This window comes from Pinus tabuliformis, chromosome 2_2 (assembly GCF_031772625.1).
Source record: "Pinus tabuliformis cultivar Carrire ecotype Pingquan chromosome 2_2, CPIR1, whole genome shotgun sequence".
Lineage (NCBI taxonomy): Eukaryota > Viridiplantae > Streptophyta > Pinopsida > Pinales > Pinaceae > Pinus > Pinus tabuliformis.
Window position 1 is genome coordinate 1,177,556,187 of NC_142300.1, and position 72,089 is coordinate 1,177,628,275.

General features: G+C 39.3%; 1 protein-coding gene and 3 pseudogenes across 3 annotated transcripts; all 4 read left to right on the forward strand.

The window, feature by feature from the left end:
• Positions 1 to 32,830: 32,830 nt before the first annotated feature.
• LOC149197671 (putative apyrase 7 pseudogene) lies at positions 32,831 to 35,405 on the forward strand (annotated as a pseudogene).
• Positions 35,406 to 36,999: 1,594 nt separating this feature from the next.
• On the forward strand, positions 37,000 to 42,386 carry LOC149197672 (putative apyrase 7 pseudogene; annotated as a pseudogene). Its single transcript, XR_016254778.1, has 2 exons — positions 37,000 to 38,783; positions 41,901 to 42,386. The product of XR_016254778.1 is annotated as a putative apyrase 7 pseudogene (transcript).
• A 3,256-nt stretch (positions 42,387 to 45,642) lies between these two features.
• LOC149197673 (putative apyrase 7 pseudogene) lies at positions 45,643 to 50,098 on the forward strand (annotated as a pseudogene). The gene is made up of 2 exons (XR_016254779.1): positions 45,643 to 46,500; positions 49,617 to 50,098. The product of XR_016254779.1 is annotated as a putative apyrase 7 pseudogene (transcript).
• A 12,571-nt stretch (positions 50,099 to 62,669) lies between these two features.
• LOC149197674 (uncharacterized) lies at positions 62,670 to 64,043 on the forward strand. Its single transcript, XM_089408766.1, has one exon. The coding sequence runs from the start codon at positions 62,670 to 62,672 to the stop codon at positions 64,041 to 64,043; it is 1,374 nt and encodes a 457-aa protein (XP_089264892.1).
• The last annotated feature ends 8,046 nt before the right edge of the window (positions 64,044 to 72,089 follow it).

A 72,089-nucleotide genomic window follows, 5' to 3' on the forward strand; every position in this document is an offset into this window, starting at 1 on the left:
GTGTACTTCTACAATAAATGGCAGTTATCTGTAGCATGATTTCCACCTATTTGAAAAATCATGCACCATAATGCAGGCACCACATTCGATCTTGCTTGTGCCTCCAGTCTTAATGGCATTGGTCCTCCTCCCGTGAGGTAGTTCGTGAAAACCGTGAAGTGGTCCTTGCCATGTCCCCGACCCTTGCACTTTACGCACCATACCTCATCACACACTTCTGGGCGAGCTATCCTGTTTTGTTTCAGACCCTGTATCTCGAGGCATAAGTTTTTCAATTGTGTGTGGATCTGCTGAACTTCCAGGTTGGGATCCTATATCAAGATCTCATGCAGTCTCATCACGATCTCCAAGGCCTCTGTCTGACTTGTTCGCCTCTGTTGTGATAGCGCGTTCGTTAAATGCGGCATTAATGATGATACAAAACATTCGCGGTGTTGTCCATCCATCAGCATCATCTGAGCTTTGTGAATTATGCACTTCAGTCTCTGATCCAACTCCCAAGGTGTCTCACCTGGTAGCATTGTGATTTCCTTAAACCCAATGATCGAATGCGCCTCTAACTTCAACTTGCTAAATGCTTAATTTAGCGCAGTTTGAATATCTACGATCCCTGCATTCGGATTATCATTGGAATGCTTTATGTACCAGGTTAGCGTGCGATCCTATGGAGCACTGACTAACGTTGCTTTCTTTATATTATCATTCGTGACTCCCTCTGTTTCCCATACAACTTTTATCAAGATGTCAGGCGGAAAGAGTCGATTGTGCGGACACAACCAACCTCCCTAGGAGCCTAAGACTCTCTAGTGACAAACAAGACAAACAAGAGCGATCCTTCTCTAAACATGCATTTACTATATAAGAAATCAAGTGTTTAGATCCTACCTGTAATCCAATGCTGTTGTAGCAGTCCAGCCTCACTGATCCGGATGAGCTCCTCCTTCACTTTGAAACCTGCATCCACTAACAATCAAATGATTAAATAGCACTTGATAATCTCATAGAATAAAACATATTTAACACATAGACCAAGGAGTACATGAAACAACTCATAAATAACAAGTTATTGAGAAGAATGGACTCATTTGCATTAATAGGAAACAAAAGGAACAAATACAACCTGAGCTTTGGTGTTGTGCAAGTCCCTCCCAGGGTCCATCATGAGTTCTCCTTTACTTTGACAAAGCTCACCCACTTCCAAATAGAACAAGCAAAGATGGCAATCTCTCCTCACAAGCTTCTAAATGGGAGTCCTAATTCCAGCAGCATCTACCCTTAGAAATGTATAGCTTCCAACCTCCTCTCCTTCTGGCCCAATGCCTGTATTTATAGTGCTCAAGAGGAAGTTAATCAGGTCCACCATCAATGGGATAATGCCCTCTTTGGATGGGATAGCTCCCTTATTGATGGGATAAGTTCCTCTTTGGTAGGGGCACATGAACCATCTGGAGGCGCTCAATACACGTCGAACAACCTTCTAGAATGCTCTAGAAATGACGAAAAGTAACTTTTTAAAGATGAAACTTCCGCATTTTGACCTTTACAGGGGGACACAACTGCCCCTTTACATACAGAGCATCCAAAGACGCAGCTTTTGTGAACATTGGGTGCGTACCTGCAGGTAAGGTTGAGAGAACCTGCGTACCCAGAGATAAATACATTTATAAAGACTTTCTCTCTTTTTGGAGTTTGACATGGAGAGCAGAGGCATAAGACTTGCCTAAGAGGATAGCATGACTGTTGATAGAGCCATACTAACTGTAAATAGCCATGGTGACATTTTTTAGTGTAACAGATTGCCCCCTAAAGTGCGAAACCTGTAATAGATTAGGGTTTTGTATTATCTAGGAAGGGTGAAGCGCTTTATCATTTCAAGGATTATCTCGTGGAGGGCCTGGTCAGAACCTGCAATTTTCAACACAAAATACATGTATAAGATTATATCATCACTGAGGTAGGCATTCCCATACTCAGATCAAAACTTTAACTAACAGACTAACTACTCTGATACGGGAATGATCTTGCAGTACATCATAATCATAGACTTTTGTAGACACAGTATGGGCGCAGCCATCTGTTTATGATTAGTCTACTTAGATAATGAATACAAAACTCCTCACAGCCTGGATGGTGGAAACTAGATCCAGGGTCTTCATTTCTACTTCCTGAATTGGTACGATTCTAGCCATGCGAATAAATGAGTTGATGTCGAACATGGTAGAAACCACTTGATTACCAGTCGATGATGTAAACTGTTAACAAGTGTGAGAGAGACCACCAGTAATGTCAATGGTTGTCAAAGTACCCAGTACAATCCATGAGATGTGAATGAATGAGTTGATGTCGAACATTTCACAGAATCCTTCGATCGAAAGTCAATGATGTAAACTGACGTCAAAGGCGAGAAACCTGCCATTGATGCATGCAGACTTCAAGGTACTGACAATTTCTAAGTCATCTCTCTAGATATTGCACTGATGTCGATAGAAAGCGACCCCTTGCAGGCAAGCCCACAACACGAAATCATTTGTTCAAGTTGAAGAAATGTTGCTGTAAGGACTGACTCAGGGATGGTCAAATGGATGACAAGTATTTTGCAGATGAAAGTTTTGCTTGCAGACCTCTTGAACACATAACGACACGACAGATGGCTTGGTGATGAATAACTCAAAGTTAATCCCCGGAACCTGGCTGAAGACTTTCAAAGTGGTTTGATTAACTGTGAGGTAAAGGATTTCCCAACCCAGGTGAATGAAAAGTGTCGTGTCCAAGAGTGGTAATAAAGTTTCTTCTCAGACAAAAGATAACAAATAGGCTCATTCTTCTCTCTTTTCCCCCACCATTTCTGGCAAGTACCTCTTTATTTTTAACAAGCTTGAGGAGGATAACATATGCTTGATTATAAGCTCATCCTTCGGATGAGTCCAACCTAGTTTTGATTCGAACCCTAGGAAGGAGTGGTTCGTTCCTGTTTGTAATTGAACAGGTCCTTTACTGTGAAATGTTTAACGAGTCCAGTATAGGAGAAACTCGGTGTTTTTCAATTTTAGAGAGTCTGAAAAACTTAAGAAGACTCCAAGTTGAACTTTTTCGTAGATTTGTGTCCCTCAAGCCCGAAAAAGTATAAAATAATACCTGGGGGAACCGCTTGATCTTGCGACCAAGGAGTACTTTCATAATTAGTGCCACTGACCTGAAAAGTAAAAAGCGATCAAAGACACGTCGTTTTATTTCCGTATCGAGTTTGAAACGACAAAAACCCGGCAATCTTTTCCTGATTTTACGGTCAGAAAAGGGCTATAATGGGACCGTCTTTTAATTCCATTTTAACGAGTGTAAAAGAAACGCTCGGCAATCTTTTCATATTTTAGGAGTCAGAAAAGGGCTTAAAAGATGACTCTGATATTTTGGTTCGTGAAAAATGACAATTTTCCCTCTAAATCCCTTTGTCCTGCACAAAAACGACACATTACTCATACCTATTTAAAATAGGCAAAAAATACATTGAAAAATATCCTTCCATGGTGAAAAATAAACAAACCTAGCATTCATTCATCCAAAAAACCTATAAAAAGACTTTTTACCATGTCATTTTTACCATTTTACTGTTGAGGTTGAAAAAAGCGCTTTTGGCAAGAAACTTCCCGTGGTCGTTGCGGAGAATCCGACCGTCAGAATCGAACGCCGTCTCTTCCAGGTATTTCACAACATCCTCCTCTTCAATTTCATCCGATTAAAATTGTGTTTTAGGTTTTAGTTTTGGTTTTTTGGGGGGTTTTAGGTTTTAAAATCCGCTCTGCGGGGGACGCAGGTGCCCTAAGGGTGACCTGCGTCCCCCGACCTTTTCCTACACAGGAAAAAGGTCGGGGGACGTAGCCCACCTTCAGGCCAGCTGCGTCCCGGCGCTCTGTGTCCTAAACGCGGGGTGCGTCCCCCGCGAAAGGCAGAATTTGAAAACCCCAAACCCCAAAACAACCATTAAAAATTTCCCAAATAAATTCTAATCTTTATTTCTTGGTGTGTAGGGCACTCACCATGTTGGATTGGAGAGAAAGAGAGCACGAGGACGTTGATTTAGCCGCAATTAATCATCAACCTTCCATTGATGCCCTAAAAGCATGCAGACTATATAAATACTGGGCCATACCTGGCATGAGGGCTCATGTGAGATTCTTGGAGTGGCTGGTAGAGAGATGGAACATTCATGAGAAATTCTTTTACATCGAAGGGCACCAGCTCGAGATAGAGCCCTCTGACATATACTTTCTCACTGGCTTGCCAAATAGGGGCGAGCAACTCAATCTAGCCGGGACTAGGCCGGGTGGCCAATCCCTTGCTAGTCTCGGGTAGATTGGTGCATACCCAATCAAAACCATGCGAAAGGCGTAGAAATCAAATACATCTCTCGGCTGAACTCAAGGTTATAGCTTTCACGGTTACCAGAATTTGCGGTGCAGCCACTTTACATATTGCCACCGGGTCCCAAATGCGGATGGAAATTGACTGTTTCCGAGGCACCATCTTCAACTGGTGCGATGCTGTGTCGGCCAATATGAAGGGCCAACTGACTAGGGCAAAGAACGGACAACTGAAGACCTTTGGATATGGGCCTCTAGTTGTGAGCTTTGCCTTAGAGAGAGTTCCGATGCTGATCCCTCAGCAACTCACTGTTGATATCTTGGGTCCTCGGGAGCCAAAGTTGATACGATGGGTTACGGTGATGGCCCGGCATCCTGACGAGGGCGCAGCAGTTGTTCAATTCCCTGATGGTTATTTTCACTGGTTAGAGGACCAGGTCTTTTCGATTCAGGACTTTCCGTATGCCGGAGTAGATTTTCGAGGTGATCCGGACATGGTTCTTCCACAGGGAGAACAATGGGACGACAGAGGTACTTTATTTTTCACAAGTTTTCAAATTATATATTTTTTTTGTTTTTTATATATATCGTCTCAAAACTGACAATAAAAATTTTCAAAATGCAGATGTTGGTCCACAGTGCCCAGCCAACCTCCGGCCTTTTGAGAGGAGAGTACCAGCTGTACCAGCACCACCCCCACAGGATGCGGCCGCAGAGACCTTAGCCGAGCTGGAACAGGATCTAGAGCGTCTGACGGCGGATATACCAGAGACCGCCATAGATGATATTCCTATTCGACTTCAGCGCTATGTGGTCACAGTCCCAGGGCCTTTTAGGAGGTTCTTGTGTAGGGTAGCGCGAGCAGTGGTCTCGTATAGAGAGCACCACCAGTGATTGGCTAGTCACTTTTGTAGACACATATGACATTTTTGGTTTTTTGTACTTATCATTTTTGCCGATCATAAGGTGTTTTTCAACCTATGATCGAAGACGATGTATATTTTTTGACACACTCCTATCTATATATATATCATTATTACTGGCTTATCTTGTTTAACATATGTGATGAAATGTTTTTAAATTTACTTGCATGATTATTGTAAATGTCTGTCCAACATTCGAGAAGCAATTGCATCTGCTAATGTATTTAAAGACCTCGGAATATGCTGATATTCAATGTAATCAAATTCACGTTCCAAGAGACACGCTCTCAAAAACAACCTTAATAACATAGGATTTCTAATGGCATATACTCTATTAAGCTGTAATACAACAAGCTCAGAATCTAACCTCACTATCAAACGTCGAATTCCAAATGAAATAGATTCGGATAATAATTCAACCACTGCACTGTATTCTGCAATGTTGTTCGTCGTTTGACCGAGGCTTACCCCATGCATAGAAACTAACTCATCAGAGGGCGAATAGATAACCCAAGCTGCGGAAGAGATATTCCGTGTACTACGACAAGCACCATCAGCAAATCCAATGTATGTTTGGAGAGGCGTCGACATCTGCAATATCAAGAGTAAAACCAAGATAAGCCAGAATAACGACGAAAAACACACTCTCTAAGCTAAGCACACTAACTAAACTAACAAACACACTAGCTAGAAAGAAAACCTAACTTAACTAAAAATTCTCCATACCCACCATTTAAGCATAATACCTCTTTAGGTAAAGTCCATTTCTGGGTTTACCCAAAGAGTCCCCATCAAAATCTACCAGCTCATAAGCCCCTTTTGCTAGCTTTCGCTTTACAATGTAGGGTCCATGCCACATAGGAACGAATTTTCCAGCACCTAGCTTATCGTTAGCTTGATCATATAATAGCACTAGGTCTCCCTCCGAAAAACTTCGAGGGGTCACATTTCTATCATACTGAGCTTTTATTCGCTTTGCGTGAGTCTCGATTGCCAATGCAGCGTCACGTCGAGTCTCATCTAATTTAGCTAAGTATAATAAACGCTTCTCCTCTTCGGAAGTAGCTGGAAGTAATTCGACAGCCATTTGAAGTGATGGGATTTCGCATTCAATGGGTAACACGGCTTCCAAACCATAAACTAGCTGGAAAGGAGTGAACCCTGTTGAAGTTTTCACTGAGGTTCAGTATGCCCATAGCGCTGAAAATAACATGTTGTGCCAATTCGACCGATGAATACCAATGGTTTGTCGGATCATGATAACTAGAACTTTGTTGATAGATTCAACCAAACCGTTGGCTTGCGGATAATAAGGAGTAGAGCTATCGTGGCGCAAACCAAGCTGGCTTGTAAGCTCAGTCATCATGATGTTTCGAAAATGGCTCCCATGGTCAGTGATGATTGCTTGTGGGACACCAAACCTAGTTATAATATGATTGAATACGAAAACTGCAGTTGTTTTGCCGCTTGCGTCAAATGTAGGCATCGCCTCGTCCCATTTAGTAAAATAATCAACCACGAGGATGATATACGCATGCCCCCCGGCCGAGTGAGGGTTACAAGTAATAAAATCGATACCCCATTTGGCGAATGGACCAACGACAATTATTGGGTGGAGAGGAGCAGGTGGTGCGCGCATCTTGCGATCAAACACTTGACAGTTGTGGCACTTCCGGACTGCAATGATACAATCTTTGAACATAGATGGCCAGAAGTAGCCAGCGCGCAACACCTTCTGAGCTGTGGCATACCCAGACATGTGACCGCCACATGCTCCAGAGTGACAATCATTCAAAACCCTCTCAGCCTCTTCATGAGTTAAACAACGTCGAAAAACTAAGTCTGCCCCCCGGCGATAAAGTGTATCTCCAATAATCTTGTATTGCTGGGATTGAAACCGAATTTTTCGACGTTCCGACTTTGAAGCTTCAGGCCGAAAGGTTTGGGTTTGGAGATAGATGATTATATCCCCGTACCACGGATCTACAGTACTGATAAGAAACAAAGATTCGTCCGCAATGGACTCCTCTGCAACAGTTTCTGTGTCAGCACGCGGGAAATCACACATCAATTCCACAAAAACTAAGGATTTCTTAGACTTGGACTTCTCAAATTCCAAGTCGAACTCTTGCAGGATAACGATCCATTTAGAGTACTTGCCCCCTAGCAGTTGTTTTGTCAAAATATAAATCATAGGGTTGCAATCCGAAATAACTGTAGTTTTACGGAGAAGAATGTAGTGACGAAAACGCTGGACAGCTTGAACGGCTGCCAGGGCCAATTTCTCCACATGTGAATATTTTAGCTCAGTGGGGTTTAAGGTCCTACTAAGATAATATATCACATGTTCCACTCCGAATTCATCTTCTTGAACTAACACCATTCCAATAGTGGAATGCGAAGCTGCGAGGTATAAGAAGTAGTCCTGGTTGTAGTTGGGAGGATGCAACAACGGTGCATGGGTCAACGCGTGTTTAAGTGCATCAAAAGATTGTTGGGCAATCTCATCCCAAAAGAATTGTGAGTTCTGTTTCAACAACCGTGTAAAACCTTTAGTGACCTCGGCGTAGTTTGGAATGAATCGGCGTAAAAAGTTCGCTTTCCCTTGCAAACTTTGGAGTTGGCGCAAACTCGAAGGAGGAGGCAATTTGATGATAGCTTCGACCTTCGAGGGATCGACGCGAATGCCAGCTTTTGAAACAACAAATCCCAGCAATCGACCCGTCTCTATACAGAACACACACTTGTGGGGATTCAACCGAATTCGATAATGCCTACACCTCATAAAGATCGCTCGTAAGTGGACAAGGTGATCAGCTCGATGTAAAGAATGAGCAGGAAAATCATCGAGGTACGGTTGCACAATGTGCTTGATGTCATGAAATGCGTAAGACATCGCCCGTTGAAAAGTGGCCCCGGCATTCTTAAGTCCGAAAGGTAATTTGCAATAAGCAAATGTCCCCCATGGACAAATGAATGCCGTTTTTGGTTGGTCGGCAGGTAGAATATTGATTTGATTATACCCCGAAAAACCATCCATGAAGGAAAACATTTCACTTCCGGCACAATCATCAATAATTTGATCGATATAAGGCGTAGGATAGTTGTCTTTTGGACAAGCTCGATTTATATCCCTATAGTCGATACAGATTCTTATTGTCCCTTGTTTCTTGTTGACCGGAACAATATTCGATACCCAATCCGTTAACGGGATTGGATAAATGAAACCTGCTTTCAACAGCTTTTCGACTTCTGCTTTAATCGCAGCCGCTTTCCGAGGGTGAATCTGACGCAACCGTTGCCGGACGGGTTTAGCATCCGGGTAGGTCTTTATTTCATGAACAACAATGGCAGGGTCGATTCCCGGCATTTCCTCGTAAGACCAGGCAAACACATCGCGGAATTCTTGGAATAGGGCCTTGTAAGTTTGGATTTCATCTTCTGTACATGAGGCACCTATATGAATTTTTTCCTCAATTCCGGGCTTCACTGAAATATCAATGGGAATAGTGCGAGAAATATTCCCTAAATTCAACTCTGAATCAGAATGTTTCGTTGGATTCTGAGCGTCTTTGACATATTCAGCGGTAAAGATAGATGAAAAATCATTTTCAAAAGCATCATCCTTAGGTAAAAACGAAGATCTGTGATGGAGATCTTCCCATGGTAGATCGTCTACACTTAGGATTTCGTGAAGTTGTTCGTCAGATGACACGACTTCGGGAAACGCTATCCGTTCTAAGGTTGAGGTGAAAAGTGATTCTTCACTGACCACATTCATTTGGTCAATTTGGGTTGAACGCGAGTCGGCAAAAGACATGACGGCTTCATAAGCAATTTCATATGGACTCAAAGGCATAGCATCACCGAATGAGTCTATCTCAGATTCAGATGGGACAATCCAAGGATCATCATAAATAATGTTGTCTGACGTAATCATATGAATTGATGCAAATGAAGGGTCTGCGTTGATTGGAGGGAAAGGAAAAGTTCCCAGTAAACCGGAATCTTTAACTAAACCTACGCCAACGTCCCTATAAGGGATTGTCGTCTTACCGACATGCTGGATACTCTCTGAAGAGGCTGGGTCGGATGAAAAGTATGTCAGCTGATCAATCGTCACGATCTTACCGTTATGTGGAAACTTAATTACTCTGAAGACCGATGAAACGACCGCTATCATAGCATATGACCAACTTCGACCCAAAAGAAGGTTGTAGTCTAGAGGGGCATCAACCACCTCCACATCCAGACTAACGGTTTTACCTTCTACCCCTATAGGCAATTCCTGTAGAATACCAAACGGACGGAACCCACGGCCATCAAAGGCCTTAAGGATGGTGGGGGATTGGTTCAGCGAAGGAGAGCCAAGCGATCTCCAACACTGAATCGACATAATACACGTAGAAGCTCCCTCATCAATCACAGTCCGATGAATAGGCCTGTTTTTGACTATCACTGGAATTTGGAAAGCCATTTGATGGGGTAGACGCGGTGTACTATTTTCTAGATCGAAGATTATCAGGTTCGGATCCTGAACATCAACAGCTCCGATAGCCGACAAAAGTAATTTTCGTTGTGCTGGGCATGATTGCAGCACTTCTAAAGCCGACATTGCTGAGGGTGAAACAGCTAAGTCCTCAATAATGTTGTAATTCTGGGCTGCTCTCGCATGTGGATTGAAAGCAGACCTTCGAAGTACACCCTTGGCGGGCGGTTTAATTACTAGGTCCGGGTTAGGTTTTTCGATCTGTAGTGGATCGGAACCAGGAGCTGAGGTTGATGGATTAGAATGAGAAGATTCTTCTTCTTTACCATCAACAGGATTCTTACTACCATAATCTTGCGATCGAGTCGCAATCCTCACATGAGACATCATCAAAATGGGTTCTTCACTGGCAGTCGAGGAAGAACCTATCATCTTATTCTCCTGCTCTGGAAATGGATTTTTTAACACAGCAGGAGTGGGAGAACCTTTGACTATTTTCACAACCTCGGCCCGATGAGGGCAATCTCTTGTAAAATGATCCTCTTCACAAATAAGACAAGGATATCGAGGTTTGCGCTTTTCGTCATTGGTTTCCGACTTTTCTGTTTTCTCCTTCGGAGCCTTGTCTGCTTTAGCCTTCTTCTTTCCTTTCTACTTTCCACCGTTTTTTGATTTGGCCGTAGATGACTCTACAGCATGAATATCGGCGGAAAGTTCAGGAGAAGACTCTCCTGTCGGGGAATCAGGCAAAGTGATAATAGGAGTAGTTGAAGCCTTGGAAGACTTATTCTTGCTCTTTGTATTCACGATACCAATCATACCATCAGCGGCATGAGATCCCGAAGGAGCAGCAGCGATTTGATTCGACTTTGGAAGATCTGGAATCTTCTCGTGTAACGTACCCGACTGAGTGTAAACTAAGTCAAGGTACTGCGCCTGAGCAATGACTTGCTCCTCAGTAACTACTCCGGCCTTAGCTACATCTTCAGTAATCTTCGGTAATAATGATTTAACAAACCATTCAGCTAAGATTTGGTCCGGGATAAAAACTTTCACTAGCCTTCTTCGACGTCTCCACTCATGAATGTGATCAGAAATATATGTGGACGTCGATTGTTTTAGTGAAGTTAATAACTCCGTGCCGTTATCGTATCTGACCGGCAACTGAAAGTGAGTTAAGAACGAGGTAGCTAACTGGCTAAAGTTGTAAAAAGAGGCCCGTGGTAACTCAATGTACCACTTGGCCGCGAGACCAATGAGTGTACGCTGGAAAAGACGTAAGCGGATCGAATCATCCGAGATAGAATTTGAAGCACACCAGAGGTGGTAAGTCATCACATGATTGGACGGATCCTCTCCAGACTTACCTTCGAACTTGGGTATATCACTGGGCAACTTATTTGGCATTGGCGGCCAGAACTGAAGATATTGAATTGGATCATTCGTTAGGCGCGTCAAGTCTGGTAAATCCAAAGTTGCGATAAACGGTAACTGCCGGTTAGGATCTCTAAAACTCTGGGTCACAAGACCAGTCCCAGGAGGAGGATATCCAGGATAACTAGGAACAGGAGTCGCATTTGGGATATTATATCCTCCTGGAAAACCAGGATTAACCGGACCGTACTGGGGTTGTTGAGGTTGTTGATAAGTGTACCCAGGATACGGTTGATACTGGTAAACTGGCTGTTGGACAGCTTGCCCAGGTTGGTACTGTCCCTGGTACGGTTGTTGAACAAATTGAGGTTGAGTAGTGACAACCGTACTTATACCAGGCTGACCTGTAGGCATCTGGACCGTGGTTTGAATCGTAGATCCAGACAACGGTAAAGATGTCTGAGGAGTGGTTACAGAGACAGTAGAAACCGGAGCTGTCGATACTCCAGAAGTAAGTGCGGCAGATGTAGCGGTAGTTGCAGCAGCCGTTTGAGATGGAGTACTAGGTGCAATTGGTGGCTGAGTAACTACCGAAGTTACAGAAGTTTGAACATTTGACTGGACAGGTTGCGGTTGCTGGGGTGGACCAGAAACTACGGGTTGTCCAGCTTGAGGTACCAACTGTAAACTTGGCTGCAACACCTGTTGACCCTGTGATGGATCCCACACTAACATTCCGGGGTATTGACCCGTAACAGGTTGAGGATACTGAGATCCATAACCGGATTGAGGATAGGATTGATAATTGAAAGGTGTAGTTCCCATACCTGGAACATATGACTGACCTTGAGGTGGTTGATAACCTTGACCTGAGTATTGACCTTGAGGTTGATAACCTTGAGGTAAATACGGGTACTGGGGTTGACCTTGACCTTGAGGTTGATACCCTTGAGGTTGATACCCTTGGGGTTGATACCCTTGAGGTTTCCATCCTTGAGGTTGCCATCCTTGAGGTTGATATTGATACTGAGGTTGACCCTGGGGTACATATTGAGGCTGGGGTTGACCTTGAGGCATGTATTGCACCATAGGTACATACTGACCTTGAGGTTGCCCCCCAGACACGATTTGTGTACCTTGAGGTTGCCCCCCAGGCGTTAACTGAGGCTGCCCCCCAGGCGGTAATTGGCCACCTTGAGGTTGGGAAACGGGAACTGAACCTGACATCATGTAAATGTCTCCTACACCCAATGGTATATTACCATTGTTTCCAGCTAATAACCCATGATCAACGGGTTGAGGAGATGCCCCTGCAAAGGTACCAGAAAGTGATTGATACCCGGTGGGAACAGAAGGACCGCCATGTAAGAAAGATTCAGGACTTTGAGTAAACACGGACGACTGACCAGACATATTTACAGGAGTATAAATACCTCCAGGTGGAAAGGGAGTACGAGGTGTAGAAAAACCTACCCCTGAGTTGTCTAAATAATTGGTTAACGAAAGGTACCAAGTAGTACTTCTAGGAGGACTGTAAAAGATAGATTCACGCTCCCTTAGATCAATAGTAAGTTGATCTTCAAGGTTAGAGACGCCTATTTCTTCCTCTGGAGCAAGTTCTTCGATAGCAATCAGACCAGTAGGAAGATTTTCGGTGATAACTCGTTCTATTCTTGGTGAATCTGGAACACTAGAAGTCGGAGTAACAGGTTCAGATATTTCAGGTTCTTCGCCTGTATCACTAGTAGACGAAAAACTACCAACAAGCTCAGAAACTGTAACAGCTTCAGAATTATAACCTGTCTCTAAACCTTGGTAATCTGAATGGACTACCAAGGAAGATTCTCCTTCTTCAGGTGAACCTACTCTACTGCCACTAGGAGGAGTTACAAGGACCTTTAAACCTTCTAGATTACTGGGGTCGTCTCGAGGAGGTTCACCCCTAAGTCTACGGGATCTTCTCAACAATTCGGCCACAGAAACAACTTCAGGAGACTGGCCCCAAAGTCTACGGGACTGTCTCGGTAATTCCGCCACAGCTAAAAACTTTTAACTACTACACACGAAAACAAAGTAAAATCTCAAATCAAACCACCTAAAGTCTATAAAGAACCAAACAAATTTGAATCACACGCCTAAATAATCTAGGGCTTCAAACCAAGCACAAACAATAGCCTTCCAGACCGAAAATGCTAGTTGGAGATGAAACCCAACATCGCCGGATTCAGTACAGAAGTGGCGGGTGGAACAGTTACCCCGACAACCTGCTTAATGAATAGACCGGCACAAGTTCCTCCACTTTAACCGTCTCGAGTGAAGTGAACCCCCCGGAAAATCCAAGTGAGTCTAGCCGACGTCTGCTCCAGGTATAGTGGGATCTTCCCTCCACCGTCACCTCGGTAGAATCCTAAAGATAATGGTCACTAAGGTTACCAACCACAACAAATGCACCTGGGGGAACAGTCTACACTCCGACAGCACGCAAGGGCAGAGTATCAAGCTCAATCCCCTTGCCGGTTCCTTGACAATAATCCAAGGTTTACCGACAAGTGACCCCTGGCTCCTCGACAATGGTTAATCCGAGGTTTACCATTTGTAATACGTGCGTGTCTGGCGTCGTTCCCAACGAGGGGGGATTGATCCCCTCACTGGTTTGGACACGAGCTCGTGCTTCTCCTTTAAGAGGAGCTTTCCCAGAGTACAAATGAGACAATTGGATTTATTCTATCACAAGATAAGCTACTTGTTTGGTTTTGTTGTCTTGGAGAGTTAATTACTCACCTACTCCAAGACACTAGCCTGATCTAAATTGGTGTTTCAGAGCCCTAGTAAATAAAAGTTACTACGTTGATTTTACTTTAAGCGTTAATTTTATGGTTTTTCTTAAAGACAAAAGGTAGCGGAAGTGAAACCAATGGTGTGTAGACCCGACTTAAACCACTACAAAGATGCACCTAAGATGATTTACGCTACTTTTCTCTTTCAATGAAATTCCTAACTAAGAGAGTTGAGAAATGCAAATTTTATAGAAAACAACTTTCTTAGTAAAGACAATCAAAGAAACAATTCTCTTTATCTTTTCAAGCATATAAACATGACCACTCCTTACGTGCACGAAAAACTTTTTTTCTTTCAAAACTCTTCAAAGCTACTTGAAACAAAACTTTTCAAAGGAGATGTTTTTGTATTTTCTCTTATTTAATAAAGCATATAAATCTATTTTAACGAAAATCAATCTCAAAGCTATAAAATCTATAAAAACTTGACTCACAAGCAAATCAAAAAGAAATTTACACTAAGCAAACCTAACGAGGCAAGAGCCTACAAAGATGATTCTAGGTTGTTTTACTTGACCACAATCAAGTCAAGGACCATCTAATGCAGAATCAAAAGACCAGTCAAAACAAAACTCAAATCTTTTTGTTCTTTTTGTAAAATGGAATTCAATACTCAATCAACAAGCACTTCGAAATTTGCCAAAGAGACAACTCAAAAGTAAGTTGCTCTCGCAGGTAGACTTTATGACAGGTCTGACTTCTAAGAATGCTGACAAAACCAGAGAGATCTAAGGCTTGACAACTTCTACCGCCAAAGTCACTACAAGACCTACTCAAAAATCAAACCCTAGGGCTTAAACTTCTATGAAATCCACTAAAACACTCAATGCTATCGAAACAAGTTTAGGTGAAGATCTTTGACAAGAGACTAATGGATCTGGGCAGTAAAAACTAAGAAAAAGAAAAATCTAAGAGAAAAAATGCAAAAGATGGAATTTTCTTAAAGTTTAGCAGGGGACGCAGGCAACTGGTTAAGCCAGGTGCGGGCCCGCTCTGTGCACACAGTGACAGTGCGTCCAGGGATGCACTGTGCAATACTCAGAGGGTGCGTCCTACTGGAAAATTCAAGAAAAACTAAAATGAATCTAACCCTAAGCTAACCCACCCAAAAACAAAGTCACAGAGCCAAAAACCAGAAAATAAATGACTTTTCTCAAATCAAAGTTGCATACAAAGGAAAAGACTTTCACATCAATGGAGTCCCCAGTGGAGTCGCCAATTTGTCATGCGGAAAGAGTCGATTGTGCAGACACAACCAACCTACCTAGGAGCCTAAGACTCTCTAGTGACAAACAAGACAAACAAGAGTGATCCTTCTCTAAACATGCATTTACTATATAAGAAATCAAGTGTTTAGATCCTACCTGTAATCCAACGCTGTTGTAGCAGTCCAGCCTCACTGATCCGGATGAGCTCCTCCTTCACTTTGAAACCTGCATCCACTAACAATCAAACGATTAAATATCACTTGATAATCTCATAGAATAAAACATATTTAACACATAGACCAAGGAGTACATGAAACAACTCATAAATAACAAGTTATTGAGAAGAATGAACTCATTTGCATTAATAGGAAACAAAAGGAACAAATACAACCTGAGCCTTGGTGTTGTGCAAGTCCCTCCCAGGGTCCATCAAGAGTTCTCCTTTACTTTGACAAAGCTCACCCACTTCCAAATAGAACAAGCAAAGATGGCAATCTCTCCTCACAAGCTTCTAAATGGGAGTCCTAATTCCAGCAACATCTACCCTTATAAATGTATAGCTTCCAACCTCCTCTCCTTCTGGCCCAATGCCTGTATTTATAGTGCTCAAGAGGAAGTTAATCAGGTCCACCATCAATGGGATAATCCCCTCTTTGGATGGGATAGCTCCCTTATTGATGGGATAAGTTCCTCTTTGGTAGGGGTACATGAACCATCTGGAGGTGCTCAATACACGTCGAACAACCTTCTAGAATGCTCTAGAAATGACCACAAGTAACGTTTTAAAGATGAAACTTGCGCATTTTGACCTTTACAGGGGGACGCACCTGCCCCTTTACATACATAGCGTTCAAAGACACAGCTTTTGTGAACATTGGGTGCGTACCCGCAGGTAAGGTTGAGAGAACCTGCGTACCCAGAGATAAATACATTTATAAAGACTTTCTCTCTTTTTGGAGTTTGACATGGAGAGCAGAGGCATAAGACTTGCCTAAGAGGATAGCATGACTGTTGATAGAGCCATACTAACTGTAAATAGCCATGGTGACATTTTTTAGTGTAACACAAGAACCAAAATTCGTCTGGATCTTCACTTCCTAGGAACTTTATCACGCTCACCATATTGACTCGCGGTGGTAGAGGAGGTGGTATGGGTGAAGATGGGGGTGAAGACGGTGAAACTAGTGGTGGTGTGGGTGGGGGTGTTTTGCGTGGAATCCTATGCCTTATCAAATTGATTTCACTTCTTGGTGAGACCTTCGAGAGCTCTTCCTCGCCCCATTGCGGAGGTGAAATCAAGGGGCTAGTTTGTAGTTCTACACTACCTTCGTTTCTGTAGATTCTCCCACTTCACGTAGCCCCAAACATCAATTTATTCACATAACCTACTTTTCACATAGTAGAATTTTAATCCAAGTGTTCAAAGACTTAACATACTGTTGTGGCCACAACTACCACCCTATTGAAACATGCTTCTGCAACAAATTTCCAATGGGTCCCCTAGAAGTTTGATTTTTCATCTTTCGGAATGATCTGTTTTATCACATGGATGTCAACTTCTTGCCGAGTCAAATTTTCAAGGCCTGATGGCTAAGCCATTAAATATACCTCTATTGCATGGATCATTCATGACACAGCCTATCCCTTTATCCTCTCCCTTCATCGGGATCTTTCGATCCTCCCAAACATGCATGGTACATTGGTGCCCGCACAAACCATCACCCCTACCCTTATCATAATCGTTTGTTGGTTTAACTCGCAAAACCCTTCATCGCATCATTGTCACGTTATAATCCCTTTACAAAGGAAACCCTTCGCAAAACACATAAACCATCCCTCTTTCGCTTATCGCACTCAATATGGGCACATAACACATGCCACAAGGGCTCCAGCCCCAACGGTGTTATAAACCACAATATATATATTCGAGTTCGAAAACCCTGTTGCATATCACAATCGGCCTAAGTCCAAGGCATATGCATACATGGTGTGCTGCTACCCTCCGGACTCGACGACCTTATCAATCGAAATACATATATTTTCTGGTCTGGAGCATTTCGTATGTCGTAATCGGCAGGGTTCCAAGGCTTGAACATAAGGTGCGTAGCGATGTGGGGGACCCGCCGATCCTATTAAGCATATCATATAATATATCGGGTCCAGAGTTAATCGCTTATCACTATCAGGAGGCACAAGGCTTATATATATGGCATGCTACCATCTACCAAACCCGATGGTTTTATCAACCACAACCTCCCGGACCCGTCAATGATTACAAAGCCTAGAATATAAATTTTCAAGTGCACAATTTGGATTTGGTTGTGTGTTTTGCGACAGTTTTTAGTGTAAACTGAGTTTGGCTTGCTAGGCTTAATCTATGCACAAAGCTAGAAACCAGGGGCTGATTATTTCGTGTTTGATGTGATAAACATTCAATAGAGGCAATATTCATGTTTTAAACCATTTTTGTTGTATTTTTATAAGCGTGACTACTGTCTCTTATTTTTGTAGGCCAAGAGTAACAAATGCACAAGCGGATCCAGAAAACCCTTATATGCAGAGGTGTTCTGTTGAAAAAGCTAGCCTTTGACATTTTCAGTTGGTTTCTAGGCGTTCCTTGCATGTTACAAAAACGAAACTACTCCAGAACGCATCATGAACAGGACACACAGTCATCCTCTCTAATCAATAACCATTCAATGCCTAGGAAATGAAGCGCTCTAATGACAAGAAACGCCCTTTACGTGTCAGCGATGGCACTGAATGTTTACATGTGTTTCTTCTGATCAGCATAATGAAGGAAGGAGAGGGAAGGCGAAGAGGCGGGGAAGACCGTGGGTGAGAGGCTTTTAGCATAAATATTACCTCCAAAGAGGATAAGGAGCTTTTGATTTTCGAGAAGAACAATGTTGCTTTATTGTGACTGAGGATGACTATTTTTTACGGAAGAAGGAGCCTTTAGTTTCAGACTCATTGTATTGTTTTGGATCAAAGTGTTGTTATTGGCATGAATGCAAATGTGATTTATATTTATGTATATTGATGACTTACAGTTTGCTATTAGTCTTGTTATATTGAATATGATTCATTTTCATGGTTAACTTGTGAATGGTCTCTGATTTGAAACTAAATTAAACATTAGTTGCAGTTGTAATTCCATAGAAGAATGTGGATTCCTATACGAGTGATTAGATTTCAATTTAGCTTTAATACAGGCTTTTCCAACTGTGAATTCAGTGATTTATTCATTTGGACTTGAATCTATGCATGATGTTTAACCTTCTTTATCATGTTCTTGTTGAACATATATATGATGTTTAAACCTCTGTATCATGCTCTTGCAGGATAGATTAGAGTAGCTAGGACTACATCAGAGTAGTTAGAAGTACTATAGATAGGATTTAATACATAGAGGTTAGTTGTTTCATTTTGTTGATTTAATTGAAGTCTTCCTCCCAGAAACAATATTTCGACATCTTCAAGCACTTTACAAGGTCCCTTAAAACCTGTCGGAGCTAGCCAATCCAAACGAAAGCAGGCCTAATTAGGGATTGTGATCGGGTTAGTTCCCCTTGATGGCATAGTGTACATTAGCCATGTCAACAAATTGGCGCTAGAAGGAGGGCTTGAACCACCCTCTCGAGCTTTTCAAGATTTCATCTATAAGTGCTACACATGGATTCAAAAGGATTAATGTATGGATCATAAAGTTCGGAGAGATCCTGCCACACATTTGAAAGAGCCTCATTTTGAAGAAACAAAGACCCCTCTAAGTCTTGTTTCCAGGTCACCCAAGGAAGAGAGACTGTGGGAGTATCCTGTTATCGAGGAACAACCAGTCATAGCACTTACTCAGGCTTACACTCGTTACCTCTCTTAGCTTCCCATCTTTCACTCTTTACCTCAGACAACTAAGAGAAAGACAAGGATCTTTACCCTGAGCGAAGATACATCAATAGCCACTTCTCTTGAAGACATTATGCTAGAATCCTTGCAAAGTATTGACACCCCTTGGGAAGAAATTCTTGAGGATTCCCCTTCCAAAGATAACTCCTCGCTTGATTTTGAGAATCCTAACAGAGAAGCCTCCAACCAAAACTTCCATGTCTATAGTATGGCCAACATTCCTCCTCTAGGTGGGAATCAGCCTCCACCTCCTCCTCTGAGTGGGAATCAACCTCCACCTCCTCCAGGAGCACTCCCTCCCTGGATTGCACAGGATTCTGTAGCGCTACCCGGGCAGCAGCATCCCTTACCCAAAAATACAGAAAGAGTGTTACCCAATTTCGACCTTGAGCGGGGAGATACCGTTGATAGCCATATTCGCTCTTTCTTCCTAGCCTCGTGGAGGTTGGGGGTCGCTGATGAAGATGTGGTGTGCCACCTATTCTCCTTTAACTTTGACTGGTGTAGCCTCCACATGGTATTTCAGTCTGAAAGTAGGGTCGATTACCTCTTGGGATGCTTTTCAACAGGATTTTTTGGACAAGTTTGGTGATGACAAAACACCTACGGCCTTAGTTTTAGAATTGTCTCATCTGAAAATGGAAACCAAGGAGAAGGTTAATGATTTTAACATCCAATTCAACACCTTATTCAACAGAATCCCAATCACCACTAGACCTACTGAAGAGGAGCAAATGGAATTCTATATCTCTGCTCTCTTTGTCCCTACAGCGATGTGGGTTAAAAGGAGTAATGTGAAAACCTTACAAGGTGCTATCAATGAAGTGATGAAAGTTGAAAATGAAATGATCAGCCTCACAACATGCCACCCTACAACTAGAGAAAAGAAAGCCCCTTAGACATCTAAGAAGAATAATGGAAATGATAAAAAAGGGGCTAAAATTAAAGACAAGGACAGCACGGATGTGCAAGGGTTGGATCGGATCATTAAGAAACTTACGAACACAGTCATTGATATGAGAAGGAATCATGGAGAAAATAATAGTGGTAAGGGAGGAGATTATAATAATAGAAAACCCTTCAAACCTTTCTACAGGAAGAAAATAGATGGTGGTCATGGTCATCTCGCATTGTCTGCTCCACCTAATGAAGGGGCTTTAAATAGAGAAGAATTGGCTCTGATTGGATTGCTACTCAACAAAGAAGAACCTATACTGGAGCTCGAACCAGAACAAGGAGACGAGGAGAAGTACCAGGTAAAGGAACCCTCGGATGAGGAAACCCAAATTAATGTGCTGTGGGATTTCCATAATGATGAGAATGATGACGAGGGAGATGACACTGCAAAAATTAATGCTAATGAAATCCACATGCGTTGTAAAGGGCCGCTTCCAGATGCAACAAAGTCCTTAGCCGAAACAAAGCAAGATGTTAACCCTGTGAAAGCATCCACTCCCAGAGTTCTTGTTGAGAAGAGTGGGCTTGGCAGTCAATCCAAGAATACCCCTATTACAAGTCACCCAGAGAAAGAAAATGTGTCTCCCACTGCAACGAAGGCTACTCAACATGGTAAACTCCCACTTAAAAATGGAAAAACATGTATGTTTACTCTGCCCTATCCTATCTATAACATTGATTATAATATTGTGGATGATCTCAAGAAGTTTAAGGCCAATATCACATATTTTGACTTGTTAAAATTAACGCAACAAAGAGATTTGCTGCTGAAAGCTATGAATGAGCGGAACTGCAAAACCCCCACCACCTCAAGCACCCAAACCAAGAAGCCAATGTCCAAACCTGTTAGTACCACTAGTGCAGCCCAAATACCCTCAGCTATGGAGGCCACGTTATCTAAAATGAAATGAAAACCCCAAGATGTCAGTGTAGCCATGATAGGGAGGAAATGGAAATCTATGACCCCACCATTCCTCGTTACATTTGAAATTTTCAACATGAACATCCACAATTTCTTTGTAGATTCCAATGTCCCATCCACTGTCATGCCTTATGATGTGGCTAAAAGACTTTAGGCCATACCTGAAAAAGCTAGAATTCGAATCATGCAATTAGATAGGAAAAATGTGACAATAATTGGAGAATCAAGGATGTGTTGATTCAGATGGCTGCTTAACCACAGTACACACAAGTCATTGATATAGTGGTAGTCGATATACCTGAGGCCTATGGAATGCTGCTTGGCAGGGACTGGTTAGAAAAATTGAATGGATACTTCTCGACTGATTGGTCCCACCTCTTGTTGCCTCAGAAGGGAAAGGGTGATATGCTGAGAGTTGATTGGGAAAGATACATGAAGTATGTGGTAATGGAACTAAATGGTCCCAATGAACCTGTAATGTTTACCAACTCCATCCTTGGGAACTATAGTTTCAATGTTTATAATACAGAAACCCGTTTTGGAGAGTTTTATGCAGAAACCATTCAAGAAACTTTGACACACACACAATTGGAAATTCCCTCCCATAATCCAACTGATGAGCTATCATGTATTATATTAGATCATAGGACCAATTTCTTAGATAGTAGTTCAATTGATATAACATTAGATTGCAATATTCTAGACACTCTATTTTGATGGCTCTAACTGCTTTGAAGGTGTAGGTGCTGGAAGTATTCTCATTGACTCGCAAGGGAACCAACATCTAATGGCCAGTTGGTTGGAGTTTGCATGCACCAACAACACGGCGAAATATGAGGGTCTGCTGCAAGGCCTAAACAAAGCCTTTGGTATGAATGTGAAAAATCTTAAATTTTTTTGTGACTCACAGATAATCGTAGATCAGGTAAGGAAAAGGATACATTGCAATTCTCCACACCTGGTGAGGTACCAGCATGAGGTATGGGATTTAATTGATAGTTTTGATTCCTTTAATATTACATACATACCTCGAGCCCAAAACCAAGATGCTGATCTGATGGCTAATATGGTTGCTAAGCTTTTTCCCGATTTTAGATTGAAGAAAAATAAATGTTTTGTTGAATTGATTTTCAAACCATCCATGCCTGATAACATCTCGAATTGGCAAGTTTTCGAAGATGATGAGCAAATCCTTGAGTTCCTACACTACGAGAAGACACTCAAGAGTGCAGTCATTGACAAAAGGGAGCATGACAAGCTTATGAATGAAAGGGAGGATGAGGAAAAGGATCAGCCCAATGTGATTCCAAAATCAGTGGTCAGAATGGAGCACTTATACGACTTGCATGATAAATTCAAGAAACCTACTAATTGCAAAACACACAGCTCGTGCATGAAGTATGAAATGGTCAACCTTGGGACAGAAAAAGACCCAAAAAAGGTCAATCTGGGCCTGGGGTGCTCTCTGCAAGAAAGGGCTACATTTTTCAAACTATTTAAAGAATACAAGGATGTCTTTGTATCGAAATATGAAGACCTAAAGGCCTTTGATACGAGTATTATGCAGCATGTGATCCCTTTAGAAAGGAGGCCAAGCCCTACCAACAAAACCTGCGTAAGATGCATCCAAGCTTAGAACCATTGGTGAAGAAATAACTAAACAAGATGCTGAATGCTAAAATCATATTCCCGGTCAGACACACCCACTGGGTAGCCAATCTCGTGCCAGTGAGAAAGAAAAATGGAGACATCAAGCTATGTATTGATTTCAGAAACCTGAACAGAGCGTCCCAAAAGGATAACTATCCTGTCCATTCTATGGAACACATCCTTCAGTGCATTTCTGGGTCTGAAATGTTGTCCCTATTAGATGGGTTTTCAGGATATAATCAGATACTGGTATCTCATGGGGATCAGCTTAAGACAACCCTCAACACCAAATGGGGCACCTATACCAAAAATTCCTTTTGGGCTCATTAACGCCGGTGCCACATTCCAGAGAGCTATGGACATAGCCTTCTAATGGTTGATGAACAAATCGGTAGTGGTGTACATGGATGACATCACTATGTATTCATATCGCAGAAGGGATCACATTTATCACTTGAGGTAGATTTTCGAAAGATGCCGAAGGTATGTAATTTCTTTGAATCCCAAGAAGAGCATTTTTTCAGCCACAAAGAGGAAACTACTAGGTCATATCCTTTCTAAAGACGGAATTGTGATTGATCCTAAAAGAATAAAAACCATCATGAGAATACAGCCCCCTACCAATTAAAAAGCCATGCAATCTTTCTTCGGGAAGATTAATTTTGTTAGAAAATTCGTCTCAGGCTTTGCCAAAATAGTACGCCCCTTGTGGCTGATGATGAAGAAAGACGTTGTGTATAAATGGAGTGATGAATCCAAGGAAGTATTTTGGTGAATCAAGGAAGCCATTGCTCAATCTCCTACGGTGGTCAGCCCTGATTTGGGCAAAGTATTCTCCTTATACACCTTTTCTTCTGACCTTTAATATGCCTCAATTATCACTCAAAAAAGTGATGGTGGTAATGAAGTCCCCATTTCCTACATGAGTTCGAATCTCCAAGGAGCGGAACTGAATTACCCAAATGTGGAGAAACAAGGCTATGCAATTTTCAAGGCCGTTAAACATTTCCGCCCTTACTTACTGAAGGCCACGACCAAAGTCATTGTGCCCCATATTCGTGCAGAAAGAAATAGGTGAACGAAGAGGGAACTGGATAACCACCCTTCAAGAGTTCGACCTAGAGGTAAAACCAACACTGATAGTTCGAGGGTAGGGACTTTGCAGGCTAGCAGCAGAAGCCTTAACGGACTATAAGGAGGCATCTGAAAAATCAGGAATTTTGAGCTTGCAATATGCACAAAGGGAACTCGGGGAGGACCTCTTATGGAGTAACGAAGTGTTGATGTATGAGCGAGAAGCATTGGAAACCTTTTTCTACCCCGAGTCATGGTACCATGACTTACACTTCTATCTTGTGCAGGGCTCGTGTCCTGAACACATGGATGCATCACAGAGGAGAGCTCTCAGATTAAAATCAAATCTGTATTATTTAGCTGACAGCATCTTGTACAGAAAAAATCATGATGGAATCTGGTTGAGGTGTTTATAGAAAGATGATGCCAACCATGTATTGAAAGAAATGCACGACGGCGCAGTAGGTGGTCATTATGGTGAAGAGACCACTACCCAAAAAATATTAAGGGCCAGATATTATTGGCCCATAGTGTGCAGAGACGCGCATGCCTATGCTCGCAAATGCAAGGCGTGCCAAACTGCTGCAGGACAAGAAAGAAAGCTTGCTTTCCCCTCAGGCCTGTCATGATTTACCGACCATTCTAGCAATGGGGCCTAGACGTCATAAGAAAGATCATTCCAAACTCCACATAGCAGCACAAGTATATACTCACAGCGACTGATTACCTAACCAGATGGGCAGAATCCATCCCGCTACGGAAGTTGAATGAAGATCAGGTATATCATTCATTGAGAAATTAATTATCAACTGGTATGGCATCCGTAACACTCTCATCTTTGATAATGCTTATTATTTTTCATCTCTGAGAGTGATTGAGTTTTCCATTGTTAAGTCAATCCACATAAAATATGTAGCAAACTATTATCCCCAAGGAAACGGAGTTGCAAAGTCTTCCAATAAGAACCTTATCTGCATAATTTGGAAGACAGTCGCTAATAACTAGAGGAACTGACACAACGCCTTGAAAAATGCCCTTTGGGATGATAGGGTCACCCCTAAAGTGGCCTTGGCAAACTCTCCATACTTCCTAGTCTATGGACAGGAAGCCATCTTGCCACCAAACGTTGCCCTTCCATCCTTACAACTCTCCCAAGCTTCAAGAGGAACCCCTTCAACCCTGCTTCAAGATAGGATTGACCAACTGATGAAGTTGGAGGAATTAAGGGATAGAGCCAAAATTAAATTCAAAAATCACCAAATGATTGTAAAAAGATGGTTTGATCATCATCTGGCGGGAGATAAAGATTTCCAAGTAGGGGAACTAGTTCTGAAATGGGACAAGCTGAGTGAGCCAAAGGGTAAACACACAAAATTCCAACACCTATGGTTGGGCCCATTCCAAGTCGTTGAATAGATTGGTTAAGGGACTTACAGGTTGAAAAAATTACAGGGGGAGACTGAAAAGCTCCATGTTAATGGCCAACATTTGAAGAGATACTTCCAGTAGCCACCGCATTGGTGGTTGCCTCCTGAGTAGGTTAGAGTTCATTTCTTTTTTGTTGTTAGTTTAGTTGTATTTCTGTCATTTCCTTTGTTTTCTGCCAAGTCTGTTCTCCTACTATTTTGAATTACATTCCTTTTCAGCCAGCTAATTGTAGTCCTCCAGTCTCGTTCTACCTTTCAGATTTTCCCTCATTCGCTACTCTCGGCCTTTCCCTGCCTCATTAGCTTATTGATGATTCTGTTGTTCCTGAATCCATCATTTCCCCGCAAATCAAACAAACCTTCTATCAGCCCATGAGCACTTGAGAATTAGCAGTGGAATGCAAACTAAAACCCCTCATTGGCATCTGTTGGGAGCTATGTGAGATCTGTTGATAGCTTGAACATTTGGAGCATGTAGGGGCATCTTTGTAAAATAAAAAATGTGTAACTACAGCTGGACTAGCATGGAGGAATGTTGCATTTAAATAAATCCCACTCAGACCTAGCCTATACTTGCTTGTAAGGTTTACAGTCATTCTCCATTGGTCCCATCCACCACATTAAACAGTCCAATACCTGTTACTCACAAGTAAACTTCTTCTGGAGTCCACACAATAGGTCTGTCAAGTTTACACCTTCCTTGGCTATCTGCTAGCTTCACGATCCACTCGTATAGCTCAGTAGGGAAAGATGTGAAGAAAATTTCATGGATCTCTATGTATAAGTAGAAATCTAACCACTCTTCATTTGATAGTTGTGAATTCATGTTTTCCTGCGCTGCGAACTCGTGAATCTTTCTATCCAACCAATCTTCAACTCCTTTCTTTATTGTATTCTGGTGATATGACATCGGGCATCTCTATGTAGATTCCGGTCTCGACAACAGAACCATTTGTTGGCTTGTTGTGGTCTGACCCAGGTTCGGGGTTAATTAGCCAAACAAATCCCTGTAATACTGGTGCTTTCAGCGATAGTCCATGGAGTGCGAACTAAGGTCTCACCACAAGTAGTATGGGGGCATGCTGGAACCAGGTTTCCGCACCCTTGAGATGTCTGAGGGGTTGATTTGGTCCAACTGATAGTCCGTGTGAGCAAGTTGCTGCACTCACTTCCCTGGCCTCTGCACCCTCATGGATTCGCCTTCGTGCAGCCCTAACTAGGGATTGTGGGGCTTTCGCATTTTTGGAGCAGCGTTCTACATTATTTCCCTAATTTGCACCTGATATCTTACTTGCCTTCTTACACCAATTAGTTATATTCGCATAAGTAAAAGCCTTATGTTATATTTATTTATACAATACATTCATATAAGTTCGCGCAACAAATAAACAATGAAATTGCAAATTATACCCAATAATACCTAAAGCAGGAAAAAATACACCAAAATATGGTAAACTTCTCTTTATTAATTCTTCCGAGGGTCATAGACTCAACCTGCCCTATGCACTCAGTTGCGAACTACTAGGCCTCTGCACACACAGCTGCAGAGCCTTCTCCTACTATACGACCCGAGACACACTTCACACTTCAACTCAATCTCTTAGACTTATCATGCTTCGTTTTTATCCATTTCTTCTTGCTCTCTTCTACGCTTAGAACCTCACTCTATTTATACAGTCCCATGGTCTGCAGACTATGGGTGGATCTTCCAAGCCAACATTACATTACAAAAACAAGGGCAGACAACCGTGTGAGTCTATTATGACTTCACACTTTGCGCCCACAAATCGTAGAGTCTTTACAAAGGACTTGGTCAAAACTTGGACTTTAAGCCCCAAAACATGCCTTTGGGGGATTCAATGCCTAACAGGCATAGACATTGGACTTTCCTACATCTTCCCGAGTACACCTAGTTTTCCATGTTTCATGCTTAAATAAGGTTATTGTTGACAAGCTCCAAGTTCAAACAGTGTTGTGAGAACTTGACAAAGAGGGAAAAATCATATTTGAGCCTGAAGCGGTCATGGAAATAGGAACTTGACAACTACAAAATCAATTAATTTCATAGTATATCATTAAGTGGAAGAACTTACCTATTGAAGATTTCACATAGGAGAATGAGAATTTTATACACAAGCATCTAAAACTACTCAACCATTGAAGACAACACTTTTTTGAAGGAGAGGGGCATGTTAGGTCCCTATAATAGTAGTGTATCTCTCTTATTGTTATTGTTAGTGTAACCCCCCATTGTTATTTTTGTGCCCATGTATCCACCATGTTTTTATTGTTGTGCCCCATAGAAGCCCACTACTACTATCGTTGTGCCCTTACATTATTATTGTTATGTAGGCTCTGATTATATTGTGACCCCTTAGATTTTTATATACACCAAGGAGGTCTTATCATTTGTATCATCCAAGAATTGTTCATTTATGCAATGTAAATTAGGTTTTCCCCTTGAAGAGGCTAATTACGTTGATCTATATTTTCTTCTATTTTGTGAAATGGTTTCATAACATGTGATGAGAACACACATAAAGAAGAACGTAAATTTTCTGTTATGTAGAAATGGTGAATTTTGATAAGTAGTTAAGGATACAAAAAGGGTAAATTTGAACAACGTATGAAGATCTGTAAATTTTGTTTTTCCGCATTATCAATCCCGAAGAAACCCACTATCGAGAACATGCACGAAAGAGTATACAAGGTAGGTCTTTGTGTGAATACACCTTACAATTAGGAACCTGGTTTTCTTTGTTGCTACACTAGTTCCCAAATGTCCCCATTACTAATTTTCCTTAAAGCTAAAAAGCTAATCTTGTATTTTAAAAATGAAAATGAAACCAAAGAACATCATTAAGGTATTGGAAAAGAACGTTAACCATAATTAAATAGGGTATATCAAACCCCTAGGACAGATTAGGAGCCAGTGTACAATATCTTGGCAAGAATGGCGCCAAGTCCGTGTAGGTTAACAAGAGGTTAACAAGAAAAATAAACAACAGACAACTATAATCCTTAGCCTCATTTATCTGATAATATCTGAACAATAAAACTTATCAAGATAAATTTCATATCTACAAACTTAAGTACAGAATTAATGCATTTAACGAGAAGACAAATATTATTCATTTCTAGTAGAAGCAATTAATTCGGGTCGAGGGTATCACCTGGAAAAAAACATGTACATAGAATAAATGAAATTTCATTCCCCTGGCAATGGGATTTATTAAATTTACGAAAAAAAAATATGATTCTAATTTTTATTTTTACCTTAAAAAGGCATACAAGTGCGGACGAAGAAAGGAAACCATACATCACGGAGAACCAGAACATGTAAAACAAAATAACATGAATTTCGTTGGAAAAATTCTTATTATTGTCTAGACTCAAAATGTTATCCATATTACTGGACAGTCTCATGTACAATGCTAGAATCAATATGAAATAGTAAAGTATAACCCAAAAAGAAAACCTCACAGGGTTACCATCAAATTTATTCAATACACATCAATAACTGAAGGTGTCAATACCAGAATTATGAAGTCATACAACTCATCATATAACGTAAATGGGATCCAAATAAGTGGAAGACCCTAGGTCACACGCTTAACTCCTACTAAAATTGTCAATTAAACTCTAAAATTGTGCTCCAGAATAGAAGAACTAATAGAAAACACTTGTTATCTGGCATGCCAAGGAGTGTAGATAAATTCATTTTCAGTGCGCCTGGGTGTTTTTCTCTATAGGGAGTCGAGATGATGTGCAGTATGGAACCGAATTGTACCATCGGAAGCTGAAGTCAGAGATGGGAAGCTCACTTCTTTTTCATCGAAAGAAGAAAACAAAACCCTCAGAGCTACCTCAGAGTTATGCATACCCGTAGACAATATTCAAAGCTTGAATGAGCATAGATATAGCATATGTAAAACTGATTGGAAATCACAACCCCAAAAAAAAAAAAAAAAATTGTTAAATAGATATAATATACCTGGAAAATTTGAAGGGTTAATATTCACTTAGTGAGCTAATTTTCCATGATTTCTTCACAAAAAAATTTGCCAATTTTCAATTTTTATAAAAGATGATTCACCCAAATTTAGAATATAAAATTATTTTACCTTAAAAATTGCCAACATTATATAAAGAATATATATAAAATCATTATAAATTTAATAATTTTACAAATATATCAATAAACATGTTATAGTTTGCATATTAAAGATTAGTTATATTCGCCAATATTTTTAGACTTCAAGAAAAATTCTCACCCTTAAAATTTTCCTTCATAATATACCTGAAAAGACTATTTTTCATAACTCCCACATGCATATTTCAACAAATATATGATCAGTGTAAAATAATGTGCAAAGGGTTACTGCTCATGAAGAGACAGATTATGCACTAGTACCCAGAATATCATATATTAGAAAAATGAGTAATTTGGTAGCCAAAAGCTTCTCGTCAGGGACGGAAAATAACCTGAAAAGAAAATCTTCACAAATAACGATACTATACCTGGAATTGGGAGAACCCTGGTGTTCATTTATGGAAAATTTCCAGAATGCCATCCATATTAAGCGGGTGAATAAACACATAGTATCCTGAAGGATAATTATATATTACCTAGTGATAAGAGAAAGATAGGAGGCCTACAAATATAATCCACAAAATGGTAAAACTCCTGAGACAACTTCAGGACACCAAATATTGTGTGTCAAGCTCGCTAACGCCTCTTAACCCTTTAAAAAATGAAACAACGAAAATCATTTAATATCTCACCTGTAGTTGGTGTTCCTCCACGAGAAAACAATCCAAATCCTGAATGGAAAACGAAAGGGCCACCATGTTCACTAAACTTAGAAAGAAGAAAATACAGAGTATTGAGGCGACAATTTTAGCTAGCATAGACACGGTTAGAGAAAGAAACTGCGAGGAAAAAAAACACCCTTGTTGCTTGAAAGAAATGCGACATTAGAAAATGCTTCGCAAATGCGCCACGGGGTCAACTACATAGTGACTATGTGGACCTGACAACACCAAAACAGTTGAAAAAAAAGAGTGAACATAGAGTGAGTTGAGTTCAACCACATGAAAATACAACAACATTCTAATAAAAAAATCACTTCTCGTACTTTTAGAGTCTAACCGAAATCGAGAGGTCGCGACTTGTCAAACTTGGGTGTGACAAAACAACTTCCACAGTAATAACGTCTTCCCTGGTGTTGTTCGACATGTTATATTTCTCAGGCGGTGAAACATAAGCAAGTTGAAATAATTGTAACGTTTAAAATATTAGGGTAAGATGATAAAAATATCCACCATTAGATCAGCGGGGTAGAATCTCTACCATCCAAATTAGCTCAGTACTACCTATCGCATGAAGATCACAGAAGTAGTGAAGGCGTTGCTGGTGCCTATTGGTATCACCCTACCCTAGGAATGTTGGTTCATTAAACATCTAATCCCACATGAAAATTTGTATCAGAGTGGATAATTGTCACTTAAAGTCATTAACCCAAAGTGTAACTAGGTATCCCAATGAGTAAGTAAGGGGAAATCTGTGGAAATATACCATAGCAAGTCATAGGTAGGCACAATAATCCAACCAAACAAAAAGGGGTTGAATCTTTAATCTAAGAAGAGGCCAAATAACGTAAGAATTAGGTGGGATGGAGATGGTTAGTAGTATTAAAAAGTTACAAATTTCACCCTAGTGACCATGGAAGTGGAATATTTATATAAAGTAAATCTTGTGCCTTTCCAATGCACAGTTAAGGCAAAAAAATTAAACATTCATGCTATGTTTTGGATTTCAAAGTACAAGTTTTCATGTGATAATCACATGGGAAATGCCTTGTGGACTAGGCTAGACATGCCAAGTGGTCATCACTCGCCACAACGTGTTAAGAAAAATCCATAATTCACGAATGCAAGTTTCAATTTAATTATAATAAACTTTAAGGGACATTTAGTATTCACTTGGAGGGTTGGATATAATGCTAGCCCCTACGTAATATGAATCTATAGACCCATTAGGGCGATATATATATATATATATTCTCCAAGATAGATACATCGAAAAACATGCCAAGTGGTCATCAATGGCCACAACGTGTTAAGAAAAATCCACAATTCACGAATGCAAGTTTCAATTTAATTATAATAAACCTTAAGGGACATTTAGTATTCACTTGGAGGGTTGGATATAATGCTAGCCCCTACGTAATATGAATCTATAGGCCCATTAGGGCACTATATATATATTCCAAGATAGATACATCGAAAAAAAAACCTTAAAAAATGAATATGGTAAGGTTGAAAATGGGAGTAGATAATTATGCAGGTAAAAATTGAAAACTATTACATTCCAATGTGGAAGATACATAATACATTAAAATAGAAACGCACAAATGAGAAACATTTCTAGATGGCTAAATATAACATATAAAAAAATGTGTGGGAGATAGGTACGTTACATATGGTATCAAAGCCAAGTTCAAAAACTAGGCTTAAGGGAAAACCACAACATGAAAAGAAATGTTGATATGATTATGTAATAAGATACTTAAGAGAGATGCAAGGAAAGTGAAGAATGGAAGAAAATTATAAATCAATCTTTTGTGATTGAGAAGGTTACTATTCTATGATAGATGGAATGAATAGTATCTAGATCAGACCTAGGTGTGAATAGACAATGAAGTTTCACCCTCTACAACATATTTGTTGGAGTCAATAAAAGACATGAAAATTGGAATTAACCAGTAATAAAGACACTGCTAAACTAGTGGATAAAGAATGTGTTGTTGATAGCTATGCTAAAAGGAGAAACGTCTCTAGTTTTAATCTAGCAATTATACAGAGAAAATAGGAAAAAAAAAGTATTAGATGTACTTATCTTGTTGAAAGATTATGCACTTGTGCTTGGTATTGAGTATTATAAACTCAATAAAGCAACAATATTGTTACTCCATACACAAAATTTCTATTAGGCCACCTTGAGTTTGCACATGAAGTGAGTAGGATATAATAATATAAGAAGCGCTTCCATTGTTGGTGCTAAATGTAACAAAAGCAGAACACAAAAAAAAAAACCAAATAAAGGTTGTTGTAAGGAAGGGGATAAGGAACAATACCTCAAAAAGGTTAACATAAAAGAAGGGGTATACAATAAGTTTCTATAAACTGAAGTATCTATTAGTATAGAAGCTGGAAAATACTTTATAGCCTACCACTATATACAAATTGTTATTTAAATATATTTCTCTATCTGATGGAAATGGAAGATATATATAAAAGGAGAATTTATCTTCTGAGTGTTTTGTTCTGTGAAACAGGTCTATGGGATTTGATAAATTATTATAATTATACAATGAATAATTGCCTTACACTCAAGGAAATCATTTTAGAAAGATGATATTTTAAATGTTAAATTCAAGACATGTACAAATAAATAATGTTAACAACAAAAAAGTTGGGATAGAGAGATATTTGGGAAGAAACACAAGAGCGATAGGAAGGAAATACTATACAGGAAAATTTGTGAGGTGACATAAATCTAGTAACAAATAATTACGCCGTAAGGCGTTCCCTCTGTTACGCCGTAAGGCGTTCCCTCTGAGAGGAACTCCCCTCCGTGCCGCGGTGTCTCGTTATGGGCCCTTAGATAGATTGTTAGACGATGAAATAAACTCCAACCATTAGATCATCGGCGAGTCATTTCTCTGCATCTTCATCAGCTTCTGGCTCTTCTGTTTCATCTTCTGCATTGCCGCCCTTAGCTTCACCCTTCAGGTCTGCATGGGCAGGTTATGGAAAGACAGGTGGCCTGCGGCTTTCATCGTCTCTCCAAGACTTCTCAACATACCGCAAGGTTGGTTCTGAAGAAGGGGATTTAGCCTTGAGCGGTGTTGGTATTCTTCGAACAAAACCTTCATCGATAAGGGAGGGCACAGGAGGAGGCACTAGCTTTTCAAAGGAGAAGGGCCTACCTTCAACACCATTGAGAAAACAATGCTGGTTAAAGGTGGCTGTTGGGTTTTTACTTCTCTTAATGCTTTTAATTCTGATCATTGCGGGATTTGGTTGGTTAAAATCTTATCGGAGTACAGAGGCATCACATTTTTCTATAGTTTTGGACTGTGGGAGCACTGGTACCCGAGTTTATGTGTATGAGTGGGTGCGGAATGATGGCAAGCATCAAGGGAGTCTTCCAATGGTGTTGCGCCCATTTCCTGAAGGTACTGATGGCAAGTCAAGGCAACAGAATGGTCGAGCTTATCATCGCATGGAAACTGAACCTGGTTTTGATAAACTTTTACACAATGAATCAGGGTTGAGGTCAGCCATGGAACCACTGCTCCAGTGGGCTGAAAAGCAAATACCGGCTCATGCTCATAAAAATAGCCCTCTTTTCCTTTTGGCCACAGCAGGGCTTCGCAGGATGCCAAGTTCAGATTCAGAATGGATCCTGGACAAGGCATGGTCAATTCTAGAAGAATCTCCATTTATGTGTCGAAGAAACTGGGTTAGGATAATTACTGGGGTAGAAGAGGCTTACTATGGATGGGTAGCTCTTAATTATATGATGGGTAGATTGCAGAATATGCCGATTCTGGAGACGTTTGGTGCACTTGACTTAGGGGGTTCCTCATTACAGGTGACATTTGAATCTAAATATGGCTTGAATCTGACCATTGGAACAATGGAACGCCATCTAAATGCATATTCTCTTACAGGTTATGGCCTAAATGATGCCTTTGAAAAGTCCGTTGTACTTCTACTCAGAAAAAATTTAAAAACTGACAGTGGGAAATTCTCTGGTGGTCAGTTGCATCTCAATCATCCTTGCATACATGCTGGTTATAGACAGCAATACTCATGTTCTCAGTGTTCTTTCTTACTCCAGAATGGAAGTCCTCTAGTTGGTGGAAGAGACATAAGTAAAGAAGAATCTCGAGTAGGGCTTGAGTTTATTGGTGAGCCCAACTGGGAAGAATGTGAGGCTCTAGCGAAATCAACCATAAATGCCTCTGAATGGTCACATTCGGGGGCAGGGACAGACTGCAAACAACATCCTTGTGCTATCAGTGATCAGCAGCAACAATCTCAAGGGCAATTCTATGCTATGTCAGGTTTCTTTGTTGTGTTCAAGTTTTTTAATCTATCTGTTGCTGCTTCATTTAATGATGTTCTAGAGAAGGGTCGGGAGTTCTGCACTAAAACTTGGCAAGATGCTGAGCGGAGTGTTGTTCCACAGCTTTTTATAGAACAATATTGTTTTCGTGCTCCATATATAGTATCACTCCTGAGAGATGGTTTGCAATTGAAGGAGCAACAAGTAGTTGTGGGGTCTGGTAGCATTACTTGGACTTTAGGTGCTGCATTGTTCCATCGGTAATGGAATTTCTCCAAGTCGTTCTGGTAAGCTCTGTAACTGAAACTTTAAATTATTCATCTTCAACAGTTTTTTTGCCATTTTGATTAAATTCTTCCAGATCCATCACAGTGAGTTTTTTGAGTTGACATTTTGATCCAGCCAGAGTGGCTCACCATCAGGACTCAAAAAACACTTGCTGGCTCGAAGCCTCCAAATATCAACTCAAAAAACTCAGTGTGATGGATCCAAAAAAAATTAATCAAAGTTATTCACATCACAGAATCCTTAACTCAGAAAAAACTTATTTTACCAATTGAATAATCTTAATTGATCATTTTTCTTTTCCTTCACTCACTTGACAATCTGCCTCTATATGTTTGTGTTTATGTTGCCTTTTAATTCTCTTTTCTTTCAGAGGCTATGCATTTATTACTCTTCGCTGCATCTTATGCTTATGTCAAGTTTTTAACCTCCGTGGTTACAGAAATGTTGATTCCCCTGTTTTTGCATAAAATTTTCACTTAAGTTTCTTATTGAATTTACAAGTGTTTGTTGCTTGAGTGCCATGCTTGGTTGTCTTTGGTTTGCCAAAGGTTTTGAGAAGATTAATACGATTAGTTTGGACTAGTGCTCAGCTGAGTATTAGCAATAGTTTATAATTTCTGTAACTATACTCATGATGATGATTTGTTCCATGAAAAAATAACACACAACAAAGGATCTGTACATGTGAACCTGTAGTATGTGGAATAAAGTCAGCTCACTCCCGTTGAGGATGTCAATTAATTTTCTCATGTTCCACTAATCTCAACAAGGGTAAAACCACAGAAGAGGCATCCTCAGGTCATGAGCTGTTCAAGACTAAAAGCTCATGGGCTCTTGATATGTTTGGCTATTGCTGTTCCACATTTTTCATTTTGTGATTACTACACAATTAAATGCAGAACAGGTTTAAAGTCTATGAAGTGTTTCAGATGATTGGGAACACCTATGGCAGTATTGTGTGGAAAATGGGTATATTATAATGTGGCATTGTGGCTGCATCTAATGTTTCCTCATAATCAGGTTTCTGGGATTCCAAGTGAGCTGAGGTGCCTCCCTTCCTGGATGCTTTGTTCACAAGGATGAAACCAAGTGCCTTTGATGCACCATTTGCGTGAGTCAAGAACTGTGGATATGAAGAATGGGATACTCGATGACATTCTACATGATATCGTTGACGTTGTTGGATTATGTCAAACAGTCAAAGTGGACAATGAAACATTTGGAGATTCCATGAATTTCAAAAAGCATGCCTTCCTTAAAGCAAATATAAAAGATTTAACACTGTACACAGGATACTTCCCAAAGCTTGTTTAATTATAAAACACATATATTTCTCAAATGTAGAAGTCATACCATGTGTGTGTTCCTTAATAAACCTTATAATAGAGTTTATAGAGCTGATCTTTTCTACGGACGAGATAGTCATTTAGGAAAAGAGGCTAACTTGAATTTGAAATGTTGTGTGGTCATTAGTATGTGTCGTAACTATGTTAAAGAAGCGACCAAATTGAAGAAACAACAAGTGTATTTCCCTGGAGGTACCTTGTAGTACTGAGAAATTATTAATGATATGTTTTTCACCCCTTGTATTTAATATGCAAACAGGAATCTAGCAATTAGTTATTTCGTTTTTTCTATTCAAGACCAGATCCATAGTGCCTAAATTTGCTACTGGGCTAACCTGCATAGCCATGACTCTTTTCAGCATCTGGTCACAAAGGAGTGTCCTCTCTAGTTCTGTTTTCACACCAACACGTTTCTTGGCATGTGCCTTAGGGAATCTTAGTTGACCCTTGTTTCTGGTCATATGCTCAGGATTCTTTCCTTGTTCCCTGCTTGTGAAATGTGTCAAAAAGATCTGAGCTATAACATCAATTGTAACATTGCAGATCATGCTTGTCACTATTTTTTTTATGCTCCTCTTCATTGGCCACTGATCCATGGCAATGCATTCCTTTTCTGATGAGTGACATTCAGAAGAAGTTTTTAACATTAGAATAGTTTGATTCCAATTTTGGTTATAATTTAATACAATGCATACTTCTTCGATCCTGGAAATTGAGGGAAAATTTTACATGCAAGAGATATCGAAGACAGTGCACCTTCGTAGGTAGTTAATCCAGGGGATAACCATCAACATGGTGACAAACTCAAGTTGAATGTGTTTCCCATGTGATCTAGGCTTAACTTTCCCCAACCTCTTACATGCTCATTATTTGCTTATCATTTCCTTTTTTCTCCAAAGGCATTGCTCTAAGTTATTCTTGACAAACGGAGTTATATGGGGAAGTTGTTCATATCATGGACAGAATTAGCAAGGATCGAATAGAAGTTCACCACTTTTGCATCTCTCCAAAAGCTTTAGCTTTGTTTACACATACTGTAAACATGGATACGTTTTGGATCTTTATGCCGTAAGGCGTTCCCTCTGAGAGGAACTCCCCTCCGTGCCGCGGTGTCTCGTTATGGGCCCTTAGATTGATTGTTAGACGATGAAATAAACTCCAACCATTAGATCATCGGCGAGTCATTTCTCTGCATCTTCATCAGCTTCTGGCTCTTCTGTTTCATCTTCTGCATTGCCGCTCTTAGCTTCACCCTTCAGGTCTGCATGGGCAGGTTATGGAAAGACAGGTGGCCTGCGGCTTTCATCGTCTCTCCAAGACTTCTCAACATACCGCAAGGTTGGTTCTGAAGAAGGGGATTTAGCCTTGAGCGGTGCTGGTATTCTTCGAACAAAACCTTCATCGATAAGGGAGGGCACAGGAGGAGGCACTAGCTTTTCAAAGGAGAAGGGCCTACCTTCAACACCATTGAGAAAACAATGCTGGTTAAAGGTGGTTGTTGGGTTTTTACTTCTCTTAATGCTTTTAATTCTGATCATTGCGGGATTTGGTTGGTTAAAATCTTATCGAAGTACAGAGGCATCACATTTTTCTATAGTTTTGGACTGTGGGAGCACTGGTACCCGAGTTTATGTGTATGAGTGGGTGCGGAATGATGGCAAGCATCAAGGGAGTCTTCCAATGGTGCTGCGCCCATTTCCTGAAGGTACTGATGGCAAGTCAAGGCAACAGAATGGTCGAGCTTATCATCGCATGGAAACTGAACCTGGTTTTGATAAACTTTTACACAATGAATCAGGGTTGAGGTCAGCCATGGAACCATTGCTCCAGTGGGCTGAAAAGCAAATACCGGCTCATGCTCATAAAAATAGCCCTCTTTTCCTTTTGGCCACAGCAGGGCTTCGCAGGATGCCAAGTTCAGATTCAGAATGGATCCTGGACAAGGCATGGTCAATTCTAGAAGAATCTCCATTTATGTGTCGAAGAACCTGGGTTAGGATAATTACTGGGGTAGAAGAGGCTTACTATGGATGGGTAGCTCTTAATTATATGATGGGTAGATTGCAGAATATGCCGATTCTGGAGACGTTTGGTGCACTTGACTTAGGGGGTTCCTCATTACAGGTGACATTTGAATCTAAATATGGCTTGAATCTGACCATTGGAACAATGGAACGCCATCTAAATGCATATTCTCTTACAGGTTATGGCCTAAATGATGCCTTTGAAAAGTCCGTTGTACTTCTACTCAGAAAAAATTTAAAAACTGACAGTGGGAAATTCTCTGGTGGTCAGTTGCATCTCAATCATCCTTGCATACATGCTGGTTATAGACAGCAATACTCATGTTCTCAGTGTTCTTTCTTACTCCAGAATGGAAGTCCTATGGTTGGTGGAAGAGACATAAGTAAAGAAGAATCTCGAGTAGGGCTTGAGTTGATTGGTGAGCCCAACTGGGAAGAATGTGAAGCTCTAGCGAAATCAACCATAAATGCCTCTGAATGGTCACATTCGGGGGCAGGGACAGACTGCAAACAACATCCTTGTGCTATCAGTGATCAGCAGCAACAATCTCAAGGGAAATTCTATGCTATGTCAGGTTTCTTTGTTGTGTTCAAGTTTTTTAATCTATCAGCTGCTGCTTCATTTAATGATGTTCTAGAGAAGGGTCGGGAGTTCTGCACTAAAACTTGGCAAGATGCTGAGCGGAGTGTTGTTCCACAGCTTTTTATAGAATATTGTTTTCGTGCTCCATATATAGTATCACTCCTGAGGGATGGTTTGCAATTGAAGGAGCAACAAGTAGTTGTGGGGTCTGGTAGCATTACTTGGACTTTAGGTGCTGCATTGTTCCATCGGTAATGGAATTTCTCCAAGTCGTTCTGGTAAGCTCTGTAACTGAAACTTTAAATTATTCATCTTCAACAGTTTTTTTGCCATTTTGATTAAATTCTTCCAGATCCATCACAGTGAGTTTTTTGAGTTGACATTTTGATCCAGCCAGAGTGGCTCACCATCAGGACTCAAAAAACACTTGCTGGCTCGAAGCCTCCAAATATCAACTCAAAAAACTCAGTGTGATGGATCCAAAAAAAATTAATCAAAGTTATTCACATCACAGAATCCTTAACTCAGAAAAAACTTATTTTACCAATTGAATAATCTTAATTGATCATTTTTCTTTTCCTTCACTCACTTGACAATCTGCCTCTATATGTTTGTGTTTATGTTGCCTTTTAATTCTCTTTTCTTTCAGAGGCTATGCATTTATTACTCTTCGCTGCATCTTATGCTTATGTCAAGTTTTTAACCTCCGTGGTTACAGAAATGTTGATTCCCCTGTTTTTGCATAAAATTTTCACTTAAGTTTCTTATTGAATTTACAAGTGTTTGTTGCTTGAGTGCCATGCTTGGTTGTCTTTGGTTTGCCAAAGGTTTTGAGAAGATTAATACGATTAGTTTGGACTAGTGCTCAGCTGAGTATTAGCAATAGTTTATAATTTCTGTAACTATACTCATGATGATGATTTGTTCCATGAAAAAATAACACACAACAAAGGATCTGTACATGTGAACCTGTAGTATGTGGAATAAAGTCAGCTCACTCCCGTTGAGGATGTCAATTAATTTTCTCATGTTCCACTAATCTCAACAAGGGTAAAACCACAGAAGAGGCATCCTCAGGTCATGAGCTGTTCAAGACTAAAAGCTCATGGGCTCTTGATATGTTTGGCTATTGCTGTTCCACATTTTTCATTTTTGTGATTACTACACAATTAAATGCAGAACAGGTTTAAAGTCTATGAAGTGTTTCAGATGATTGGGAACACCTATGGCAATATTGTGTGGAAAATGGGTATATTATAATGTGGCATTGTGGCTGCATCTAATGTTTCCTCATAATCAGGTTTCTGGGATTCCAAGTGAGCTGAGGTGCCTCCCTTCCTGGATGCTTTGTTCACAAGGATGAAACCAAGTGCCTTTGATGCACCATTTGCGTGAGTCAAGAACTGTGGATATGAAGAATGGGATACTCGATGACATTCTACATGATATCGTTGACGTTGTTGGATTATGTCAAACAGTCAAAGTGGAAAATGAAACATTTGGAGATTCCATGAATTTCAAAAAGCATGCCTTCCTTAAAGCAAATATAAAAGATTTAACACTGTACACAGGATACTTCCCAAAGCTTGTTTAATTATAAAACACATATATTTCTCAAATGTAGAAGTCATACCATGTGTGTGTTCCTTAATAAACCTTATAATAGAGTTTATAGAGCTGATCTTTTCTACGGACGAGATAGTCATTTAGGAAAAGAGGCTAACTTGAATTTGAAATGTTGTGTGGTCATTAGTATGTGTCGTAACTATGTTAAAGAAGCGACCAAATTGAAGAAACAGCAAGTGTATTTCCCTGGAGGTACCTTGTAGTACTGAGAAATTATTAATGATATGTTTTTCACCCCTTGTATTTAATATGCAAACAGGAATCTAGCAATTAGTTATTTCGTTTTTTCTATTCAAGACCAGATCCATAGTGCCTAAATTTGCTACTGGGCTAACCTGCATAGCCATGACTCTTTTCAGCATCTGGTCACAAAGGAGTGTCCTCTCTAGTTCTGTTTTCACACCAACATGTTTCTTGGCATGTGCCTTAGGGCATCTTAGTTGACCCTTGTTTCTGGTCATATGCTCAGGATTCTTTCCTTGTTCCCTGCTTGTGAAATGTGTCAAAAAGATCTGAGCTATAACATCAATTGTAACATTGCAGATCATGCTTGTCACTATTTTTTTTATGCTCCTCTTCATTGGCCACTGATCCATGGCAATGCATTCCTTTTCTGATGAGTGACATTCAGAAGAAGTTTTTAACATTAGAATAGTTTGATTCCAATTTTGGTTATAATTTAATACAATGCATACTTCTTCGATCCTGGAAATTGAGGGAAAATTTTACATGCAAGAGATATCGAAGACAGGGCACCTTCGTAGGTAGTTAATCCAGGGGATAACCATCAACATGGTGACAAACTCAAGTTGAATGTGTTTCCCGTGTGATCTAGGCTTAACTTTCCCCAACCTCTTACATGCTCATTATTTGTTTATCATTTCCTTTTTTCTCCAAAGGCATTGCTCTAAGTTATTCTTGACAAACGGAGTTATATGGGGAAGTTGTTCATATCATGGACAGAATTAGCAAGGATCGAATAGAAGTTCACCACTTTTGCATCTCTCCAAAAGCTTTAGCTTTGTTTACACATACTGTAAACATGGATACGTTTTGGATCTGATTGGATTTCTTTTTTTATGGGCTTGGTTCTGATGCAACTGACATTTATTTACAATGAGGAATTTCATCTCTTCTTTTCCATTTTCCTAAAGTTGTTTAAACTCATTTCTAGAATTGCTAACTGGTGTGGTTGAAGCTACTATAAAAAACTAAAAAAGGATCAAATAAGGCAATTCTAGGGGATGGGCTGACATCCATTGTAGGAGGTAGGCTGCATGTTCTACTCTTCTCATGTATTATCATTGAACTGAAATTTAAGTCCAGGACTACAGTTTGTAGATCTGTTTCTATTGTCTTTGGTGCTTTGATCCTTCAACTAGTTTCCCCCATTTTATTCTGTCTCATGTGTTGTGAAACTGCCTTCCCTATAAGTGGTTCGGGGGAGAAGCTTTGCTTCTTTTAATAACATGCTCAGTCTACTAATCCTGATTGGATGGGATAGAAATTCATGTGGTCGCCATTAAGATTTCTATTGTTTAGTTTTACTTTACAAGAAGGATTTTGTATCTACTTTATTGATCTCATCACAGGAAACCTTCCAAATTCATTTGTCATGTAATTCTAATAATGTTGTTTATTCTTCCTTGAAATGAAATTAAAACAGTTATGAATCATGATGTTGCAAATTGTATATGATTTCTGTCTGTGTTTTCCCAGGCATCATATTCTGTAATGTAACTGGAATTATTTTTCTTCATTATTTTCAGGGGATGGAAGAGCAAAGATACCACTTAGCCCTTCAAATTCAGGGTGTCAGCAACCATTTGGACTTGCGCAAAGCCTTGCGGGTGGAAGTATGCAACATGCTGATTCTCTCAAGCACCAGTCAACTGTGTCAGTTGGATTGTGTTTTCCAAGCAATTTGGGGCAAATACAAACTGATACTGGACCCTTGTGGACGCCTCACAGAGGTCAAATGCGGTTGCAGAGTCGACGATCACAATCAAGAGAAGATCTCAGTTTATCAGTTTTAGAGAGCCATGTCGTCAAGTTGTGATGGCTAGAAGCTGTATATAGATTTTAGAGAAAGGCTGTGCTTTTCTCAAAAGTGTACATTACAGGAGAATCTGGAATATCAACTTGTTAAGCGAGTGTAGCTTTATGCAGCATCTCTGGGCTGGTTCTTTATGTATTGAGGGGAGATCCCTACAGCACAACTGAAATATATACTAAAATATTGCGAATTGTATTTTTGGTCTCTCTACATTTTGGCGGATGGTTGGATCTTGTTAATTTTATCTGTAATGTTAGCATATTCATCTCGCTTAGCGTCTTTGATGGATATTTGTAACATAAATGCATTTTAAATAACATTTTTTTTTCAACTTCAGGTCGCTGACAGCCAAATGTCATATTATAGAGTTATCATTTTATTCTTTTTGGAAATTTCGAAATCTCTTGGGACCCGTGTTGTTTCCTGGCAGTGTAAAGTTTCTTTACTTTTCAGAGGTTAAAAGGAAGATTCTGAACATAGTTCATTGGCAGTTCATTCATGTGTTATCTTTAATAGTCAAACTCCAAGTTCATAGGATTCAATTAGTCTCCAAACCTTTTAGACTATTTAAATTTATACCAATGGCAAATAATTATTACAACAATGTACTTGATTTATATCATTCAATTTTTTAATCAGGAAAGAAAATTGATCTTAAATTTAGGAAATGTCATTTTTCGGAGCCAAAATGGCAGAAAATAGTGGTTGGAATACCGTAATTACACCGTAAGGCGTTCCCTCTGAGAGGAACTCCCCTCCGTGCCGCGGTGTCTGGTTATGGGCCCTTAGATCGATTGTTAGACGATGGAATAAACTCCAACCATTAGATCATCGGCCTTTTTAGAAACCAAGCGTCACCGAAGAGAGGCCAAGCGTCTGTGGATGGATGAGAGAGGACAGCAATCTGAGGCGCCTCGATCCCCTTCGATCTGAACATCAGGGAGCTCTATGAAGCGGATCATGTCCCTTGACGAAGATGGCAGGGTGTGGTGAGGAGAGCCGTCCATCCATTCGGCGGTGAAGAAGGTGACAGAAAACCCATGGTACACAGTGAGCCCAATATTCACACCAGTTCACACCAGTTCTTCACTTGATCGCTCTACTTTGTGGTCACTCATTTCAGGGCTCCTCGGCATTCTCGTTCTCTGTTGGCGAAAGCTTTCTTATTCTTTATTCTTATTCTTTCCCCCGTTGCAATTTCCACAGGGCTTTGCATTGCAATCAGCCATGCAATTCAAAGAAAAACCAAATATTCTTGCAGCAGATGTCTTCCCTGTACCTCAGGGCCCATGAAAAAGATAAAAGGGTGCAATCTTATCTTTGTTAATTGCACTGGAAAGAGCTTGAGCAATAATGCTCTGCCCAACCAGTTCCTCGAAAGACTTGGGACTGTACTTTTGACTCAAGCTTCTATTCACTAACATGTTTTCATTAGTCCTCATCTGTAAGGATTCCTCCTCTGTCTCATATTCACTAATCCCTGACTTTCTGGTCCTGTGAGCACCATTGAATTATAATTGCTAATGTGACTAACTATATATATATATATATTTATAGCACGATTTCCATCTCTACGACTTAATATAAGATTTGGAAATGGTGGCCATCAACTACTCCATCACCATTAGCAGGCCTGCATTTAATAATATTCAAATTAAATTTTGTGCAGGCCTAATGGAATGGAGTCATGCAGTTTAAATAAACAAGAGAGAACTCTTGTTAAATTAATTAATAGAAAATGCTGGTTGGTGGCAGAATGCAAGGTCATTTTAAGATCAGGAAGGTGACTTTCGTTGTATTGTGGATTTGTGTTGGTTTATTAATCACTTATTCTGATTCATATATGTTGATCTCATTATCTATATGATCCGAATATAAAAAGTAGAGGATTCCTGAGAATAGAGAATATATTCATTAGTTTATAATTTATGTTCTAGCATTATTTGGCTAGCTGACCAAGTCATTTGGACATGGCTTTGCCCTGGTTGCAGGTATTCTTCAAAGTGATCCACTAGTGCAAGTGTTTATCATAGATCTCCACAAAAACAGTGAAGTGTTTATCATAGATCTTCACAACAACTATTAACAGTTAATCCATATGGATATAATTTCGAAAACAGTTTGGGATACAAAATTCAATTCATTACGCTGTAAGGCGTTTCCCTTTGAAATGAATTGCCCCAGCCGATGCCGTGTCTTATTGTTGACCGTGTTTGGGATACAAAATTCAATTCATTACGCCGTAAGGCATTTCCCTTTGAAATGAATTGCCCCAGCCGATGCCGTGTCTTATTGTTGACCGTAGATTTGTGGTGTTAGACGATTGAAGGAAGTTTGGTCGTTGATCCTCACACTGTCCTTTTGTCTCCCAACCCAATGGCCTCTGTGTCTTCTGAGTTATTGTTCGGGCGGTGGCAGATTAAGCATTTCTTGCTGTCGAGCCTCGCACGGACACTGGAGGCCTTTCCTACGATGGTCATGATTTTCGCCGACTATGAACCCCATTGGCATTGCAATGGAGGGAAAACTCCAGAGGATTTCCTTTCCGTGAAGCCAAGGTTCGAATCCTGCAGCCCGACGGGATCTATATGCTCCATGGACCCGGCCTCATGGGACTGGGACGGAGGCCCCGGGGTTTCGACGGTCTGCGGATGGGATCTCGTCTGCTGCCAGAAATACAAAGTTGGGTTTTTGCAGTCTGCGTTCTTTGTCGGGTGTTTGCTCGGTAATTGATATTTTCAGCTCCTGTGCACTTTTATATCTGACGGCTGATCGCCATTAAGATTTTCTTTCAGTTTCTGATTTATTTTTTGATACAGGTGCAGGGATATCTGGGCATCTATCGGATTCTTCCCTGGGGCGTGAGGGTGTCCTGAAGTTGGTCTGCATCTGCAATGCCATTTTTTGGTTTCTTGACGGCAATGTCGCCGCATTTCTGGGTTTATTTAATTCTCCGTCTATTGACGGGAATTAGCAATGGTGGCCTGGGGTTGTCGTCGTTCGTCTTGGCGACGGAAGCCGTCGGACTGTCCAAGAGAGCACCGGTTGGCATGTCGACTTTCTACTTCTTTTCTCTCGGCATAGCAGTGCTGCCGGCTCTGTCCTACTTTTCCAGCAACTGGAGATATATGTACGTCGCGGGTTCGATCCCCTCGGCCGTGTATTGCATCTTCGTTCTGCCATTCGTTTGGGAGTCCCCGCGGTGATACCTGGTGAAGGGCAGGCTGAAAGAAGCCATGGGCATCATGAGATAATAATCATCATCCCTCCATGATTCACATTATAGAAATAATAATTGACATTATCCACATACACAACTCTTGTGATGCATCTTTCTCATATGCTCAGGTCATTTTTTGAAATAAGTGTACTCATCCAATGATGGAGACTCAACACGCATGAGGTACATTAGTCATTTATTCATAAGAATATTTTTCATTTAGTATATTCTATGGATGGGTAGCTCTTAATTATATGATGGGTAGATTGCAGAATATGCCGATTCTGGAGACGTTTGGTGCACTTGACTTAGGGGGTTCCTCATTACAGGTGACATTTGAATCTAAATATGGCTTGAATCTGACCATTGGAACAATGGAACGCCATCTAAATGCATATTCTCTTACAGGTTATGGCCTAAATGATGCCTTTGAAAAGTCCGTTGTACTTCTACTCAGAAAAAATTTAAAAACTGACAGTGGGAAATTCTCTGGTGGTCAGTTGCATCTCAATCATCCTTGCATACATGCTGGTTATAGACAGCAATACTCATGTTCTCAGTGTTCTTTCTTACTCCAGAATGGAAGTCCTCTGGTTGGTAGAAGAGACATAAGTAAAGAAGAATCTCGAGTAGGGCTTGAGTTGATTGGTGAGCCCAACTGGGAAGAATGTGAAGCTCTAGCGAAATCAACCATAAATGCCTCTGAATGGTCACATTCGGGGGCAGGGACAGACTGCAAACAACATCCTTGTGCTATCAGTGATCAGCAGCAACAATCTCAAGGGCAATTCTATGCTATGTCAGGTTTCTTTGTTGTGTTCAAGTTTTTTAATCTATCTGCTGCTGCTTCATTTAATGATGTTCTAGAGAAGGGTCGGGAGTTCTGCACTAAAACTTGGCAAGATGCTGAGCGGAGTGTTGTTCCACAGCCTTTTATAGAACAATATTGTTTTCGTGCTCCATATATAGTATCACTCCTGAGAGATGGTTTGCAATTGAAGGAGCAACAAGTAGTTGTGGGGTCTGGTAGCATTACTTGGACTTTAGGTGCTGCATTGTTCCATCGGTAATGGAATTTCTCCAAGTCGTTCTGGTAAGCTCTGTAACTGAAACTTTAAATTATTCATCTTCAACAGTTCTTTTGCCATTTTGATTAAATTCTTCCAGATCCATCACAGTGAGTTTTTGAGTTGACATTTTGATCCAGCCAGAGTGGCTCACCATCAGGACTCAAAAAACACTTGCTGGCTCGAAGCCTCCAAATATCAACTCAAAAAACTCAGTGTGATGGATCCAAAAAAAATTAATCAAAGTTATTCACATCACAGAATCCTTAACTCAGAAAAAACTTATTTTACCAATTGAATAATCTTAATTGATCATTTTTCTTTTCCTTCACTCACTTGACAATCTGCCTCTATATGTTTGTGTTTATGTTGCCTTTTAATTCTCTTTTCTTTCAGAGGCTATGCATTTATTACTCTTCGCTGCATCTTATGCTTATGTCAAGTTTTTAACCTCCGTGGTTACAGAAATGTTGATTCCCCTGTTTTTGCATAAAATTTTCACTTAAGTTTCTTATTGAATTTACAAGTGTTTGTTGCTTGAGTGCCATGCTTGGTTGTCTTTGGTTTGCCAAAGGTTTTGAGAAGATTAATACGATTAGTTTGGACTAGTGCTCAGCTGAGTATTAGCAATAGTTTATAATTTCTGTAACTATACTCATGATGATGATTTGTTCCATGAAAAAATAACACACAACAAAGGATCTGTACATGTGAACCTGTAGTATGTGGAATAAAGTCAGCTCACTCCCGTTGAGGATGTCAATTAATTTTCTCATGTTCCACTAATCTCAACAAGGGTAAAACCACAGAAGAGGCATCCTCAGGTCATGAGCTGTTCAAGACTAAAAGCTCATGGGCTCTTGATATGTTTGGCTATTGTTGTTCCACATTTTTCATTTTTGTGATTACTACACAATTAAATGCAGAACAGGTTTAAAGTCTATGAAGTGTTTCAGATGATTGGGAACACCTATGGCAGTATTGTGTGGAAAATGGGTATATTATAATGTGGCATTGTGGCTGCATCTAATGTTTCCTCATAATCAGGTTTCTGGGATTCCAAGTGAGCTGAGGTGCCTCCCTTCCTGGATGCTTTGTTCACAAGGATGAAACCAAGTGCCTTTGATGCAACATTTGCGTGAGTCAAGAACTGTGGATATGAAGAATGGGATACTCGATGACATTCTACATGATATCGTTGACGTTGTTGGATTATGTCAAACAGTCAAAGTGGACAATGAAACATTTGGAGATTCCATGAATTTCAAAAAGCATGCCTTCCTTAAAGCAAATATAAAAGATTTAACACTGTACACAGGATACTTCCCAAAGCTTGTTTAATTATAAAACACATATATTTCTCAAATGTAGAAGTCATACCATGTGTGTGTTCCTTAATAAACCTTATAATAGAGTTTATAGAGCTGATCTTTTCTATGGACGAGATAGTCATTTAGGAAAAGAGGCTAACTTGAATTTGAAATGTTGTGTGGTCATTAGTATGTGTCGTAACTATGTTAAAGAAGCGACCAAATTGAAGAAACAGCAAGTGTATTTCCCTGGAGGTACCTTGTAGTACTGAGAAATTATTAATGATATGTTTTTCACCCCTTGTATTTAATATGCAAACAGGAATCTAGCAATTAGTTATTTCGTTTTTTCTATTCAAGACCAGATCCATAGTGCCTAAATTTGCTACTGGGCTAACCTGCATAGCCATGACTCTTTTCAGCATCTGGTCACAAAGGAGTGTCCTCTCTAGTTCTGTTTTCACACCAACACGTTTCTTGGCATGTGCCTTAGGGCATCTTAGTTGACCCTTGTTTCTGGTCATATGCTCAGGATTCTTTCCTTGTTCCCTGCTTGTGAAATGTGTCAAAAAGATCTGAGCTATAACATCAATTGTAACATTGCAGATCATGCTTGTCACTATTTTTTTTATGCTCCTCTTCATTGGCCACTGATCCATGGCAATGCATTCCTTTTCTGATGAGTGACATTCAGAAGAAGTTTTTAACATTAGAATAGTTTGATTCCAATTTTGGTTATAATTTAATACAATGCATACTTCTTCGATCCTGGAAATTGAGGGAAAATTTTACATGCAAGAGATATCGAAGACAGTGCACCTTCGTAGGTAGTTAATCCAGGGGATAACCATCAACATGGTGACAAACTCAAGTTGAATGTGTTTCCCGTGTGATCTAGGCTTAACTTTCCCCAACCTCTTACATGCTCATTATTTGCTTATCATTTCCTTTTTTCTCCAAAGGCATTGCTCTAAGTTATTCTTGACAAACGGAGTTATATGGGGAAGTTGTTCATATCATGGACAGAATTAGCAAGGATCGAATAGAAGTTCACCACTTTTGCATCTCTCCAAAAGCTTTAGCTTTGTTTACACATACTGTAAACATGGATACGTTTTGGATCTGATTGGATTTCTTTTTTTATGGGCTTGGTTCTGATGCAACTAACATTTATTTACAATGAGGAATTTCATCTCTTCTTTTCCATTTTCCTAAAGTTGTTTGAACTCATTTCCAGAATTGCTAACTGGTGTGGTTGAAGCTACTATAAAAAACTAAAAAAGGATCAAATAAGGCAATTCTAGGGGATGGGCTGACATCCATTGTAGGAGGTAGGCTGCATGTTCTACTCTTCTCATGTATTATCATTGAACTGAAATTTAAGTCCAGGACTACAGTTTGTAGATCTTTTTCTATTGTCTTTGGTGCTTTGATCCTTCAACTAGTTTCCCCCATTTTATTCTGTCTCATGTGTTGTGAAACTGCCTTCCCTATAAGTGGTTCGGGGGAGAAGCTTTGCTTCTTTTAATAACATGCTCAGTCTACTAATCCTGATTGGATGGGATAGAAATTCATGTGGTCGCCATTAAGATTTCTATTGTTTAGTTTTACTTTACAAGAAGGATTTTGTATCTACTTTATTGATCTCATCACAGGAAACCTTCCAAATTCATTTGTCATGTAAATCTAATAATGTTGTTTATTCTTCCTTGAAATGAAATTAAAACAGTTATGACTCATGATGTTGCAAATTGTATATGATTTCTGTCTGTGTTTTGCCAAGCATCATATTCTGTAATGTAACTGGAATTATTTTTCTTCATTATTTTCAGGGGATGGAAGAGCAAAGATACCACTTAGCCCTTCAAATTAAGGGTGTCAGCAACCATTTGGACTTGCGCAAAGCCTTGCGGGTGGAAGTGTGCAACATGCTGATTCTCTCAAGCACCAGTCAACTGTGTCAGTTGGATTGTGTTTTCCAAGCAATTTGGGGCAAATACAAACTGATACTGGACCCTTGTGGACGCCTCACAGAGGTCAAATGCGGTTGCAGAGTCGACGATCACAATCAAGAGAAGATCTCAGTTTATCAGTTTTAGAGAGCCATGTCGTCAAGTTGTGATGGCTAGAAGCTGTATATAGATTTTAGAGAAAGGCTGTGCTTTTCTCAAAAGTGTACATTACAGGAGAATCTAGAATATCAACTTGTTAAGCGAGTGTAGCTTTATGCAGCATCTCTAGGCTGGTTCTTTATGTATTGAGGGGAGATCCCTACAGCACAACTGAAATATATACTAAAATATTGCGAATTGTATTTTTGGTCTCTCTACATTTTGGCGGAAGGTTGGATCTTGTTAATTTTATCTGTAATGTTAGCATATCCATCTCGCTTAGCGTCTTTGATGGATATTTGTAACATAAATGCATTTTAAATAACATTTTTTTTCAACTTCAGGTCGCTGACAGCCAAATGTCATATTATAGAGTTATCATTTTATTCTTTTTGGAAATTTCGAAATCTCTTGGGACCCATGTTTTTTCCTGGCAGTGTAAAGTTTCTTTACTTTTCAGAGGTTAAAAGGAAGATTCTGAACACAGTTCATTGGCAGTTCATTCATGTGTTATCTTTAATAGTCAAACTCCAAGTTCATAGGATTCAATTAGTCTCCAAACCTTTTAGACTATTTAAATTTATACCAATGGCAAATAATTATTACAACAATGTACTTGATTTATATCATTCAATTTTTTAATCAGGAAAGAAAATTGATCTTAAATTTAGGAAATGTCATTTTTCGGAGCCAAAATGGCAGAAAATAGTGGTTGGAATACCGTAATTACGCCGTAAGGCGTTCCCTCTGAGAGGAACTCCCCTCCGTGCCGCGGTGTCTGGTTATGGGCCCTTAGATCGATTGTTAGACGATGGAATAAACTCCAACCATTAGATCATCGGCCTTTTTAGAAACCAAGCGTCACCGAAGAGAGGCCAAGCGTCTGTGGATGGATGAGAGAGGACAGCTATCTGAGGCGCCTCGATCCCCTTCGATCTGAACATCAGGGAGCTCTATGAAGCGGATCATGTCCCTTGACGAAGATGGTAGGGTGTGGTGAGGAGAGCCGTCCATCCATTCGGCGGTGAAGAAGGTGACAGAAAACCCATGGTACACAGTGAGCCGAATATTCACACCAGTTATTCACTTGATCGCTCTACTTTGTGGTCACTCATTTCAGGGCTCCTCGGCATTCTCGTTCTCTGTTGGCGAAAGCTTTCTTATTCTTTATTCTTATTCTTTATTCTTTATTCTTATTCTTTAAATAAACAAGAGAGAACTCTTGTTAAATTAATTAATAGAAAATGCTGGTTGGTGGCAGAATGCAAGGTCATTTTAAGATCAGGAAGGTGACTTTCGTTGTATTGTGGATTTGTGTTGGTCTATTAATCACTTATTCTGATTCATATATGTTGATCTCATTATCTATATGATCCGAATATAAAAAGTAGAGGATTCCTGAGAATAGAGAATATATTCATTAGTTTATAATTTATGTTCTAGCATTATTTGGCTAGCTGACCAAGTCATTTGGACATGGCTTTGCCCTGGTTGCAGTTATTCTTCAAAGTGATCCACTAGTGCAAGTGTTTATCATAGATCTCCACAAAAACAGTGAAGTGTTTATCATAGATCTTCACAACAACTATTAACAGTTAATCCATATGGATATAATTTCGAAAACAGTTTGGGATACAAAATTCAATTCATTACGCCGTAAGGCGTTTCCCTTTGAAATGAATTGCCCCAGCCGATGCCGTGTCTTATTGTTGACCGAGTTTGGGATACAAAATTCAATTCATTACGCCGTAAGGCATTTCCCTTTGAAATGAATTGCCCCAGCCGATGCCGTGTCTTATTGTTGACCGTAGATTTGTGGTGTTAGACGATTGAAGGAAGTTTGGTCGTTGATCCTCACACTGTCCTTTTGTCTCCCAACCCAATGGCCTCTGTGTCTTCTGAGTTATTGTTTGGGCGGTGGCAGATTAAGCATTTCTTGCTGTCGAGCCTCGCACGGACACTGGAGGCCTTTCCTACGATGGTCATGATTTTCGCCGACTATGAACCCCATTGGCATTGCAATGGAGGGAAAACTCCAGAGGATTTCCTTTCCGTGAAGCCAAGGTTCGAATCCTGCAGCCCGACGGGATCTATATGCTCCATGGACCCCGCCTCATGGGACTGGGACGGAGGCCCCGGGGTTTCGACGGTCTGCGGATGGGATCTCGTCTGCGGCCAGAAATACAAAGTTGGGTTTTTGCAGTCTGCGTTCTTTGTCGGGTGTTTGCTCGGTAATTGATATTTTCAGCTCCTGTGCGCTTTTATATCTGACGGCTGATCGCCATTAAGATTTTCTTTCAGTTTCTGATTTATTTTTTGATACAGGTGCAGGGATATTTGGGCATCTATCGGATTCTTCCCTGGGGCGTGAGGGTGTCCTGAAGTTGGTCTGCATCTGCAATGCCATTTTTTGGTTTCTTGACGGCAATGTCGCCGCATTTCTGGGTTTATTTAATTCTCCGTCTATTGACGGGAATTAGCAATGGTGGCCTGGGGTTGTCGTCGTTCGTATGGATAAAAATGATGACTACCAGTTACATTGGCTCTATACATTGATGGCAGTTTCTTTAGCTTTGCCAACAATCATTGTACTCTAGTATAGACTAAATGGACACTGGAATTTCCGTTATCCAGAAGATCGAATCTTACCCAAGGAATTCACAAAAGTTGTTGCCAACACACAATTGGTTGAAAATAATCTCCATCATCATAACCAACTTTATGCCCATAATATGCACAAATGGTAACACATGATACATCTCCCAAACCAACAGAGTCCAACTAAAGTCTAATCCGAGATCCTCCATTCTCAACACTTTATGCAAAAAAAAACTTGTTTGTAATCGACCTCTCTTTGCACTTTTTGGGGCAATTGCTAGTTATATTAAGTTACTTGAAAAATCGGTCTCCTACAATGTATTTTAGGTATTAGAGGAGGGAAATGGTTATTTCCATTAATTGAGGAATCATTTAGGCAATTTCAGTCTTGTAGAAAAGATTTGTGTTGGTTGAAAAGATTTGTGTTGGTTCAACCTGGGCTCGAAACTTTTTTGTTGTCATCTAATTAATGAATGCATTAGGTTGACCATAACAAAATATCCATTTTCAGAATACACATTATCGTCCACCCTTGCTTTCAACAATGCCCATTCACATGTCGCTATTCTTCCCCACTCTATGCCTTACCACTCTATGCCTTACGGCGTTTCCTTTGCAACATAAGGTGCAAATGCTAGTATTATATAAGATGCAGAACCCATGTAGAGAAAAGTTTGTGTAAACGAGGTACCTATTAAACATGACATGGCGAGCATAGATATCGAATTTTCCTTCAATACTTGGTCGGGAATTGGAAATTATAGAGTAAGAAAAGGAAAATCCACTATCACGGGAGTAGAAATAGAATAAATATTGAATAATTAGTTTTTGCAGGCTACATGAAGTCAATAGCATTCAACCATATCTAGGGAATAATGTAGCTCCTTGATAATAACTTCAGTAAGTTCTAAAATGCTTATAAATTTCTTAAGCATAAAATTAATCACATACCTACGAAGGATGCCGCAATGAAGCTAAATAAATAAGTACATATGAAAGTAAGATGCATAATTTCATGTAATCATGAAGTGTACTAGTAATCTATTCGATGAAGAAAAACAATGGAAGGGAATTTTGGTAGACCATCTCATTATAAAATGCGTTGGGTACGTCTTATAGGCTAATAAGCCAGAGTTGAGTGGTGGAAGATTCTTATGAAAAACTGTTCCATACAAACAAATTATTCCATATGAATATGGGTCCAGAGGAAATTTTGTGTATAACAAAAAGAATCTTCTAGTAGATTTGGATTGTTGTGAACAAAAGAAGAAAAATAAACTAATCCATGAGAGTGTATATATATATATATATATATATAAGTGTGTGCAAAAGAATATAATAATGCAAGAATTTAAATTATGAGCGAGCATACAAAGTATTCTTATGAACAAATTATCTAAGAAAGGTATTGACTCTAAGAATGGGGAGCATGTGGTGCATCCACAACATGTAAGATGATGTAAGGCATATGAATACCAACAAAAAATGGATTAAAATAAGGATTGAGAACCAGTATTTAACAAATACGATGTAGCGAAAACAACAAGAGATAAAATATGGTTTTTCTTCAACATATTTAATATTAATATTGGGACAAATCAAACCTATCTACTGATAAAAAAACATTGAAGAAAAAGTATTCTAAATGTTATACTTTATGGCTAAGAGTCAAACTGCCATTGATGTTCTGAACATTCTTATTTTGTAGGACTAATAAGACTTATGGAGGAACAAATAAAATGTTAACAAGGTAATAGATAATTAATTTTGTGACCTCATCTACAATGGGAACTTGGGAACTGAATCCCTTGTAGATTAAAAGTTTCAATTTCAAATATTTAAATCCCTCAATAATTGGAGCACGAAGTGTGACCAATGAAAAATTCTTAGCAATAAAACATTAAAAAAAGATATGGATAGATATAGGAAATGCTAAAGAGAAAAACAAAATGGCCTTGAAAAGGGAAACTAAATTATTGATTAGAAACTTAAATAATGTAACAGTTCTTTTATATATATATATATATATATATATATATATATATATATATATATATATATAATTATAATAGAGGGTAAATAAATTGTAACCAAGAAAATTGGTTGACAAGAAGATACCTTAGGAAAATGTGGACAATCACATATGTGAAGGAATTCCTAAATATGTATATATATATATATATATATATATATATATATATATATATATATATATATATATATATATATATATATATATATATATATATGGAGGATGAGATACTTTTCCACAGTAAATATTGGTTGAAGGAAAACCCAATCACAAAAATAACAAAGTAGGTAGAATAATTGGAGAATATAAAAATTAAAATAATAGTAATAGTGGCATTTTAACTACACAAGAAAGTAGGAAAACATGAAGGAACATAGAAATAATGTGGGAGGAATACAAGAACCATCAATCCTACACAGACATGAATAAGAGTAAAATGAACCAAAGCTAAAATAAAGAGTGAAAACATGTAATCCCTCAAGTGTAATTGCAATAGACCCTAACAAGGGCCAAGAAAATCCTTGATTGGCATTGATTTTCGAAATCAAGTAGTCTAAAAAATTGTATGGGATTAGAGACTAGTATTATTATTTCGTAAGAGAACAATATTATCGTTTTGTTAAGAAACCTTCACAATTTAGATTACCATAAAATTGGTTTATTAGAATGATGTCTACAGATAAACACAAAATGCTAATAGAATTTCTTGTAGTATCCCATCATAGTGGAAAAAGCAATTTGTTGAATAGTTTAGCCATAGCTATGAAGGAAAATCTATAAATCTAATGTTTTGTTGTGACAGTCGATGCACATAGAAATGAAAAAGGAAGAGACTCCATGATTGTACACAGGAGTATGATACACACAATATTCATAAATAGCTTGAAATGCATGCAAATTTAGAAAACTCAAAGGAATGAATTAAACAAAAATAATAGATAAGGTGTAAAAAGAAAAATGAGTGTTGTAGATATTAAGAAATTGCATTGGGTTTTGACCATGAAACATGAGTGTATCAGGATACTCCTTGATTATCTATGTTGGTGTTATGAATTCCTTATATTTCGTCCTCATAGTTGTGAATGCATATGGAAGGGTATGGAAACAAGTGGCAAAACCATCATGATTGACTTGAGGAAGTCCACTTGGGAATGAAATTGATAATAATATAAAAATGTTGAAAGTTATAGGGATAGTAGATTGACCTACACTTAAGTATGCATCACAGATGCATATTTACGATGGTGTCAAAATAACAAAATAAAATAGAATGTTGTAAATGGTTCTTTAATTATTATTGCCTCTATATAAGTAATATAAAGGGAAAATGGAAATTCCATATTTTTAATTTTACACTTAATAATATCCATGTCACTTTGCACATCCATGAACAAATGGAACAAATAACCTACTATATTGTTGTGATTCTATATCAATGTTGTTGATCTTGTTGGGTGCATGTGGATACCTTCGTTAGTTGCATGTTAAAAATATTTTGTGGAATGTGTGAAAAAAAAAAAAGAAACAATTTGTTTAGCATGTGTGGAAACATACTATGAAATGAAGACGAGAGTATGTTTTAATTTTTAACTATGCCATCGCTCAAAATAAAGTGAAGTGGAAGAACTTTAGTACTGAAGACACACTTGAAGAAATGAGAAAATAAATGTAGGAGGCATTTCCTTTCCATGTTAAGAATAGAAGGAATTAAGGGAACACCGAGGACATTGTTTTATTAAAAGGGAGGGGGGGGAATGTAACACCCCTATGAATGTGTTTTTTAGACAATTGCTGTTTTTAGGCATTGAACTATTATTGGATTTAATGGTGAAGGAAGTCACCATGAGACTTATGTTATGATGAAATTATGTTATTACTATTCACTTAATAAATAAATTGCTTGGAAATAGTCAAGAAAGAGCAATATAGTGTAGAAGACTTCTTTCAAGCTTAGAAAAAGTTGTGGTGGTCAAGTCCACATGATGGACCTTCCCTAAAAGTCTCCTATAAAAAATATTTGGAAGAAAAATAAAAGAAATTAAATTAACATAATGGGAGAGAGAGATTATGTTAATTACTTAATTGGAGAGAAATACTAAGTTGGCTAGAATAAAACATTGTAGGAGATAAAAACATGCTTTAAAGAAAAAATACAAGTATTTTTTTGAAAAAACTAAAGCAAAAAGGCTTAGGCAAAAAGTAGACAGACCTTAAAGTAAGACATTGCTAGAATCTCCTAGAAATCTATAAAACAAACCACCTACGAATCAAAGGGATTATTGATTCAATCATGCAAGAAAATCTTAGCTCGCTGAAACTACTAGAAGCAATTCATGGTCAAAAGGAGTATGCTCAGCTCCTTAATATTTTCCCAAGCATTTGGGTTACGTTTACAGGAAATTTAAGAAGCATTTGGGTTACGTTTACAGGAAATTTTATTCTTAATTGATGGATAACACTAAATTATTTAGTATTATGAATTTATAGAATGGGAACGAGAGATTATGGTTGTGTGGATTAAATAAGAATATTGTTATAATGTGCATGCAACATTTATTGTGAATATCTATGCCACTCTTAGATAATATTAAATTGAGATGCATGCATAAAGATATTTTATATCTTTATTGATATAAAGTCTTGCAGCTATGATTATTATTTTCTATAGGAATTTGATTAACCATGTGTGAGTGGCTAAAATTTATATAACAATGAGGTGATGATCGTATAATTATATGAATGGCCCCGTAAATGGTTAGAATATTTCGAAGAGAGTTGTAATGAGAACACACATAACGAAGAACGTCTATTTTCTGTTATGTAGAAATGGTGTATTTCAATACCCAAATTAGACGCTACTTGTTTAGTTGGTGGATGATATAAACATGTAGTCGGGAAAAAAAAAAAATTGAATAGATAGGAAGATCTGTAAATTTTGTTTTCCCTCATTAGTAATCCTGAGGAAAACCACTATGGAGAATATGTAATAAAGTGTACCCAAGATAGGTCTTGGTGTGAATATGCCTTACGATTAGGACTGGAAAATATGTAAATATAGGAACCTAGTTTGCTTTGTCGTTAAGCTGGTACCCGAATGTTCCTTTATTTATTTTCTTTAAAGCTAAAAAGCTAATCCTATATTTTAAAATCAAAAATGAAACCAATGAATCATCACTAAGTTACTGGAAAATAACACGGTTGATAGTAATAAACTGGGGTCTATTAGACCCATTGGAAAGATCAGGAGCCAAGATTGAATATCTTGGCAAGCATGGTGCAAAGTCCCTATACGTTACTAAGGAAAACAAACAACACGAGGCTAGAATCCTTAGCCTCATATATACGATAATATCTTATCGATAAAATTTATCAAGATAAATTTCAAATCTACGAACTTAAGTACTGACATATCCAGAAGACAAAATTTATTCATTTAATTCGGGTCAAGGGTATTTCCTGAGTTAAAAAAAAACATGTACACAGACTAAACTAAATGAGATTTCATTTATTTCATTCTCCTGGAAATGGTATTTATTCCATTCATATATATAAAATAAATAAATAAATATATATAAAATAAATAAATAAATAAATGATTCTACTTTTTTATTTTAAGAATCCATACAAGTGCGAACGAAGAATGGAAATCATAAATCACACAGAACCAGAAAAACAAAATAACACGACTTTCATTGGAGATATTCTTATTATAATACAGACTGAAAATGTTATCCATATTGCTGGACAACCTCTTGTAGAGGGATAAATTCCATATGAAATAGTAAAGTATATAAAAAAAACCCTGGTAGGGTTACCATCGAATTTAGTCAATACACATCGACCATTGAAAGTGTCAATACCAGAATTGTGAAGTTACACAACTCATCATATAATGTAAATGGCATCCAAGTACATGGACGACCCAAGGTTGCACTCTTAACTCCTACACTATAAATTTGTCAATTAAACTCTAAAATTGTGCCCCCAAATAGAAGATCTGATAACAAACACTCATTATCTCGAGTGCTAGGAGTGCTGACACATTCATTTTTAGTGCGCCTGTTTTTTTTCTGTAGCAGGAAGCCGAGATGATGTGCAGTATAGAACCAACATGTACCATCACAAGCCGAAGTCATAGATCGAAAGCTCGCTCCTTTTTCGTCAAAAGAAGAAAACAAAACCCTCAAAGCTACCTCAAAGTTATGCATACCTGTAGACAATATTCAAAGCTCGAACGAAAACATATTTACCCTGGATAAGAACGATTGTAAATCTCAACTACAACAAAAAGAAAGAAAATTTGTTGTTAAATAGTTATAATATACCTAGAAACGGGTCGATTTTTCACAACTCCCACCTGCATATTTCAACAGATATCTTATTAGTGTCGAAATAATGTGCCAAGTGTTCCTACACATGAAGAGACAGATTAGGCACTAATACACAGAATATCATATAATAGAAAAATGGGCAATCTAGTAGCCAAAAGCTTCTTTTTAGGGAATGAACATAACCTGAAAACAAAATCTTCACACATAACGATACTATAACTGGAATTGGGAGAACCCTGGTGTTTGGTTCTGGGAATTTCCATAATGCCATCTGTATTGAGATGTAGAATAAAAGCACAATATATTGAAGGAGAATGAAAGATTACCTAGTGATAAGGGAAAGACAGGAGGTCAAAGAATACAACCCACAAAAGGGTAAAACCCTGAGACAAATTCAGGACACCAAATGTTGTGGGTCGAGCTTACTAAGGCCTCTTAACCCTTTGAAAAACAAAAACGATAAAAACCCACTAATAGCTCACCTGTAGTTGTTGTTTGGGCAAGAACCTGCTCCACGAGAAAACAATCCAACCCTTGCATGGAAAAAGAAAGGGCCACTATATTCATTAAACCTGTAAAGAAGAAAATACATAGTATTGAGGTAACGATTGTAGCTAACAACGACAGGGTTCAAGCAAGAAAATGCAACGAAAAAAAAGACCCTTGTTACTTGAAAACAAATGCCGCATTAGAAAATGCTCCACGAGGCTGAGTAAACAATCTTTCCGTGGACTTGAAAACACCAAAATAGTTGAAAAAAAATGAGTGAACGTGAAGTGGGTTGAGTTCAACCAAATGAAAATACAACAACATTTTAATAAAAAAATCACTTCCCATACTATTGGAGTCTAACCGAAATCGAGAGGTGGTGAGCTACCGAACCTGGGTGTCACAAAACAGCTGCCAAAACAATATCATCTTCGCTGACATCATTTGAAAGCTAACATTGCTCAGGCATCGGAACATAAGCAAGTGGAAAGAATGGTAACAGTGTTTACAAATTTAGGTTAAGATGATAAAAATATCCACCGTTAGATTAGCATGGCAAAATCACCACCATCCAAGTTAGATTAGTATACCCATTACATGAAGATCACATGGGTAGTAACGATGTGGTTGGTCCCTATTGGTCTCAACGTACACTAGGACTGTAGATTCACTAAACATTTAATCCCACATGAAAATTGTAGCAAAGTGGAGAATTGTGACATAAAGTCTTTAACCCAAAGTGTAACCAGTTATTCCAATGAGGAGGTAAAGGAAACTCTACGGAAATACACCCTACCAAGCCATAGGTACACATAACAATGCAATCAAACAGAAAGGGGTTGAATCCTTATTCTAAGCCAAGGCGAAATAGGGTAAGAATTAGGTGGGATGGATATGGTTAGAAGTATTTAAAAGGTTACGAATTTCACCCTACTAACCACGGAGGTGGAATATTTATATAAAGTAAATCTTTTACCTTTCCTATGCGCAGTTAAGCCACAAACCTAAACAGTCGTCCTATATTTTAGTTTTCCAAGTACAAGATGTATTGTGGTAATCCCATGGGAAAGGCCTCGTGAACTACGCTAGACATGCCGAGTGGTCATCGCTACGCACAACGTGTTAAAAACAATCCATATTTCAGTTTTCCAAGTACAAATTTTACTGTGATAATCCCATGGGAAACGCCTCGTGGACTAGGCTAGGCATGCCGAGTGGTCATAAAAACAATCCATAATTCGTCAATGAAAGTTTAAATTTAATTTTAATAAACCTTAAGGGACATGTGCGAAGTACCATCATGGTTATACATTGTTTTCTTGGAGGGTTGGATATAATGCTAGTCCCTATGGAATATGAATCAAGAGATTTCTTTTACAACAAATAAATATATATATATATATATATATACACCAAGTTAGATACATCAAAAACCTTAAAATGTGACTATGGTAAGGTTGAAAATGTGAGCACATACTTATGTAGGTAAAAGTTGCAAACTATTACATTCCATTGTGGAAGATACATAAAACCTTAAAATAGAACCGTGAAGATAAGCAACATTGTTAGCCAGCTCAGAAATCTTTGGATTGGCTTGATCTAGCTCTGCGCTCTGCGTTCTAGGGTTTGAACATTTGCAGCGACGGCAGGCTTTGCAAAACTGCAGAATACCTGCAACTTCTGACGGATTCAGGCTCCTTCATTCACAGGACAGAGGGTACACGACCTCATGGAGCCCCCGCGGGGGGAGGGCGATGAACCTCCCCCACAAAACGACAATGAGCAATTTCTGAATAAGGAAGAAAATGGAACTGCAAACCAGAACGAGAATAATGAAGATCTGAAATGTCAACAGACAAAACAAGACGAAAAGCCACCAGAGGTACGCTCTGCTACATGCAAACCAGTTGCCTCCGTGCGCCCAAGGGTAGAACTACCAGGCCATCGAATCAATGCGAAGATACAGTACATGAAAGATCATGCTTTAATAGGGAAATTCATCGGTCTGTGGCCAACTAAAAAAGCATTAAGGAGCTGGATAAATGTGAAATGGCACCCAAAGGGACATATAACCCTGCAGTTAGGACCGAAAGGGTTCTTCACTGCTATCTTCAACTTCTTGGAGGACAAAAACAGGGTCCTGGATGGTGGGCCTTACTTCTTCAATGCAGCCGGTTTGTTTCTCAGAGGATGGGTGGAACGTTTCAACCTGGACAAGGAGGACCTTAGCTGGGCTCCGGTGTGGATCCCCTTATACTCGCTGCTGGTGGAATATTGGGAGGAAGACTCCCTACAGGCGATTGGAAACACTCTGGGCGAGTTTGTCAAGGTTGCAAAGGAAACGAAAACATGCAGATACACTTCTTTTGCTCGTATTTGTGTCTATATGAATCTCAATCAGGCTCTCCCAGATGCGGTAAGCATATCTCACTATGACATTGAATGGGTTCAGACGATTGACTATGAACATGTGCCTTTTCGATGTCGTAGATGTCATGCCCTGGGGCATTTATTCAGAGACTTCCCATTAATGCAAAAACCCTCTCCTGCCTTTGATCCAGAAGCTTCTGAAGCAGGTGGCTTCATAAAAGTCACAAATCGCCGGAAATCCCACAAGAAACAAGCTTCAAAGCCCAAAGTAGCACAAACCAGCCCCCTTGGGCCCTCAACAAGCAACAGTTTTGGTGTTTTAGCTAACCAGCTGGATCTGCAAACGAATCCTCCCACTCCACCAGAGCCAGAGTCAATGAACGACGACCACTCAAAGATGGGAAATCCCACAATGCCACATGCAGATACTCAAGGTAAGGAAGCTTCTACCTCAGACAAGCAAAAAGAAATATTATGGAACACTCAAGTCATGCAGCTGGAGATACCACATTCAAATGCCAGTCTAGAAGAGGAACCGATGGAAGAATTAAATTACCCTCAGTTCATGGAGGAAGAAACAGAGGCAATAGACATTGGGGATCTGGACCTTCCATGTCTAGAAAAAGCCTACACAACAAACAACTTTGACAACATTCCAGCGGAACAAAGTAAGAGCCTGGAAGAAGTGTTATCTCGGGCGCAGAGGCAAAAATCTCTAGGTATACAGACTGGAGGCCCATGGGATGGTAGATTCATAGCCAAAGATATCAAAAAGCGGGGAAGGAAAACTGTTCTACAGAGAACAATCAAAGTAGGACAAATTCTAGTGGATTCCAGCCGGTATGCCAAGTTAACCAAGTACTACCGCACTGAAAACACTCCTTCCCAATGAAGTTAATATCTTGGAATATAAGAGGGCTTAATGGCCCAAGGAAGACTCGAATTCTTAAAAATATGATAAAGCAAGAAAACCCTCAAGTCTTGTTCTTGCAAGAGACCAAATGTGATTCTAATGCATTAGATAGATTAGCTGCTAAAATCTGGCCTGGGAGTCATAACATAGCAGTGGATGCAGATGGCACCTCGGGAGGCCTAGCAATTATCTGGGATTCGAGAGCTATCAAGCTCAACAATTTCCATGCACACAGGAATTTCCTTCAAGCAATTTTTCACATCATAGGCACAAATCTACACGGGCTCTTAACTAATGTATATTTTCCACAGGAGACATCTCGTAAAGCAGGTATCCTAAACTCCATCTCTGAACTTAACCATAACAGATTGCACCCTCTATGGATCGCAGGAGGAGACTTCAATATGATTACAAGACTGGAAGAAAAGAGAGGTGGCAGATGCAGAGGATCTCAGGAAGGGTCACTCCTAAAGGACTTCATTCAGAATAACTGGCTCATCGACCTCCCTTTCAACAATGGAGTATTTACCTGGAACAACAGAAGAGCAGGGAACCAACAGATAGCTTCTCGGTTGGATAGGTTTTTACTCTCAGACAATGCCATTCATCTCGGTGGTGATTTCGCAGCTTCCATACTGCCCTTCTCGGGATCTGATCACTGGCCCATTTCCCTCCAATGGTCTCGTCCGGGAAACAAGCTCCGTAGGCCATTTCGCTTTGAGGCCTTCTGGTTGACCCATCCAGACTTCCACAAATTAATCAGTACAGAATGGAACAGCTTCTATCCTCCTCCAGGCTCAAAAATGTTCCAATTCCAACAAAAGCTCAAGCACCTAAAAGGCAAGATCAAGCATTGGAATCACACATCATTCGGCAATATCTTTCAGGGTAAAGCAACCCTCGAGCTGGAAATGAGGCAGCTACAGCAGAAGATTATTATAAATGGCCGATCAGAGGACCTGGCAGAACAGGAAAAAACCCTTGAAGTGCAACTAGCAGAAAAGGAAAAGCAGGAAGAAACGTTGTGGCGGCAAAAATCAAGGGTCAGGTGGCTCAAAGATGGAGAGAAAAACACTAAATTCTTTCATAGCACTACAATCCAACGCAGGATGCATAACAATATAACTCATATTCAAAACGAGCAGGGAATCAAAGTGGAAAAGCATGAAGAAATAGAAACTGAACTATTAAATTATTTCAAGCAGGTGCACCGAGAGCCAAACAGTGACAGATCTCAGGCCATAGAGAAAATTACTCGAAATATTCCCAAACTTATCTCAGAAGAGCATAACCAAATGCTTCTCAAGCCTGTTGATCTCCAAGAGGTGGAACTTGCAGTACGACAACTGAAAGCAGGCAAAGCCCAAGCCCGGATGGATTCACCTCTAATTTTTTCCACAACTTCTGGGATCTGATCAAGATGGAAGTCTGGCAGGTGGTTGAGGAGTCTCGCTCTCTGAGATGGATGTTTCTAGGGGTAAATGCTACTTTCATAGCCTTGGTTCCCAAGGTGGATCAGCCAAGCACACCTGACAAGTACAGACCGATAGCACTATGCAACATAATCTATAAGATCGTGTCTAAAATCATAGCCTCCAGGCTCAAACTCCTACTTCCTCTCATCATCTCGCCCGAGCAATCCGGATATGTTGAGGGGAGGCAGATCACGGACGGGATCATCCTAACTCATGAAATAATTCATTCTCTGAAGATCTCCAAGAAGCCAGGTATGCTACTCAAACTAGATCTTTCAAAGGCTTTTGATAGCCTTAGTTGGAAGTACATTGAAAAGGTTCTAATGGCTTTTGGATTTGATGCTTCCTGGGTTCGATGGATTATGAGCCTCATCTCATCCTCCTTTTTCTCTGTCTTAATCAATGGCATACCCTCTGCTACCTTTCATCCCTCTCGAGGCATCAGGCAGGGAGACCCCCTCTCCCCTTTTCTGTTTGTTATCATGGCTGAGGGTTTAGGTCGCAGTATTAAGTCAGCTCAGCAATCTCTCCGTCTTAAAGGCCTCTCCTTTCATAACTCTCCGGCTTTCACTCACCAGCAATTTGTAGATGATAATATGCTTTTTGGGCATCCTTCGGTCCAGGAGGCTCGTCAGCTCAAAACCCTTTTAACAGACTTCTCGGAAGCCTCTGGAGCCTCTATCAATAACTCCAAATCTCAAATCTTCTTCTTTCATACTCCCTCAGTTACTCAGTCAGCCATCATTCGCATTCTGGGTTTCTCCTCTGCCAAACTCCCCTCTTCTTATTTAGGTGCTCTGCTCATCGCCTCAGCCCTAAAGCACTCTTCCTGGAGAATCCTTTTAGAAAATCTGGAAGCGCGGCTCTCCTCTTGGACTCACAGATCTCTAAATATGGCAAGCCGTCTTGTCCTCATAAAAGTTGTTCTTCAAGCCATGCCTTTATACCTCTTCTCCATCCTTGCTGCTCCTAAATGGGTTCTTAAAGAAATCAAAACTCTCCAAAGATCGTTTCTTTGGGGCAGCAGCGGCCTCAAGCGCAAGTGGGCTCTAGTCAAATGGGAAACGACATGTCTTCCAAAGAAAGGAGGCGGTATTGGATTGAGGGACCCCTCTCACAGCAATGCAGTTATGGGGGCTCGAATCTGGTGGAAGTGGCTAACTGAACCTTTCACCCCTTGGGCCACGCTATGGACTGCTAAATATATGGGAAACTGTCCAATGGAGGAACTAATTAGAATATCAGAGATCAGCACAGGCTCAATCATGTGGAACTCGGCCAAACAGCACAAGAATCTCATTCAGCAGCATAGCTTTTGGGAAGTGAAGAATGGCAGTAATGCAAGGTTTTGGGAAGACTCTTGGCAGCAGATGCCCAAACTCAGGGACCTTCTCCCTCCAAACCCTCTTATGGAACAGGATATGCAACCTCATGACATGGTGAGAAATTTTCGGCGCAACTCGTCACACCAAGATTATAGAGAATGGCTCAAAACGACTTAAATCTTAAGAGAGGGGCCGATGCAAGTCCAACAAATTCTGGATATAGAATTAATGAAAACGAAAATTCAATATTCTGAGGAAAAGGAAATTCTCAGATGGTTATATGAAGAAAAGGGTACCTTTTCTACAAGAGAGGCCTACAACATCCTTATCAAGGAACACATGGTGTTGGATTCGCTCTGGAGCAAAATATGGGACCCCTCCATTTGGCCGAAAGTGTCCACCTTTCTTTGGCTCCTTTGTCACAACAAGATTCTCACATGGGACAATCTGAGAAAAAGAAATTTCTATGGACCCTCCATCTGTCCTAACTGTAAAAAGGCTGAGGAAACGATTCAGCATCTCATGCATTACTGTCCGTTGGCACACAAGCTCTGGAAAAAGATCAGTTTCCACTGCCAAAAAGAAGGAAGATTTAATGGAGATATCACTGCTATTGTGCGCAACTGGGACCACCACCCCTATCAAAGTAAGATCTTGAATTTTCTCTGGAAGCTCATTCTAGGATTTGTTATGTGGGATATATGGAAGGAGAGAAATGGTAGGATATTCAAGAATCACACTAGATCGCTAGATGACATCTGGAAAATAATCAACCAAAATATTGAAGAAACCATATCTCTCAAGACCTGGTACCAAGAGGATCTCCCAACTATCCCCCAAGAACAATCAATATGGAATAATTGGAATTTCCAAAGGAAGAAAGAACAGCTAATCAAAGGAACAAATCCTAAGAGAGGCCACTCACCTGAGAAATGGTTCCCTCCCCCCATGAACATGTATCAGCCGAATTTTGATGGTGCTTCAAAGGGTAACCCAGGGAATTCTAGCTTTGGAGGGATCTTCCGAGATCACAAGGGAGCTCCTATCCTAACCTACTTAGGCTCAAGAGGGTGGGATACCAATAACTCAGTAGAATTAGAAGGTCTATGGCAAGGGTTACTTCTGGCGCAAGGTAAGGACCTTTTTCCTCTTATAATAGAGGGAGACTCCCAAATTATCATCAACATGGTCTCAAGAATTTTACAGGGCTCCCCCTCCTGCAAGGTCAACAACAGCTGGAGAATGGAAAAAAGGCTACAGTATATTGAATGCTAGTTTTCCTCCCACAGGGCGGTCTCCTTGAAACACATTCGCAGAGAAGGGAACAAAGTCGCGGACTTATTAGCTAATATGGGAGTTGACTGCGGGATGCATCTACATGTTGGATCAATTACTAACTTAGCATCTGAATCTCAACTCTTGGATTTTAACAATCTAGTGCAGAAGGAAATGCCTCAGATAGTAGAAACACCCCCGGATGCGGGTGGCACTATGGCTTTAAATGTTCATCATGCAGAACAATAAATCCTGGTACTGCCAGCTGCAGAGCAGCGTGGCTTCCCAAGACTTCACCTCGCACAAGAGGGATGGAGTTATTAAGGTTGGATTTGGTAGGATATCTGCATTTATGGAGTGTGTTGTTCAACGCAACATTCTGGCTGTTATAATCATGTCGATCCTGTATGTTTTCCTCACTCCTTGCGCTCAATCTCACTCTGCCGAGACCTGGTTAGCGGTGGTCTATGGTGACGGGCTGATTCTTGCACATAAAGGCAAGCTCCAGGCCGACTCTCTGTATGTCCGGAAAAGGTTCAGCACGGCTTTCAGGGGTAGGTTCTCCACAGTTCTTGACTTCAGCATTGGCAGTATTGTGTCTACATCTTGGGCTTTCTTTGTGCATTCAATTCGGTTTCTGTGTGATTTCTACCATCCCTCTATTATTGTCTTTCGTCTCTCTATTCTCTCTACGCCCTACCCTTCGCCTTTCATAATGGTTCGACACGGTAAAAGGAGTCGCTCCGGGGGCATCGAGGCAGTGGCATGCACTCAACCGCCGGTCACTCTGTGGAACCTGAGCAGCCGCCTATTAATCTCCCCCCCTCTCATGAGGCTGTGCCACCTTTAAGCTTTGGGCGCAAGCCAATTCCTAATAGTGCTTTCCAAAGCAGGCATTTTAAATTTCAAAGCAATTTGAAGAGGCCTCTGATTACTACTCACATTACTATAATACTTTCGGAGGAAGAAAATAAAATCTCCCCTATGGCATGCATCACTCCTGATCCTTCCCAAAGCAGTGAGCATTCCATGGATAAAGATAGCCCGGAGAATTGGAAGAGTGACAAGTCTGGTCAGGAGGAAATTCCTAAAAGTATTCCGCCCCTTGAAGACATAAGCCCAGTTGACGAGGATGGGACTCTTGGTGCCACAAGTCACTCCATGGCGATCCCTGTCAGCGAGATGGATGGCAATGAGAGTTTGAGGATCGGCAGTGCGTGTCTGGCTGAGGAGAAGACTCCTGGTAAGGTTAAGGAAGTTTAGCACCACCTGGGACCACTTCTTTCCTCTTTGTTTTTTGCAACTGCTCAGATGACCACCTACAGGCATCTTCGCTTACAGTCAAGGTTCAGCATTTATGGCCTATTGTTTTGGCATCCCTTTGGGGAATTGGTGGTTAATTTGCTGGCTGGTCTGCAATGAATTTAAGCTTCTGTTGCCAATGTCTCTACCTCCGCTATACAAGTCATCCTCTGAGTTCTATATCTGTTTTCTTGCTATATGTAACTGGTCTCCCCAGCTTCTTTTTGTAAGGGGGCAGTTCTGCTGTGTTAAGTGCCCTCGAGCTCTGATCTCTGAGGCCTCAACTCCATGTAAAAATATTCTTCTTTTCAGTTAATAGAATTTAGTATTTGCAGAGAAAAAAAAACATTGTAAGCAGCTAAATATAACCTGGAAAAAAAAAAAACAAATTGGTAAGTGTGGGAGTTAGGTAGGTTACAGTATTATTTAAGGATTCAAATATTATGTTTATGTATCATATTACAAGAGATTATTGTGGTGGTAAAAATCATATATATAAATTGTGGATGAATATTTAATAAAAAATATGTAATTTAGTATTAAAATTGGTAATTTTTTGGCAAATACTAATCATTTAATTATAAACATATATATGTAGAAAAATACTAACTTTTTAACTAAAGGAGGGAATATTTTTTTTCAAAAATGTCAAAAAAATAGCCAATTAGTCAAATTTTACTCCTAAAATTTTCTATATACATAATTTTAATGCAAATTTATTTTCTATTTCATAGAAAGAAATTAAATTAAAATAAAAATAAAATTTGATTTAGTTAAATTTAATACTTTTTATTATAAAACTTTATAACAGGAAATGGTCAACTAAAAATGTTGACAACCTTAAATAATATATAGAATTTAGTGGAAAGAATAAGTTTTAGATTTTAGCGGAAAGAATAAGTTTTAGTTAAATTACATATTAATTTTTTCCTATATTTACCATTATTGTTGAATAAAAAACTTATAACATATTGTAATTTGTTTTATGATTCGGAATTTGTGAAATTGATATATATATATTTTTCCCTTATTAAATATAATTATCTAATAAAATTTCGATTATAATTATTTTATAATTTTAAATTTAAAAATAAATGGCTATTTAATTCATTATAATTATATATTTACAATTTTATAAAACATGATTATATTATAAAATAATTATTTTTTATAAAATTGTAATTATACATTTATAATAAATTAAATAGTGAATTATTTATAAAATTATGATAAAAGAAATTATTCAATATCTATAATATAATATAATTATTTTTGGGAGAGGATGGTGAAATATTAGATATCTAAGGTTTTTATTGCATGTTCTAATGGCTTAAGAAAGTAAGAGTTTGAGATGGTCAATCAATCAGTGGATCGCACATTTGAGAAAAATGAAACCAATGGAAAGTTTTGCTCCCTCGAATTTTGTTTTGACTTTGTCACATTATAGTAGGTAGATTATTTGTTAAATAAACTGAAGAATCAACTTTATTGTTGAATTCGACAAATCACAGGTGAGGAGCTCCACTTGGAGACTACCTCTAGCAGAGCGCTCTACATCAAATCATCTTACATTCAAAAATATATATAGGGTTCACACATCTAGGGAAGTTAGAACAACTACCTAAGAAGTAGGAACTAATTCCTAATCCAAGGCTCTAATGAAACGAATTTCTCCAGATTTAGATATTCTCCATTATCTTTAACACTCCCCTTTAATGGAGAAAGGGGTTAACAAGTATTCCTAAAATTTCCCTAAACAATTCAAACTTGATTCTACCAAGAAGCTTAGTAAATATATTAGCTACATTATCACATGAATTACAATATTCAACACATATTTCGTTTAACTGCACCTTTTCTTGACAAAATGAAATTGCGTATTTATGTGCGTGGTGTTTTTATGGAACACCGAATTATAAGAAAGTTTGATAGAACTTTGATTATCAAATTTGATAACATTGGCTTCTATTTGCTCTTCCCCTGCATCTTGGAGAAGTCTTCGTAACCAAATTGCTTCACATATTGCTACACACATGGCTTGATATTCTACTTCTGCCAAGAATAAGGCTACTGTATGTTGCTTTTTACTAAACCATGAAATGACCCCAGATCCAATGCTGAAGGATTATCCAGTAATGGATCTTCAATTGTCCAAGTTTCCTACCCAGTGAGAATCTGTAGATCGTGCCAGTCTAACATCAAATGAATCAGAATATAAAATTCCAAAATCTAAGGTTCCTTGTAGATACCTTAGCACTCCTTTTGTTGCAACCCAATGGTTCTCATGAGGCTAAGAAATATATTGCCTTAATACACAGTCTGCATAAGCCAAATCAGGCCTATTTGTAGTCAAATAGATGAAATTCCCAACCATATTTCTATATAATGTTGCATATGCCTCCTTAGAACCATCATCATTCTGAAGTTTGGTATTTAGTTGTAAAGGCACTACTGCAGCTTTGCATTGATCCATTCTGAACTTTTCGAATAAGCTCTTGACATGCTTACCCTGTGACAGAAAAGTTTGGCTAGCATCCCTCTAGAATTCCAGACCCAAATAGTATTGTAGCTCTCCAAGGTCTTTCATCTCGAAAACCTATGACATTTGTTCTTTGATTTCTTTAATGAGTTCGTCTGCATTTCTTGTAATGATAAGATCATCTACATATAAAGAAATAAAAACAATTTTCCCCTCTTTGTCAAACACGGTGTACAGATTAGGGTGTACAAATTAGGGTCATTATTCCTTCTTTTATAACTATGTTGTAGGAAAAATGAATCATTTTTGTCATACCATGATCTAGGTGCCTGTTTTAGTACATATAAATCCTTCTTTAATTTGTAGACTAAATTTTCTTCCCCTTTCTTGACAAATCCATCTGGTTGAATTAGATATACTTCCTCTTTCAGATCTCCATTTAAGAAAGTAGACTTTACATCTAGCTTGTGTATTTTCCAGTGGTGTTTAGTAGCTAATGCAATAATCATTCTAATTGTGTTTAATTTAGCTATCGGAGTGACGATTTCCTCGTAATCTATACCTTGTTTTTAGGAATACCCCTTTGTGACAAGCCTAGCTTTATATTTATCTATAGATCTGCCTGATTTAAACTTTAATTTGTATAGCCATCTGCACCCTATGGGTTGTTTACCTTCAGGAAGTTGACTTGAATCCCAGGTATTATTTTTAATGATAGATTCATATTCCTCCTGCATTGCTTCCCTCCATTCATTACTTTGACTAGCTTCATTAAAATTAGAAGGTTCAGCAATGTTCAACATACCAGTAATGAGCGCATGATCCTTGTATCAGACTAGAAATTATATCTACCTACTTGATCTTCTGAGTGGTGTAGTGGATTCAAGCCTGTTCTCATCTCCCCTCTGCGGACTGGTTTCAAACTTGATTTGATCATCCACTTCTTCTTTCTCCTATTGATGTTTTTGTTGTTGTTGTTCCCTAGCTCATGCTTCATCACCATCTTCTGATAGTAAAGGCACATGCCATTCTTCATCACTATGAACAGGGTTCCCATCATCTACCTGTTCATTACCACATCTCTGCTTGCAAACACCTTGTGAGTCAAAGGATTAAACAACTCATAAACCTTAAACTCACTGCAATATCCAACAAAAGTACACTTAATGAATTTTGAATCTAACTTCTTCCTATCTTCTCTCGAGACATGAGAAAAAGCCTTAAATCCAAAGACTCTAAGATGACTTACTGCATGCTCGAAGCCAAACAATGCTTCGAAAGGAGTTTCATAATCTGGACACTTAGTAGGACTCATATTCTTAAGATACATTGGAGTGTTTACATCTTCTGCCCAAAAACCATTGGTCTGATTCTTACCTTTCAACATACTGCGGGCACACTCCACGAGGGCTCTGTTTTTCCTTTCTGAAACCGCGTTTTGATAAGGAGTGTAAGGTGTTGTGAATTGTTGTTGTATTCCGTTTTCTTTATAGTATTTGATGAAATCACCCTTCTTGAATTCTATACCTTAGTCTGAGCGAAGAATTTTGATGAACTTTATTGTTTTCTTCTCAACCATACTTCTGAATTTCTTGAAGTATTCAA

What these genes read in the sequence shown, in the direction of transcription:
- LOC149197674 (XM_089408766.1), top strand. Translation starts at nt 62,670, where the DNA reads ATGATAAAGCAAGAAAACCCTCAAGTCTTGTTCTTGCAAGAGACCAAA.